This window comes from Hydra vulgaris, chromosome 11 (genome assembly GCF_038396675.1).
Source record: "Hydra vulgaris chromosome 11, alternate assembly HydraT2T_AEP".
NCBI classification, from domain to species: domain Eukaryota; kingdom Metazoa; phylum Cnidaria; class Hydrozoa; order Anthoathecata; family Hydridae; genus Hydra; species Hydra vulgaris.
The window spans coordinates 7,443,447-7,515,535 of record NC_088930.1 but is presented as its reverse complement, the minus strand read 5'-3'; the positions used below and the strand labels follow the sequence as shown (position 1 = coordinate 7,515,535).

The following is a 72,089-nucleotide window of genomic DNA, read 5'->3' as shown; positions in this document are numbered from 1 at the left end:
TCTGATTCTGAAGTGCTTTTTTTAAATGGTATTTTTTTATTTTTAACGTCTTTTAAAGCTCGAGTGTAACTAAGTTCAATTAAACTTTTTTTATTTAATTTTTTTTTTCTTTTTTTCGTTATTCTGCATGAGTGGACTTGATAAAATGGCTGTTTGTTGAATAATACAGTTTCTACATAAACCGTTTATTTTGTCGACTGCATTTACTTCTTGAAAGCATCGTGAACATACGTGTAGAGGAGTTGATTTATTTGAAGGTTTTTTTTCAACAATTTCTTCTTCTTCTGAACTTTCGCTTTCAGATTCTGAATATTTTCGTTTTTTAAGTTTGGGTTTGATTTGCACATTAATTTTTTCATTTTTTTGGGAGGTTTGTTGGGATTCATTTTTTTGGGAGGTTTGTTGTTTGGGAGGTTGTATTTCTTCTTTTTAATTTTTCATTTCTTTTATTATGTCCAATTCTGATTTCATATTTAACAAATCAGATTTAGTAGAATATTGAGTAAGTTGATTTTGTAATTGTTGCATGTGAGTTTTAATTTGATTAAATTGATCTTTAGGGTTTGTTTTTGAATCTTCCATCATTTTTTGTTCTAAATTGACCAAGTTTTTATTATATCTTCCTTTAGCGCAAAAGAGACTCATTGTTTGCAAAAAAAATAGAGTTAATGAAAAAAAAAGAACAACTTTTTTTCTTTTTATGTTTTTTTTATTAACAATAAAAAATAAAAGAAATTATTTTATAGTAATCAAACTAGTTAATTGTAAAACGGAATCATTTGAATCTTTAATGTAGGATTAAAAAAACAGTAGAACTGAGATTGTTAAAGGTGAGCGGTTCAGATTTGGAATTGAAAAACGACCATCTTGTTTGTTTCCAATCGTCCACATTGTTCATATCAAAGGTAGTCAATTGTCATTGTATAACAGTGTTACGATTTTTTGTAAAATCAATATCGGTGGTTACTTGAGTAGGATTGATGTAGTCTAACAAATTAAAATAAGCAACAATTCCGAAACAAAAGTTCTATTCGTATACATTCCACAATTTACAGCTTGATCACATTTGATAAAAATGTAAGCGTCTGTAGCAGTAGGAAAATCGGAAACGTTGATATTAAAATTACTAATTTGAACAAGAGGGCATCTTAAGAAAGCCAATTTTTGTTTTTTGAATTTTAGAATCAAGAGTCATAGCATTAGTAATATTTTAATCCACTTGCATAATAAAAGGATTGATTTGTTGAGATAAACTGTATTCATCTCTTTGTAAAAGTAAAGTATAAGGTATAGGATTGTTTCCAATAGGTTGATACATTTTTAAAATGATATTTTTCAATGGTAAGCTGTCTGTCCAAGTTTGTATAATAGCACCGTTATCTTTTTTTGATAAATAAATTGTCCGTTGAGCGAAGTACAATAAAATACCAATTCTGTCGGATTATTTCCTTGTAAAACAGCTTTGACACTATTTAACCATGTTTTATGACTCAGTGTAGTAGCTCTTTCGAAACTAGTTGTAGTGAGAAGAGGTACTTTGATGGTATTTGAAAAAATGGGTTTGCTTTGTTCGCAATATATTAAAACTTCAATAAAAGTTTCTGCGTTATATTTAGTGATTATAGAGTTATCGCTTGTCCATATTTTGTAAATGTCATCAGGTAAGTTTGAAGGTAATACTTGAAAGGGAGTGCCTTGCATTTCGGGAGTACCAATAGAAACATTATTCCATGTATAACTGGTATCATAATCTGATTAGGAATTACTTTTCATTTCAGAATAGGCGTTACCTTTCATAAGTAATGTGCTAATTTTCATGGGTGATAAAATTTTCTTTGGAAGGATGGTAAAGAAAAAAAAGTATAATAATTTGAAGTTCCGTCTATAGGATCGGGAATGCATGAAGGGATACCTCTTGCTTTATTTGTAAGATATATACTAAACATGTTAAAATCAGGCCCTGCATAAGTATGATCGTCAAAAGTCAAGTTATTTAAATTGAGATTCAGTAAATTGTTTGTCATGTTTAAACTCTCGGTAAAAACATCCATCATTTTTATTTCTCTTTGAGGCCATATGACTTGATCTACGTTAAAAAAAGGTAAAGGTAAAGAAGCTAACGGTATATTTTTTAAAGTATAACTATAATATTTTCTTTTGGATGTGAGAGGAAAATAAATTTGATAAAAACTTGTTAATAATTCAGTAGGTTCTACGCCTAATTTAGCTGCTGTAACATAGATAAGTTTTGTACCAAATTTAGTTGGAAAAGCAGTTGTAAAAGCAGCTTTAATTATATCTGAAAATTGTGGTAGTACTATTTTTTTAGTGCTATAAACTCCAGGATAAAGAGGGTTTTTAGTGTCGACATAATCGTTCCAAATTTTCCATAAAGATTGAATACGAAGATTGACATTATAAGGTATGTTGAAATCGTTAAGATTCGTTTCTACGTTATATAGGTTACCTTCAAAGGGTATTGTGTTGGTGTTGGTTATTATTTTTAATAAAAAGAAAGCAATCTGCCACGGTAAAATGTGTTTCATTTTTGATTTTGTGCTTTCTGCAATAGGTAAAAAGTTATTAACACACACATCTAGATCAACACTAAGAATATTATTGTCGGCGGTTAAATTTGTTCCGGTTAAAGCCGGATTTTTATAATTGGGTTAGAGCATAATATGAATAAAAGGTCGAACAAAGGTTTCTTCTCTACCGTTTAGAATAATTTGTCTTTCGGGTGAAATAGCTACTATTTGTGCGGCGGTTAAAAGCGGATGTTTTGCATAAATTAAATAATTTTTACTAGTGTGAGTATTTAATGATAAACTGTATATGTTGTCGTATAGAGAATTAGTAGTAATATAATCAAATTGTAATAATTTTGTAAAATCTTCTAGAACGTACACACTTGCACTTGTTCTTTTTGAAAAAAAACCAAAATAAGATAAACCTCTTTCTTGTAAAGGCGAGATCACGCTTAAGGTAGATCGAATAGGTTGTAAAAAAGAAGGATTTCTTGCGTATTCGTTTCTTTTTTTATAATACCATGATAAATTATAATTGGTTCTATTACTGAATGGGGAAGTATTGACGTTAAATGAATTTTGTTGAACATTGTTGTTGCTGTCTAAACTAAACTTTATCATGGGTAAATCGATTACAGCCGTTTTGTATTGAAGATCAGTTGAAGGATTAAATAAATATTTTGGATTAAAATATTTTGTTGATGAAATTTTACCATCTTTATTAAAATAACTTGAAAAAAAGTCTGAAAAATATAAAACTCCATTTAATTTAGAATTATAAAGTTCCAAGTTTGTAACAAAAAAATCATCTTGATAGGCGGTGGGTGTCATAACGCCAAAGAGTTTACCTCCACCTGACGCATAAAGGGACCACATATAACTCAAATGATTGGCGTTCATGTTTTCCATATCTAATATGTCATTGCAAGGAAACGTGTCACCTGGTAAGGGTGTATGATTGGTGTACAAGACAACATTTTTAGTAACAAGATAAAAATATTTTATAAGTCTTGTAGGATTACTAATCATATCGCTTTGAATATTCGATAACATTTTTTTTATAGCAGGTTAAAATTCCATTCTTAAACCGTAATTGTTTTCGGAGAAAGATAGGTTTTCATCTACTCGAGTTAAATTAGTAGGAACATCCATACTCGCTAAATGTAAAATGGTATTATTTTTAAATGTGGGTTTGTTGATATCGTTAGGAGTTAACGGTAAACTAAAATCGTTCAAGACATTATAATGCAAGCTAGCTTCATTTTTGTTTTTAATTTCGCTAAAATAATACGTAGTACAATCATATTTATTTACATCTAAAACATCGCCAAATGTTAAATTGTTCATTTTTTCTTTTTTTCTGTTTTTCTTGCAGTCTTTTCTTTAAAGGTTTTAAAAAAGTATCAACATATTCGCTAAAGTTTTTATAGTAAACGTCTTTATCTTCTTCGTTAATAGGTAATAAATCTTCTCGTTTCATTAAGAAAGTTGTATTTAAATTGCCTACTACTCCCACTTTATAAATATAAACGGGTAAATAACCTTCTACTGAAGGGTTACAGCGTTTAGAGACTTTGATAATAATTACTTTTTTGGTAGTGTCCCAAAAGGCATGATCTCGAGTAGTTGATTTGCTAAATGTGTCTTTGGGATCTACTTTATATTTTTTTAAATAACATTCGGTGCCAATGGATAGAGGCTTGTATATTTTTAATTTGTCGTTTTTGTATTCTTTTTCTACTCAATGTAACATGTTGGCAGAAAAATGAAGTCCTCGTCTTTTGTCGTCGCGATATTGATCGACTAAACGAAGAGCTTTACCTTTGGCGTCGTCAGCATCCAAATCTTCGGGTGCTATTCCACTCGTTATTCTTTCTTTTTCGTTGAGTTTTTGTTCTATATCCTCGATATAAAAACTCCAATTGTTTTTTTGAAGCTCGCCTTGTTTTTTTAATTTTTGATAAAGTTGTTTTAATTGTCCTATTGTTGATTCGGCCAAGTAAGCTTTTCCATAATTGCTAGAACTAAAATGATAAATGTTTTTTTCATAACACCATTCTTCCATTTTGTTATTAAAAGTTCTCCACCTTGATCGGTTTGCAAGTAAATAAAAGTTTTATCGTCTCTTTTAATATCTTCAAAAATATGTTTAAAACTGCTAAGCACTTTATCGGCAGTTTTTTTACTGGTCACTCTTAAATACACTTTTTTAGATACTCCAACTACCACAACTAAACAAAATTCAGGACGATGAGGAGCAAAATTTAAATTAAAACTGTTCATGTCAGCCAAATCAGCTTGAAAATATTGACAAGGTCTATCGTACGATTATTGATGAGTTTCATAAACATAAGGTTTCCTGGGTGCTTATTTTTTAACGTTTGCATCGGTTGTTTTTTTAAAAAGTAAAGTGACGTGCGACCAAGCTGTTATGAAACCGTTCCATTTGACATAGATGGAAATTTCTAAAAGAGTTCTTAATTGTTCATAAAACTTCAAATCAGTTGGATTTTTTTTTAAAGTGTCAAATTGAATCAAAACGTTTTTAATTTTAGGTACGTCTGTCAAAGCAAATAAACGACTGGACAATTTAATCAATTGATCTTCTATAAGATTATCAATAGCATCTCTCAAGACGTTGTCCATTTCTATAAAAATTTTTTTGTCAGATTGCCTTTCCTTGTTCTTTATCTTCCGCTCTATTTCTAATTGATCTTTTTCTATTTCAGTAGGCTCAGCTTTTGCTGTTTCAGTAGGTTCATTTTTTTTAGTTTCTATAGTCGCTAAAGAGAGATGGGATGCTCGTGTTAGTGGTTCTTTTTTGGTTGTAGGAATACGTGTTAATGAAGAACTTGTTAACGGATGGGTGAATAAATTTCTTTTTTTTAAATCGGTAAATAATTTTAAAGAGTTGGCAAAATTTTCAATATTATGAGATTCCATTTCAAAACATTTTTAAAAGATATTAAAAGCGAATTTAAACGAACAAGTTGAGAATTATACATTGCACCCATTATCATCAGCATTTCAAGTAAACTTTTTTCTTTGATTGTGTTTTTTGTGTTGTAAAATTGATTTGAATTGGATTTGATACCTTCCAATAAAGCCAACATCCCTCCTTTATCACAAGTTCGCTCTACATCTTCTTTTAAAATGACTACATCTGCTACATCTCTAAAAGGCAACGAAGGCACGTGATTGAAAAAAGTTTTAAATGTTAAATAGAGCATATTTTCACCGATAGCTCTGCTAGCTAGTGCGTTCTCGTCATAGTTATTTATCATTCGTTCAAAAATAGCTTTATTGGATAATAAATAACTGTTGTTTTGAATATATTCTCTCAAAATGTCAAATTTAACACCGCGAAACATTTCGCCATATTGTATACATCTTTGATTAATAATGTCTTTTGTTTCTAATAATATTTCAAAAGCTTTTGTTCCAGCAAAACTTTTATCGCTTATGGATTCACTTTCTATAAAACCAGAAGTCATAACAGTGTAAGGTTCACGAGCTAGAGCACTAGCATATACACCTTCGGATGATAATTTAGTTTCGTTTCGGAAAGGTATGTTGTATTTTTTAATAAAACTCCACAATTTTGCAAAAGTAAGTTGACTTATTTGGTAATAATCAGCTGCTAATCTCATGTTGCTTACAGAGTGAGAAGAGGTAAGTAAAGTTAAAAATTTGTTAGCGTAAAAGGAATATTCTTTTGGATCTTTTACTTTTTGAAATGCAAAGTTGGTGACATATAAGACGTAGAAGAATCCATAGCGAGTATTATGTTAATAATACTCGCTATGGATTCTTCTACGTCTACAACATTGGCTTGATATAAAATATAAATTTTAAATTGCTTAAAGTTGCTTTTTTATTTCTTGGTTTATAAACACGTAAAGAAATTTGTTGTGATCCAAATCGATAATTGACTTGATTTTTACACATATCGACGAGATGATTAGACAAGTTGAGAATTTTTTTTATAGATTCGTTTTTATAAAGCGCTTGTGAAATGTCGTTCGAATTGGGTGATTCGTAAAAAATTAAAAATTTACTCAGAGGTGTCAAAGTATAAATTTTTTTATGACTCAATGGGATAGTGTTTAATGTAGTAGAGCGTGGTAGAGTACTTAATGTAGATTGAATAGAGGTGGGAGGTGTAGTAGTAAGAGAGTTGTCTTGAATAGGAAATCTTCTTAAATTTCTCTTCATTCTTAATGATTCTCTTATATTTCTTTGATCGATTTGATTATTAAATTCGCTTTGTTTATTCAAATTTAAAATGGTTTTAAAAGCGTAAGCATCTCCTCCCACGTTGAGATAAGTTATCCATTTTTCTTGATCACTTAATAAACTTGTAGCTATATCACTGTAAAGCATAGTATCTATAGGTAGTAAACTATTTAAATTTTGTTGAAAGCTAACTTCGCCGGCGATTTGATTTTCGATATTGATGGGATCTGCATAATTAAGAAAAGAGGGTAAATCATATCTATGGATAAGCTCAGACAAATCGGATCTGTTTGTTTCTTCCGTTTTGGAAGCAGTTTTCTAGGTTAACTTCTGGGTTTTCTTGTTCGTTCATTTGCAACTTTTTTTTATTAAAAAGATCCATGTTATACGCATTTTTGGCTAATACTTTACGTAAAGTTAATACAGGAGACTCGTGATATGGTCTATATCTATTCATATTTCATAAAAATACAAATTCTTTTGAAAATAGAGTTCTTTTTGACAATAATCAACGTCAAACTGTTGTCTTAATAAATCAATCACAGTTTTTGTACGTTTTATAGTGTCGAATGAGATTAATTTATTAGCATAATAATTTATAATTTCGTGATAAAGTTTAAAACATTTAGAGTTGAAATATTCTTTTAAAACGTCGTAATTATTATAAACAAAGTCTGATATAGCTTGATTTTTATCTTTCATTTTTTCTTTTTTCATGATGACTTTTCCGTTTTTGGTAAATTTTGGATACGGATATAAATATTCTTTGACAAAGAGTTTAATTTTTATACAAACGTATTCTTGAAAAGCGTTTTTTATTTGATGTCTTTCGTGATCTGATAAAAGTTCGCATTTTAACACTTTTACAGCATTAAAACGTGTCAAAATTTCTTTCAACCATATTTTAATTTCGTTTTCATCAATGTCTTTTCTTCTATTCATTTTGGGGATAAAAATTTGTTCTCGAACAGCCAACTTTTGTCTCATGGCTTGACGTTTACTTGCTTTGTTTGTAGTATTGCATAATTCGTAATCGTTTTGTAAAATTCGTGAAAATTCTTCACTTTCCCAATCATTCAGAATCAGAACTGGGTCCACCGTCTGATGACGTCTGAAGTCTGAAGGTTGTCAATCCATATCGTTTTTGTCTTTTAATTTCTTCGAGTAGTTGTGTTGCTCTTTCGCTTTTACTCCATTTTCTTTTTTTTATCGGATTTTCTTTTTCTTTATTTATATCATTTTTATCTTCTTCGTGTGGTTTATTCTCTTTCTCTTGATTATAATTATTATGATGCGATTTGAAATAATAATGATTTTTTAAATTTTGTGCCTTGACATAGGAAAAGGATTAAAAGCTAACAATTTTTTTGTTAACGCTCATGTCTTTATAATCAAAGTCCAATTTACCTTGAGCTTCTACTAGAATAAATACTTATTGTTCTTTTTTGTAATCTGTGTTCTTAAGCGTGCAACCGAACAGTTTGCATTTTGGTGGTGCATGCATTTTACCAAAAGAAGGAAAATCATTTTTAAATATTTTTTCAATCTCGCTATTGTTATCAAAAATAATAATACATTTGTAATGAGAAACTAAATTGTTCCATGATTGACTGGCTTTAGAAGGTACCGAATGAAAGATGGTAATGGTGCCTACTCCGTGATGAGATCCACTAGAACATACGCTAGTAAATTGTTGATTTTTTAAGCAAAAAGCACTAATATCGTCGAATAAAAGTATTGTTTTTAATAGTCAATGATTACTATTTTGAATACCGTATTTATCTTTTGAAAAACCAATGGCTCTCTGTATTACTGAATCTAAATTTTCTGGACTGTTAACTGTTATGATATCATAAGCTTCAAAATTATTTTTAGAAGATTCGATAATATTTTTCCATGTTTTGTGTTGAGATTCGCTAGGCTCTCATTTTTTTCCAAACAACATTTCAGCATTAGGAAATTTTCCACAATGCAATAATTCTCTCGCCATAGTCGATTTTCCGCTGTTTGTGGGTCCTGTAATAATTGTATTTTCAGGATACACGTCTTGAGTAGGTTAAAAAATATTAAATTTAACTTGTGAATTGGTTTCTTCGTCTTTGAGATCGGTTTCTTTTGATGTTCCTTTTAAATAAAAACTATGAAAACCTTTTTTGTTTAATATTTCGGTTATAGATCTAACATCTTTTTTTTCTAAATGTTTTTCTGTAGGTTGTTCTGTAGTTTCGAGTTTTTGTTCAATAAGTTTTTCTTCTTTTTCTTCCATTATTTATATTAATAAAAAAACAACAATTTTTTAAATATATTTTGAGTTTTTTCAAAAAAAATTTACAAAAAACGGTCTAAAATTAATTTTTAAATGTTCGTTCTTGGTATGTTATCCAATGCGTAAAGTAATTGTTCTATTGTCCCGTTCCGACTCCATACTTTTAACATTTGAAAACTTTTTTCTTCGATATATTTATAATCGTCGTCAATAAAATCGAGTTGATTTTCGTGCACTTTTAAATATCTTCCACAAGGTTTCCAATTGATCGCCAATCGTCTTGCTAATTCTGTTAGTAATAAAGTGTCCTCTATTAAGTTATGATTCGTTTTTTTTCTCTAAAAGACAAGAAAATTTGTAACGTATTCTATTAAAATCTTTACAATGTTCACAATCTTCTTTACAAAATCCGAGATGACACACAAAACTCAAATATTCAAGTAAACATTCTGTACAACAACTTAAAAATGCTTCAGGGATTAACTCGCATCCGTTTAGAGTGATTAGAATTAAACGAGATGTAAAAAATCCTTTTTTATCGTGATAATATTGAACTTCGTTTTCTGTATTTTCTACTAAATAAAAATTTTTTAAAACAAATTCTTTTAACTTGTTTTCGAGTTGTAGGGTTGTTATTTTTTAATCAAAAAAACAAAACTCCATTTTTTTTATTTACAAAAAAAATTTTACAAATTTATATTCTTTTTAATATTGTATAATAAAGGTATCAAAACTTTTCGATTAAACATCGCCATTGTATGATAACGCTCTGATTCTTTTATAATATTTTTTTCAATTTGAAGTAATGTTTGGATGTTTTCATGACTACAAAATTTTTCCATATCAGGTATAACTTTTAAATTTGATTCTCGTATCGGTTGTAAAAGATAATAATCTCGAATTTCAGTCATGACTCTGTCATCAAAAACTTAATTTTTTTTGTGCAAATCTTTTTAAAAAATTAATAACGTGTGTTTGTATTTCAACTTGTTTGTAATTAACATTTATTCTATTTCGTTCGATAGATTGTTTTTCTTTTACCACTGGAAAAGGGAGTTCTCTGAACAATCTTTTAGCTGCAAAAGTATCAAAACCGTTAACATAATTTGAAAATAAAAGTTTAGAATTGGGTACTCCTTTAGCTCTATTCTTGTAATAATTTTCTTTTTCTTCGTCATCGTTGACGCTGTGAACACTATAGCATTTAGGTCCCATAGCAAAAGTCTGAGCAATGTAATAGGAAGGTGGTATTTCGGTTTGAAAATGATCTTTTTCTTTAGCGTAAAGAGTGAAATAGAAACAGTGAGTTTTTTTATATTTGGAATAATCCATCCAACGATCGCCGAATTTTGAAAAATAAATCCATTCTTCTACTTTTTCGCGAAACGTTGAGGAAAGTGTGTTGTGATTGTTTTTCTTTTGCGTAATAAAAAAACAGCCAGAATCAGTATCTGTTACTACTAAATGTTTTCTGCTCCATAATTTCTTAATTCTTGACCCGATTCCCAACTAAAACGTTCCACGTTGAGTTTTGCATAAGACAAATTTGTTAAGCGACACTACGTGAAGATTTATTAGTTAATTTACATTTTTCGCTGGTAGTTAAAATGAGAGCGTTTTTATGATCTTTTATTTTTAAGAGTTCAAAGACGTCTTTCATTTCATAATGATTGTCTTCATCGTGAAATAAAATACTTTTTGTTTTGACATCACTAATCAAATTGAGAAGATTTTCTTTAAAATAATCGTCGTATTTAAAATCAACAGACTCGTAAAAATCTAAACATACTTTTTTTTCAAAAACGTCTAATTTATATCTTTCAGGTTCAACACCGATAAATAGTGATCCGTTATATAATAAATTTTGAAAATGAAAAGGGAGTAACAATTTAATATTTTCATCAGTTTGTCCTTCTCGAAATAAAACATTGCGAATGTTTTGAAAATTTTCAATAATGTTTTGAAAAGCTTATTCTTCGTGATTTATAAAAACAGTATTTAGTTTTTGTGCAACTTGTTGACTTAATGTTCCGTAATGTCCGTTAATTTGCAATTTGCAAGAAGCATCGACTACTTTGTTTCTCTTTTTAATGGCTTCTTTTCTTTTTTCCATATTTCTTTTTACCATTTTTTGAGCTAGTGGATAACGCCATAGAGGTAGTACTTTGTAAATTTTTTCAGCAACACATCCACAACACGTAGTTACCATATTAAAGTGTGTAAAAATTCACAAGTTTCATGCGAACTTAATTTCATGATCAATTTTATGGTTTTGTCTTTTTCTATACCATATGTTCCATTGTTTTTTAGATAACGTTTAGATACTATTTCAGCTGGAGAATAATCATGTAATGATATTATTTCTTTTTCTACCATAGGTGAAAAACCTACTACTTGATCTTGATATTCTGGCTTCATGGCAGTTTGACAATGAACTAAAGCGCTAGTTGAAAATCCGTTTAAATTAACACGATGATATTTTCGAATAACATCGTCTAAAGTACTGCATTCCAAATCAAAAGAATATTTCATATAGAAAGGTAAAGGTTTTAAATGAGCTTCACCGTATTGTCCATTTTCGTCCATAAAAATTAAACAACCTCTTAATAAGTTATTGTTTAATTTCAGTTCTTTTATTCTAGGTTCAAAGTAATCTGTATCGATGGCGTATTTTTGTGTACCGTTGGTTGACATCCCACCTCAAATACTCTTTTCAATCATTTTTTGAATTTCGTTGATTGGAGGAAATTGAATAGGAATTAAACTTATTGCAGAATTTAATTTGTTTGTATAACTAAAACTGCTAACATGATTAAGAATATAAAATTTTGTAAATTCAAATGTTCTTTCATCAAAATCAATCATAGCAGAACCTAATACTACTGTATTGAGCACAGTATAAATATGTAATAAAGACTTTGAAGTTTTTAAATTTATAAAGTTTCACAATTTTTGAACACCTTAATAAGCCTCTTTGAATTTTTTCATTTCTTCTTGTAAATTTTTGGACTTCATTAAATTGTTTTGAGCAATTAATTCAATAGGTGGAAATGTTTTATATTCAATGTTTAATAGTTCGTCTGTTATTTGCGAGTAAGGAAACAACGTTTTTTTAATAAAACAACTTTTAAACTCTTGATTGTCGGTTAAATTATTATTTCGGGATGAAAAGGTTGTAAATAATGCAACATAGTGTTGACAATTTGATTTTGAGCTTTTTGTGATAACTTTTTGTGATAATGTGACTCTTCAGATTCGCCCAAATGACCGTATAAAGGAATATCCAATATTTTTTTAAAACCTTCTACAATCATAATACGGTTATCAAAAGAAGCGTTGTGTGCAAAAATAGGACAAGACAAATGTTGGCTATATCTTCCTAAATTTTTTTTGCAATAATCATGTGCTAATCCGTATACTTGACCTGAAAAACGATCGTGGTCGATAACTAGATTATCTTCAAATGCGTTTGGTAAGACATGGCATTTTTTTAAAACTTCTTCTCTAATTTTTTTCATCTTGAATAAAATCTAATAATATAAATTTCTTTTCAAATTGTTTATTAAAAGAAATCAACATGCAATGATACCATAGTTCGTAGACAGGTTGCTTCATTTTTCTCATGAGAAACAAAAAAAATATGTTATTGCTATTTTGATTGCATACTTCATTGATACATTTGTGAAATACTTTGATTAAAAGTATGGATCATCTAACAACTCAATGGCGTCTTGATCAAAGTATTTTGAGTTGATTTTCGCTCATAATAAGTGAAGCCAATTGTTTCATATAATCTACAAGATCTCCACTGGTTATTCTCACATAATCACTTAACAAACTGTTAGTGGCAGGTAGGTAATCAAATTTTTCCCACCATCTACAACAAATATAATACAAACTTGATACTTTAAATAAATCTTGTTTTATTTTTTCCGAATCATTATTGATTAAATAATTTTGCACATTTAAAGGCAGCATAAACAATTCTAAACGAGCTACTCTTTGAAACATCATATTAAAACTTGAATTCGTTTGTCATTATAAATACGAAATTCGTTATGATTTAATCTTTCAATTTCTTGAGGAGTCATGCAAGAAAATTTATTTTTATAAATTTCAGATTGACGAACTTTATCTGCTGGATATCTACAAATAGAACATAAAGGATTTTCTTCTTGCCATATTAAACTTTTTTCTTCTAATGTTTTGTTTAAATTTTGAAAACGAGGTAAACATATTTCATAAGCAAATCGAACTAAAGTATCTGCTAAAGCTATTATATCATGAAATCTCAATTCAATTTTTAATTATTTTATATTTTCACAAGCAGAATTTAATTTTTCCCACAATATACGTCTATGTATTTTGTGAAGTAAAGAAATTCCTGGTTGAAAATATGGAGTAAACACGTTAAAGGATTTCTTTCTAAACTTTCAATAGTATTTTCATAATAAAAAATTCATTGTGTGATAACGGGTTTTTGTTCATCAAAACCAAAACATTCTCTTGCTAATTTTTCATGAATACATTGAATTATGATACTGTGACAATGGTAACTCAACTCAGATAAAGGTTTGACTTTAGAAGTAGCATTTTCTTGTGACTTTGTAAAACTAGTTTCACAATCAAACGTCATTAATAAAGGAAATAGGTTTCTACTTGCACACATGAATGATTTTTGCGGATAATAATGACTAATACAACCGCTGTATGTAAATTTACCCGGTTTATAATAACCTTCACATTCATGTGAGTCTGTCGAAAATTTTTGACCACATTTTGAACACTAAAAAAGAACACGTGTCTTGTTTGCAGAAAAATGTACAGTAGAAAATTTTTCATTCAACATGCTTATAGCATGAAAAGAATTGTGTTTTTAAAAAATACAAATTTTTATTGTGTTATTTGTTTTTCTCCGTTGATTAGCTTTATTTCTTTCCTTGTCATTAATAAAAACTCTTTGAGAATCTTGATCGGCTTTGGTAATGTTTGCGCTTTCATATACCACTTTTAATAATTCTGTAAGAGTACTTTTATATTGCGATTTTAATTTAGAATGCAATAAACAAATTTTGGTATTATTTTTGTTAACGGCAAAAATTTTAATGTTAATACCATCAAAAATATTTTCGTAAGCAAAACAGTGACACAAATCAATCAAAGTTTGAAATGACATATTTTTATATTTTTCTTTTAAATTTTGTAATATGTTTTTCCAAGCAAGAATATTTTGTTTATCTTGATTTTCAAAAAGGAGTTGTAAAATATTTTCTTCAGATTGTAAATCGGTTTTATTTTTTTGCAAAACTTTTTTATTCCATTCTTTAATTGTAGTGACATTCCATTGTCGAGCAACAAAGAGATAAGAAAAGCAGAATAAAAACATAAACCAGGTTTGAACAACATACTATAATCCAAAACAATTTTTTTTTTCTGCTCTCAAGATAATTTAGTATAAGAAAGACCTTTTGTGAATTTTACCATTGCGTTATAGAATGAGGTCTATACCATTCTCCAAACCATTCGTCTACATCAATTTCTTTAATCGATTTTTGCTTTTTTTTTTAAGAAATTAATTTTCGTTTTTTTTTTGTAGTATGTCTTATTATGTTTTTTCTTTTTTTGAATTTGTTTATCTGTCATGAAGATTTTTCTTTTATAACCTGACTATTCAAAATTTCGTAATTTCATCGTTGATCTTTCTGTTAAATTAGATAGAGATTTGGTTTTGATATTGCATAATCGTATCAACCTCCATCCGCTATCGTTTTCTAAAATATTAAAAACTCCACGAAGATTGGCATCTTGAATAAAACGTAAATTAGTGGGTCCTTCTAAAGGTTAATTAAAATAAGCAGGTGAATTGTAACAACGTTTATTATTTTACAATACCCATCTTCAATAGATTTGCAACATAAAGTAACAATATTATAACCAATTAAAAAATTTTGAAGTAAGTCAGCAAAGTGAATACTGTTTTTCATTTGCATTTCAAACCCTTCTAATGTTTTTTGTTCTACGTGATAAACAATTTCTTCAGGACTTTGAATTTCTGAATGAGTTCGTGATTCTTCAGCAATATTTTCATCTTTATGATCATCTTTGATGTAAAAAAAATGTTCGGTCTATATTGTGTTGTTACTAAATTTACTTTCCTCAGTTTGATATTCAAATTTCATTTTTTTTATATCAGAAAAAATAAAATTACATGTTTTTTTTATAAAATTCCAAAACAGCCGAATGAACAGTTATATTTTTTAATATTTGTGGTAATTTTTATTTATCATTAAGAATAATAAAAATATCATTAATATCACAAACTCGTGATAAAGTTACATAATAAAGACTATTATTAAAAGCCTTTGAATTAAAATTAATAACTGCTTTTCTCATTGTACTACCTTGTGCTTTATGCACAGTAAAAGAAAAAGCTAATTTTAAAGGTAATCCCAATCTTGAACCTACAACAGTGTGAGAGCAATCTAAAATGTCTTCTTTTACAAATTCAATTTTGACTTCTTTTCCATTCATACTAACCCAAACAGCATTAATTTCTAATAAAGTGACTGTGCCAACACTACCATTACACAAACCTTCTTCAACATTGATATTTCTCACAAGCATAACAACTACACTAATTTTAAGATAAACAGCTGCTGTAATTTGAAATGAATATGGTATGTTTGGATTTTTAATGACATCTTTTGCATAAAACCAGCGTCCTTCATACTTTATATTATCCATTTTATTATTATTATAAATATCAACTTCTAAATTTCTAAAAACTAATCTCGTATATTTATTATTGATATTTTCATCATTCACAAAACAACGAGTCATAAAATAATCAATAGTTTGGTCTGAAACTTGTCCAAAGCGTATTTCGTTTAAAGCTCCAAAAAATTGTGCATCTTCTTTTTGTTTAAAACATTCAGTTAAAACAAGAACTTGTGTCATGTATTGTTGCCATATTTTGGATTTAAAAACAAATTTACCTTTGACAGGTGTTAATTGAAAAAAATCTCCACAAGCAATAATTTGTATACCTTCAAATAGTTCGTCATAACACTGTTTAATTTAACAAGCGATTAAATGTAATAAATCAAATGTTTGAGCGTTAATCATTGAAAATTCATCAATAATTAAAACATCAGTTTCCAACCAAGTTTTTTTAATGTCAGGATGCATATGTCGCTTATAATATTCTAAACTTTTAACACCTATTTCTATACCAGCAAAAGCATGTATAGTCACACCATTTAATAAATGAGCTGCTTTTTCTGTACTCGCTGTAATATGAATTGTTTTATAGATTTGTATACTTCGAGCAATTTATTTTACTATATAACTTTTTCCACAACCAGCACCTCCAGTAATAAGAAAATTAATTCCTTCATCAAGCCATTGAAGAGCTTTTTGTTGTTGTAAAGATAACATTTTTTATTATTTGCTGAAAAAAAAATTATTTTGAATATAAATACATTATAGCATATTTTACGAAAAACATAAAAATAATGTTTGCATCAATGTTTTTTCCCAGTTTAAATTAAAAATTGTCTTTATGTCCGTTAACAAGCAATAAAAACTTTACAGCTAACATTTCATCCTCTTTCAATACGTTTTTTTTGATCATTAATTAATAGCTTTAGCAACTTTTTGTTGTTACCATTTTCTCTTATTTTATTCATCTAAAAAAAATAACATATAATTAACTTGTTCAAAACATTTTTCACAATATATAAACGAAAAACTTCGCTTCCAAATTTCAGAATATTTAAATTCATAACAATCTTCACATTCATTTAAATAATGTTTACAATTTTCAATTTCTAGACATTTTTCTTTCACATGCATTAATAAATCTTCTTTAGTTAAATTTTTATAAAAATAATAAAAACTTTCAAAATTCAAATTCAAATAAACATGATGATGTATTTTAATATATTGAAACACCATTAAAATCAATTTATAAGGTATTCTTCGAACTTCTTCAATAAAAAATTGATCCCATTTGTAATTCAAAAAACGTTATCTACATGATTCACATAAAGTTTGTCTTGAAGTAAACGCGTGTTGCCTAGTTTTTTCCAAAGTCTTCGGATGATTTTGATTGTACTTATATATGTCTTCCATCAATAAATCCGAATCATTTTCTGTTAGTTCCATTTTTTTATTATGTAATCTAAAAAAAAAAAAAAAATTTATTCTAAAAAAAATATTAGTTTAACTTTTATTCGTTGTTTCCATTTGATATTTCTTCACCAGATCGTTGTCGTATATATATTTTTTTAGTTTTATAAATATTTCTCGACAAGTGCCACATGCTTCGAAATCACAAAGTTCTTGATAAGTGTCACATGGAACGGAATTACAAAACACACAATCGTTTGTAGAAAGCATATATTTTTCTAATTCACCACTTGCATCAGATTTTGCAACATAATCTAATAATCCATCAAAATCAAGACCTTTTTTGACTACTTGTCCATATAAATCAAATTCTTCAAAGCTTGTTTTTGACATTTTTTTTATTATGTAATCTTAAAAAATAAATTATTTGTAATCTAAAAAAATATTTTATATACTCTTCTTAACTCTATATAAATATGACAAGAATTCAAATTACAATATACACAAACAGGGGAACATTCACATTGTGCAATTTCACAAAGAGCCTCATATACAAAATCACGCTTTTTACAAATAACATAGAGTAATTCTTTCATGCACTTCGGTTTTTTTGCAGCTTTTTCACAAATTTGTGAATCGTGTTCGCTTAAAACCCAATATTGCATTAACATTGACGCTTTCCATTTCAATAAATTTTCCTTTTCAATTTTAAAGGTTTTTTCATCTGAATAACTTATAACTTGTAGTTCTTCTGGTTTTAATTCACGAACTTTTTTTACAAAATTAACAAATTGTTCTTCAGTCATTTCTTTACTTGCTCGAAATTCTTCTAAAGGCATTAAGTGTTCATCTTTAATCATTTCTTTACTTCGTTGAAATTCTTCTAATGGAAATAAAGGCATAAAGGGTGAATAGCTAAACTTGTCATAACCTTCACGAATGATACTGTAATTATAATCTCCTATTAATTCAAAAAAGAGAGAAGCAAACTCTTTATTCACATTTTTGTTAACGATTCATAACCACCATCTTTATTTTTAACAAGTTCAATTTCATAAACTACATCCATTTTTTATTATGTAATCTAAAAAATAATTACAAAATTTTTTCGTAATATTATATAATTTTCAAATATTTCGAGTACCATTTCTTTAATATTTTCTCCATCAATATATTTTCAAATTAAATCTAAATTTCTTTTACAAGAATGACAAGGATTTAAACCAGAACAATGTTCTTCAACACAAGAATCCACTTCTTCCACAGTTTGTTTTATTATTTCACTATCATCATGAAAAACAGCTACATCTATCATAAGCCTTGTGATTAAATTTTCAACTTCATATTTAAAAGACATTTTTTTATTATGAAATCTAAAAAAATACAATAAAAAATAACAATAAAAAATTATCAAAAAATTATTTTATTTATGAAAAATTTCTTTGAACGATCATTCATTGCATAAACAGTTTTAGTCTTTTGACAATCTGGACACAATTCTACGTATTGAATGTTGTTAGTGCTGGTGTCATAAAACTATTTGATGGTCGAACTATTATTTTTACCATTTTTTTATTATGGAATCTAAAAAAAAAATTTGTATTTTTATTTTATCATCAAACCATATACATGTTGCTATTTCTAAAAAATTTGTTTTCATATCACCAGAAATTAATTCTTGACAAATTTCTTTAATATATTCACTACATTGTTTACAAAATTTATTACTTTTACATTGACAATGTCCTACAAAATGAGCAAGTGAAAGTGTTTCTGTTGAGACATCCAGTTTTTGAGCAGCTTATAATATAATATTTTCCAATTTTTTACTAATCTAAAAAAAAGTACTCAAATATTCTATCGTATTTAAAAATGAACGTTATAATTCCTCACGAAAAATTATTATTTTTTTAGTCTTATTTTGAAAATAAAAATAATTTATTATTTCTTTGCGAAATTCAGGAAAATTTTCCTCAATGTACTCAAACATAGCCACATCTCTTTCTTTTTGTTTTTCTTTCTCTTCTGCTATTTCTTTATTAAGACTTTTAATATTTTCTTTATTTGTAGTAAATAATTTGTACATAGCTTGCATATAAACTTGTAAAGTTTTTAATCTTTTTTTAAAACAATCTTTCTCAACATCTTTTCGTAATAATTTATTCATTTCGTTCATAGCTTCTTTTATTCTTTTGACATAAAAGTTTTTAACAAAATGTTTAGCATCATCACCATATTTAACAAAATATTTTACTATTTTATATTCAAAAGCGATATCAGCATTATGTTTATCCAACTTTTTGTAAATATGAGAAATACATTTTCCATATTTAGATTATTGAAGGAAATCCATTTTCTATTAGTTAATCTAAAAAAATACAAACATGTTACAAAAAATTAGTATACAAAAAGTTTTATAAAAAATTTACTTAATTAAGAATATTTATAAAACTTGTGATAAAATAATATTTAATTGTTTTTTTTAACATTAATCTTTCTTCGTGCTTAGATAAATAAGTAAAATCTTTCATGTCTACATCTGTTTTCATATACATAAACATTGCTTTGTCTCTTCTTATAAATTCTTCTTTTTCTCTCGATACAATAAAATCATCTTCTTCAATTGCAAGATTGGAAATCGCAATCATATAAGATAACATTTCTGTTAACAAATTTCGCAGATTTACATTTTCTTTTTTGAGTTTACTGTTTTCGTTCATAATTTTCATTATTTTTTCAATCTCCTTTAATATTTCATCTTGATGATCATCAATAGTTAAAAATTCTTTCAGGATAACAAAATGAAAATAAAAACCTTCAGATATTTTTTGCAAACATTCCCATAATTCATTTTCAGAATGATGTACTCGGTCAAAGTATTTAGTAATCCAATTAATATTATCTTCGTTCCAACTATTATTTTTAATACCAATATTCATTTTTTTTAATTAGTTGTCTAAAAAAAAGTACAATAATTAAATAAACAAAACACTATCATGAAAATTAATAGTTGTTAACATTGTTTTTAATATTAAACGTTTAAAATTTTCTCTTAAAAATTTTCTACATTTTAAAATTTGTTTATTGTTTGCTGTTATTACTACATTATTTTTCTGATAAAGATGGAATAATTCAATAGAATTATTGCTCTCTATAAACATTTTCATAAGAACTTTTAAATACATGTTGTGTATTTTGATATTGTCCCAAATATAAGACAATAAACCTGTATCTATATCACGAACACAATTTCTCATTTCTTTTAATTTTTCTTCATTCGATTCTAACATTTGAGCACCATCAACAATTTGTAAAAACTCCAACATGTTTCGAAACATGTTATACATAGCATTACACTCTTCTTTAATCAAATCCCAATTATTTATTTTTTCAAAAGTTTCCATGTTTTATTAGTTGATGTAAAAAAAATAATTACAAATTAACAGATAAATTATTAAAATCATATTCTAAATCATGAGTATATTCGATATGTTTATAAGCAAAAGTTAATAATTCTGAAAAATTTTCACTTATAAATTTTAAATCATTTAAATAATTTTGAATAGAACTATCCATTTCCATTGAATTTATAACACTTAACATATCTGTTTCCATTGAATTAAAATCACAAATTTCTAAATGTTCTTTTTTAAATTTACAAGCAAGCTGAATCCTAGCAAAAATATCCAAATATGCATTTAGTTTATTTAACGAAATATTTTGAATTGCATGCATAAAAAATGTCTTCATATTATTAAAGTTATCAAGCACATCACTAAATGTCATAGTATGAAAATTTTCAACATATCCAATTATTCTTGTTAAACGACAATATTGTTCTAGATCGTGACGTAAAATAGTATTCCAAGCATGTTTAATTTCATACCAACTTATTTTATTAATGGCTTTATAATTCATTTTATTAATTTTCTAATAAAAATTATAATTACAAAATTATTTATACTTTTTTTAAAAAAACAAAAAAATTCTAAATACCTTATCCGTGACGTAAAGTAAGTTGAATAAAACATAACAAACATTTTTCCACAACATAATAGATAAATGAAACAGCAAATATTCCACATAATATAGCAAACATTATTTTATTAGTTGACTAAAAATAAAAAAAATTACTTAATTTTACATTTAATATATAAATTATTTTCAACTAAATATTCATTATTGTCTGATTTTTTTTATAAAGTTACAATATCCATAACCATAATTTTCTCCATCTTTTAGTGTTTGTTAAAAAGAAATATTGTTGTTAGTAATAAAACATTTTTTAATATGTTTACCGTTAGGTCCACATAGTTTAAATGTAATTACACGATTTATAAAAGGCCATTTTAAAATTGCATCATAAGGTGTAAATCTCATCATGATATACAAACCGATTTCTTCCTCCACGTGGTTATCACATTTCATATTTACATTCAATTTCATTAAAAATTGATCATTTTCAAAATAAAATGGGACGCTATAATAAACTTTGTTTTCATTTTTTAATTGTTCATTAAAATTTTCAAAAACCCATATCTTACTACCATCACCACCATTATTATGCATTTCTTCTAAAATGGATAAACGTAAATCTAAATCAGTTATTTTACTATTATACAATCCGTTGAATAGAAAACTTGGATTGTTGGTATAAATGGTAAAAGCAGGTCTCACATTTTCTTCAATTCTATCAGCCATAATTTTTACTAATCTAAAAAAATAATTAAAAAAATGATAAATATTCATAAAAAAAATATTACAAAACTATTTTCCAGTGGAACCAAAACCACCATTTCTTTCTACATCTTTAATCATTGTCAATAGCACTTCATGACAAGAACAACCATCAATTTCTATTATTTTTTTATAGCTTTAAATGTTTTCACAAACCCCATTTGAGCAATAGTATCTCCGCGTTTAATAATATAATCTTCTTTTAAATAATTTATCAATATGACTTTAATTTCATCTTTATAATCAGCGTCTATTATTCCTGGAGAATTAAACACGACAACATCATATTTAAGAGCTATACCTGATTTTGAATATATATGACCTACTAATACTGGATCTATGAAATCAATAAATATGCCAGTGCTTACTAAAAGACGTTGGTTAGGTTGAAGTATATAATCCTTTGTACTTCTCAAATCAAAACAAGCACTATTTTTTGTTTCATAAAAAGACCATTCATGTCCATTTCTTATTTGAATCTTTTTAATCTCTTTTGCTTCATAAGAAGACTATTGATTACGTTTGCAACACTCATCTCTTATTTTAATCATTCTAAAAAAAATTTAAATACATACATTATTTTTAAGATCAAAAGAATAAACTACATGTTCCCTTTTTTTTCTGTGAGAAACAATGCAATCTTTACAAAAACTTGATTTACAAAAAAAACAATTAAAACAAAACAAAAATATTTTTTTACAAAGTTTCCAATGTCCAAACCAATGATAATAAAAATAAAATTGTTTTAAATCACTTTCATTTAATTCTCTAATAAAAATTTCATTTATAAAAGGTAATAAAGGTATATTTGTATGAAACTCAGTATCTATCCACTTGTTATAAAATAAGTCGTCTACTTTTTTTACTAATTTTTTATCATAATCTTCTACAAGTAAAGATTTTTCTAATTTACCACTTCCATCAAAATGTTTTTATTTCAATTTTACAATTTTTAATCTGGTTTTTTCATAATAACAAATCTCATCATTTTCCATTTTCTTGCAATCTAAACACATTTTTTTGCACTAACTTCAACTGAAGATGCTAGTGTTTGAATAAAAATTTTTTTTCCCTTTTATATAAAATGGTAGTCATAACAACATAAACTATTTCATTAAAATAGAATTAAAGTATCAAAGTACAAAGTTTAAAGATTGTCATACCACACTTTGAACTTTAAACTTACATTACATCATCATTACATCATCATTATGTAAGGAATGATGTTCATAAAAAAAACTTGTTTAGTACTCGTTTTTAATCTCTCTTTTCAACTCAAAACAGTATAAAAGGAGCTCATTTTAATTTAAAATTTATTCAAACCACAACTAAAAAAGATGGAAAAACGAATTTGAAACTGTTTATTGCAATGATAACAACTATGTCAAATTTGCAGATTTAGCAGCTGCCACTTTATGGTATCTTAATTTTAAGGAAGAAAAAAATATAAAAGATAAACAATATTTAACTGTTCCTCTTAAACCTTTTGCCCAATTCAACTATGTTAAAAAAGAGTTGATCTATAAACCAAAAAACGATGGTTGTGAAATATTACTACCATGGAAATACAGAGATATGTGCGATCTCAACAAAACAAATTATTTATTCAGATCTGAACTGAAATTAACAAAAGATGACAACAAATTTAAAATCGCCACCAAAGGTGAAATTACTAATAATGTGGTCTTTAAATTTAATCACAACAAAATGACAAAAAAAGTGTTGGAAGCTTTAATGGACAGTATGCAAGCTGCTCAAAACAGAGCTTATCTCACTGTAACTTATCCTAAATCGGGTATATTAAAAACTGTGGAGTTTAACGGATACACGATACGTTTAGCAAAAGAAGACGACAAGATTCATAATACAGAGTATGAAAGATTATTAGCTGTAGAACCTTCTTTCCATAACATCATCAATAAAAATGGTGTGAATAGAAGTTACATTATGAATATGAAGAAAGCTGGCTCGGAGCTTGCTGAAGAAGAATTGAGTGAGGCGAAAAAAGCAAAACTCGAAGCACCAGAAGCATCAGAAAAATAATAATAATTTTTTTTTTTGCAATTCTTTAATTGAATTAAAAAAACCTGTTTATTGATAAAAAACTTGTTTTTTCTTATCTATCTTCCTTTATAAAGGGTTGTAAAAAAATGATTCTAGTTCATTTTTGAAAAAGAATATGAATAGCAAACAAAGCTGTTCAACTTTTTTATCCAGATAATGAATTACATCCAATGTTGTTTGAATTTTACCATTTAAATAACACGTATGAAGAATGGCAAGATATTATATTTTCTTATTTAAAAAGTTTTAACTTGGAGTTAAACTTTGAAGAAGAAAAATGGATTGATTTGTATTATATATTTATAGGTAAAGACTATCAAAACTCTCTTCATTTGTTTGAAAAAGCTTGCCGTTGTTATATGAATTTTGCAGAACAATCACCCTCACGGAGGACTAGCATGTTTGAAGTATGTCGCATGATTAACGATGATTTTTTAAATTTAACAAAAACAACAGTGGAAAAACAACACGAAGAACTAAGAAAAAAACTAGAAGAGCTTATTAAAGTGTATAAACTTTATTTCAAATCAAAACATCCTGAAAAGAAATGTACTTTGTGGAAAAGCAAACTTAAACAGACTTTGAAGTATTATTTTTTGTTTCCTTATATATCTAACAAATAGAAACATGATAACTTGAAGAAAAATTGTAAAATATTAAAAAACGTTTATCCTGCTTGTATAGAGCAATCGCCTTGCTTTTCATTCAACAATAAAGTTTTCCATAATGGCTATTATAGCATTTATACACCTGTTCCTATTCACAATTGTTTTATAGAAAAAAAAGTTTGCGAAGAAGGAGATAAAGTTTACATTTATAAAGCCTTTGATCGCTGTAATTTCGACGATAAAAGTTTGATAGAAATGTTTCCTAGAGCTCAATGGTTTTTTTTCTTTAAAAGAAACTTTAACATTTCAATCGTTCTATACAAAAAAGAAGACGAAGTTTATAATTATAACACCAACGAAATAGTATCGAAACAACCTATACACCGAAACACTAATTATACCAAATATTATGTCACCGCAAAAGAAGGATTATAAACAAGACATTTTTTATTTTTTTATTTTTTTTCCATTTCAAAAAGTTGATATACATATTTATTTATTTGAAATATATTATCAAAACATTCACATTTGTTTTTTTAAAAAATAGACACAAAACACATATTATTCCTTATCAATTTAATAAAACCTCTATAGTCTTCAACACTTATATCTGTATACACAAAACCATTAATATAGTCTTCTAAAAATAATGAAAACATGTATGTTTCGTAGCGAGGACAATGTTCCAAATTATGTGTTTTTGTTTAAGAATGTCAGAAATGTTCCATGCACAGCGGTTCACTGATTATATACGTAGGTAGCTTGCATATTTTAGGAAATAGTAACCGATTTAAATCAAAAGTATAAATTTTACTTTCTGTATTGTTTGATTTCAAAACATTTTTTTCAATATCGCCCCCTTTGTAAAATACAATATTCAATTTGTATTTATTTAATTGTTCTTTTAAATATTCGATTATAGAACAGCAAAAAATAATTTCGCTAGTAAATTTAAATGATGGGTAATAGCTTAATCCATGAATGTTACCGTAGCAATATTTAAAAACTTTTCTATATTTTTCTTCTAAATTATCGAACTTTGCACACGGTATCACTTGCACGTGAAAATATTGTTTATCATTGAGTGATCTTAAACAAACTTCTCTGATACAATGATATCCCCACACATGTTTTTCTTTATTTGATATATATTCCATATCCAACAACCACAACTAAAAAAAATGTAAACTTTTTTATTAAAAAAAAGAAGCGTATTCTTTTAATAAAATGAATAAAAAGTATAAAAATTATCATAAAAAAGTTTTTTTTATTAAATTTTTTTATTAAAAAAATGAATCGCGTTGATAGCATCATTTAAAAAATTTATATAAATAGCGCCGTGTGCGCGCTTGATAAAGTGTCTAAAAGATATAAATATCATGAAAAGAAGTCTGGAAATTCTTCATCCTCATCTGTTCATGTAGAAGAAGAACATTATACGAATAAAAAATCATTTGATTTTCTACAAAATGTATTCGATTCTAAAAGAATAACATTAAGTTCTTACAGTATTGTAAAATGTTTTAAAAACAGTCAATTTAAAAATTTGCTCGAAAATCCTCAACTTTGCCCTATTCATCTCGAACACTTTGATGATTTGAAAGAACATCTCGGCAATAACTATATAGCTGAACTCTATCAAGCCAAGCTCACTGTTTTGATACTAGACAGAGATATCAAACCTACTTTTGATCAAACAGATGGCGATCAAACAGGCGGTTTCGTAGATACCTTTACTACAAAAACAATACCTACCGTCTCTTCTTTGATAGAAAAACTAGATGGAGCCTTAAAAAAGAAATCAGTTAAAAGAAATATTGAAGGAATTATAAAGGAAGGAACCAGTGATAAAAAAAACTTTATTTGTTAATATATTATACGCTATTGTAACTATATTTATTACGAGTTTTTTTAGTTTAGAAAAAGAAGAAAAAAAAAAATAGCCACTGATGAATCTTTGTCTCGTTTTTTTAAAAATTCTAAATTTAAAAATTATTTTATAAGAGTTTATGCCTTTAACGAGCTTAGCCAAAAACAAACTGATATTCATATTATTAATAGTATGAAAAAAATGGTGCTTTTATCATTTATAACAATGAAACCACAAAAGAAGCAGGTCAACATTGGAGAGTGTTGATGAAAATAGACAAAGCTCATTTTTTTGTTTTGATAGTTTAGGAGAAGAAAGTGTATTACAACAAATTCCAAAACATTTAGGATTTAATAGGCAATTATTTGAAGCAATAAGAGAAATAAATAGTAATATACAAATCAACACTATTAATATTAACTACAATGAAATTGAAATTAGTTCTTATATACAACAAACAAATCATTTTCCTACAGAATGGACAGGAGATAATCATGAGTTTTATTGGTTTACCAAATTTATTTTAAAATATAGCGAAATGACTAATAATCAAAACGTATTTTTTTCATACAACAAATTTCCTTTTCAATGGAATGATAGTAGTTTGTGTGGTGCATTTGCAGCTTATTTTGTCTCCCAAGTATTTCGCGGTGAAAATATTTTATATACTGATCAAATTTATTTACCTTACAAATTGTTAAATCGTTATTTTTGCGAAGTAACGACTCTTCATGCATTGCAATTAATTCAACTAAATCTGTATCCATTTTTTCAATTTATACAAAAAGAATTATTTCACTATCTCGATGAAACTGCAAAACAACTGTTTGAAAAAGACATGCAACTGCATTTATATATGAGAAAACAGGAAAAACTGGAACGAGAGCTATTGTCTATGAAAATAAAAGAAATTCCTTTGAATCATGATATTTATGAAAAGCAAATAATAGCTCAAAATGCAATTAAAAGATTTTGAAAAGACACCGGATTCTTAAGAACAAATTACGAAGCTACATGGGAAAAATTATCCGTATTGGATATTCAGGCTATTCCTTTTGTGATGAACGAGGAAAATATTTATTACATGATGTAAAAAGAAATGGATAACATGTACGCAAACAAATACACTCACTTAAAGAATATCAATCAATTTTTAGATAATCCTAACGATGAGGTCATGACTAAAAAAGAAATAAAAAGAAAGATTGCTCTGAATTTATTTTAAACAAAATCATGAAGCGATCAATACACACGCTTTTACATGAAATTGTAGAAGAAAAATGTGCAACATGTAATGCTTATGGAGAATTGTATTTTATAGTTTTTAAAGGAAAGAAAACTAAGGACTTGTTAAAAAACTGTATTATACTTATGATAAATAAAGAAGTATGGATTCATAATGCAATTATAAAAAAAAGTGTAAAAATTTATCTTCATTGTTCGTCTTGTTTAAGTTGTAATGGAAAAAAGACTATCCTTATAAAATGTTATAAAAAGAAAAACAAAATCATCATTTTATTGTATATTTTTATTGTTTAGAAGATTTTACATAATATTTTTTTACAACTGTCTCTTTTTAATATACTTCAAACACGTTATCGGGAGCCATATAAGGGTTGGTAGGTTTTGTAACAACAGGAACAGGAGTAGCCACAGTTTTTGTTTTTTCACCATTCCACGCTTTTTTTATACCGTATAACAGTGAACCCACTTGCAATGCGTTGGTTATATTTTTAGGGGTAATAAAATCAGCTAATCCTCTACCTCGTCGATTTTTGGTACGTCGAATTTTTCGAGACTTTCGTCTATAACGTCTTTTACGTCGGTAATCCATGTTTTTTATATAAGTGAAAATCTGAATATTTTTTTTGTCTTCTTCAAATAAAAAAACAAGTTGTTTTTTTTTAAACTAGTTAATTTCATAAGATGACCATGTTAAACATCATCTTGTCCTTTCAGTAACCAAAGATTTAATGTTTCTTTCATTTCATTTACAAAATCTTCATATAACATTTCAAATTCGTGTTTCTTTTCATGAAAAATAAAATCAATATTGGCGTTTCCATTAGAACGAGTTACTCTAATTTCTGTCACACCATCCAAGCGAAATAATAGTTTAAAATTTCCCTGGACTTCTTTTAGTCCAAAATTAGCTTTAAATTTAGAAACTTCTACATTAATGAGTGATTGGTAAAATTCGCTTAAACAAGATTTAAAATCCTTTTTTTTTTCAAATGAACTTTTTAATATAAAAAAAATAAATTTATAGTTTTTTTTTTAAAAAAACAACAGAAAAAACCCTATTAAATATTTTTTTTTAACAATTTATTTTTGGTATCTCGTTACCAATATAAAATATTTATTTATTTACATGACTTATCGTGTATAATTTATGTATAATATGTGCGGCCATGGCGGCCGTGGCGCAGTGGTTAGAGCGCTTGCTTCATAAGCAGGAGATCCAGGTTCGAAACGAGCTCTGGACAAATTTTCGCGTCACGGTAAGGAAGGAGGCGTGAACTTCCCGGTTAAATGCACTTCCGCGGTGCTCTGTGACAAGACCATTAGGACTTCTTGGGGCACCTAAAAGTAAAATTAAAAAAAATAAAAAATAATATCATAGTATAATATTAAGCCTCCAAAAAACGTTGATTTCGTGTGTCCATTATCTTTGCTACCACTTATAATTTCAGCGATACCATTTTTATATTCATAGGTTAAAATATATTCACTTAGCAAGCTCGTATCTGTTGATAAATTTTTCAACGAGTTTTTATTATATTTCTTTATATCTTTTAAGAGCCAAATATACTCGTTCAAGTTTTCTTTTACATGTTGTTGAAATTTTGTGATAAAACATTTTTTGCAATACTTTTTATTTTGAGTTCTTCTATGCTTTTGTTTACACACTCGCAATGAATTCATTTTTTTTGAAATAAACGTTTACAGAGTTTAGCTTTTTTATAGTTATTTTTAATCCGATTAAAATATTGTTTTAAATTCACCACCAAGTATGGGTATATTTCCTAATATGCTACCGAGGAAACCTTTACCACGCTTTCTAAGTATACGTTTTCGCCCTCTACCAATTAAAGGATAGAGGTCTAGGGTAAGGTAAATGTCTTCGGTGAACAAAAATATATCTTTTAGCCCCGTATGTCTCCTCTGTCTTCTATGTCTCATTTTTTTTTAAATATTAAATATTTCGTTTATTTGTTTATCATGATCAACTTTTGTTAAAACAAAACGATATATCGGTTTTCCTACTCGTTCCAATTCTTTATTTTGTTTATTATTTATATAATTGCTTTTTGTTTTTCGATAACACATCAGTGCTTTTCTACAAAATTGACGCTTTATTTTTTTTAAGTTTTTTTTAGGTCTTCAACGTCTTAGAGCTCTTGTTTGCGTATTATTAGGATCTGTTAACTCGTTTTCATCAAAAGAAGTCCTTTCAAAAAAATCAAAAAAAGCATCTCTATGAAAAGGCCATTTTCCATCCACTGTATATTTGGGTAATTTAGATGTATATTTGGGTTTTAAATTACTTTTATAATATTTAGGTCTTGAAAATAAATTTCGTCTTACAATCATACTCAAAAAATCAATGTCATCTACAGCCATTTTTTTGACTTTAACTATTTTTTGACTTGTATTTTACAAGACAAAAAACATGGTGTCACCCTGACACAACCTTACTGATTCTATCTTTATTTTGTCTTAGTAGGCCTACTTACTTATGTTTTTTCTTGTAGTGATTATTTTTTTTACGGCCGTATTTTATCTTACTTACTTACTTAACCTTACTTAGTCCTTACTTAACTTACTTAGTCCTGCCTGATTTCCTTAGCCTGCTTACTCACACACTCGTACGCACACTCGTTCATACACACTCCACATTACATCAGTGAGCGGTGATAGCGCCCCCTGTTCAGTGAGTACACATTCCCTGCCTTCTTCAGTGAACGTGTCCCCCCTGTGTTTACATAGAACTTTCTAAACTTTCTAGACATTATATCAGTGAGCGGTATGAGCGCCCCCTGTTTTAACATATGATCGATGCCTTAAACGAGATATGAACCCACGGCGGGTAAATGTCATGGCGTTTGAAACATAGTGCGGAATTCAAATGCACTACGCTACGTCGACGTGATGGTTCATGGAGTTTTGAATTCATTTAAATTGGTATTTTAACGCTTTACGTAGTGTTTTTTTTCTTCTATTTAAGACTTTCTAAATATAACTAACATGACACAGCATTGTCTTTTCATTGCATAAAGTTACATCACTTACTCTTTTATTCAAACTAATCTGTAAAGATTAAACTTTATACATAAAAAGCGCGTTTCTTGTTAATAAAAGCAAATGGCTCGAACAAAAATTATCAAAAGCAATAAAATAACAGAAAACAACGTTGTAGATTTAACGCAAGAATTAGAATTAAGTGAACGTGGTATTGTCATTATCAAAGATGACGAGGATATATGTAAAAGAATATTTGTAACGGAGCCAGAAAACGAACAAGAAAAAATAGATGAAAAAAAATTCATTTTAAAAATAAACAAAATAAAAAAGTAAGTTGTTTTTGTTATATTTTTATTCTTATAAAACATCTTTAATTTTTTTTTAAGAGTTTTTTTATATTTTTTAGAAAAAAAAGAATAAAAATCGTAAGAGATACGACAATAAAAGAAAACACAACTTTGTTTTTAAAAAATGATGAACATTTTCAAAAAATTTTAGGTATTTTATTTGTTTTATAAATATTTTATTTGTTTTATAAATATTTTATTTGTTTTATAAATATTTTATTTGTTTTATAAATATTTTATTTGTTTTATAAATATTTTATTTGTTTTATAAATATTTTATTTGTTTTATAAATATTTTATTTGTTTTATAAATATATTTCTGTTGTATAAATATATTATTTGTTTTTATTTTTTCGTCTTATGTTTGCTTCTTTTAATTGATGTTAAATATCGACATACGAATCAGCAGTATGAACCCAGCGTTTTATTCTTTTCCCAACTCTTCCAAGTTTGCAATTTAATTTATTATCTTTATATCTATTATTTGATCATCGTAAACAAGATAATATTCTTTTACAATTGCTCGGTAAATACTCGCTTTCAGTCAGTGTCGATGTTGAACTATGTTTTGTGCCAGTTTGTGTTTGAACTGCTTTTTTTGTTCTTGGAACTGCTGTGTTTGTACGTGCCATATTTACAGTGTTTAAGGATCTAGGAGTATACCTTATTTTAGGCATTTATAAAAAAAATGATATTATTTATTTAAACTTTATATATATTTTTTATTTATTACAAAAAACAACATGGTGTTTTTTATATAAAACAACTAATAATTTTTTTTAGTAAAAAAAATGAAATTCATATCCATTAACCAAATACAATATGAAGTATTTCACGATGGTTTTTTTAAAAGCCACTAATTATCCAAAATGGGAAAAAAATCCCATTTCAACACGTACGACCTTATTCAAGCATATTAGGTAATTTTTTTATATTATTTTATATAAAAAAAAAAAAAAAATTATCTTTATATAAAAACCTTTTCTTTCTTATAGATAAAAACATGGAAAAAATGGAACGCTTTTTACAAAGGGTTGTTGAAAGACACGAAATTACAACCAACAGAGAAGTGGGACCTTCCCACTGGGAATATTCCCCACGTAAGTTTAACTTTACTACTTTTTATTAATAAAATAGTATAAAATTTTTTTTTATATTCTCTCACTTTTTTAGAGAGTCCAGATCCTCAATCTCAAGAAGATGATTGTTAAATTATGTATATTTGTTTTTTGAGAAAAAAATTTTTTAAAGTCTTTTTTTTATTCTTGTTTTGTTTATAGTTTTTTATTTATATTTTTTTTGTTTATTCAATTTTTTATGTTATCTTTTAATACAATAAAAAAAAAAGATTAAACAAATTATAAATCATACTTCAAAACAACTGATTCATGATTGGAAAGAATTAGCTATTTATCTCAAGTTTAGAAGAAAAGAAATTAAAAAAATTGATGTTAGTTATCAAAAAAACTTTGATAAAGTAAAAAAATTTTAACTCTTTACATTTTACAGCACACAAACAAAAAAAGAGCGATAAGTCATTTATACTTTGTTTTATCGAAATGGCAAAAAGATGTTAATAATGAACTTTTTTTGAAATTCTATGTTGTTAAATTATTTATAATGAATTATTTACGATAAAACATTTTTTTTCTAATAAATATTATATTTTTTTAGCAAAAAATAAAAAAAATGAGTTTTACACAAATTAAACTCAAAACAGCAGGACGTTTTCCATCACAATTGGAAACTTTAGCTCGATACCTTGGATATAAAAAAGAGAAATCGAATGTATACAATATGATTATCGAGACACAAATGAAAGAATGTTCAGAGTATTAACTGTATTATATCAAAAGCACGGATCAGAAATTAAAGCAGCACGTATTTTATATGATGCATTATGGTATTGGTCATTAGACGTTTCAACAAAAGAAACAACTTATCTTGAACTTATAAACAATTTAAAAGAAACTATGGAAATGTTAAAAAACTTTATTTTACAATAATCTTTTTTTGTAAATAATCTTTTTTTATTTTTAGCTAACTAATATAATAAAAAAATGAATAAATATGTTAAACCCTGCGGATGGTAAGAATTTTTCCTTTATATTATTTTTTTGTATTATTTTTATATATTTTTATATATTTTTTTTTATTTTTGTATTAGCTATAGAGAATTTATAAATGAATTTTCCATTTGCTATCATAATTTAATTTTAACTAAAAAAGAAGAAATGGATTTGGAAGAAATAATGAATATGGTAGAAATGACCGAAGAAGATTACGAGGAATATTTAGAAGAAACGATTGAAATGGATGGACTAGATGAAAAAGATGAATATATCGAATATATAGAAGAATTAAAAAATAAAATATTAAAAGAGAAAATAGAAAAAGAAATAGACCAAATACGAAAACAAATTCATGAAATTATAAATGAAATAAATATTGAACAATATATAATTGAAGTTATCAATAAAATGGATGATCTACCCGAATTAAATTTGTAATTTTTTTTATTATTTTTTTAAATATAAAATTTTTTTTTTTAGCAAACAAAAATAATGACAACTAATAATAATTTTGAAGACATGTTTCCTGATTTTGGAGACGTTTTCGAAGAAGAACTAGTAGAAAATGTGACATTTCATGATATTTTCAATGACAATATAAATGATCACGTGATTTTTGACATTGAGATAGACAATTTTTTTCTGATACTATTTATATTTGTTATCATTATGAATTTTTTATACATGATAAATCTTTTTTGTCGATTTACTTAAAAAAAGACTTGTTCATTTTTTTATTATGATTTTTTTTTTATAAATAAATGTTTTTTTAGCAACTAATAAAAAAAAATGGCTGACAACAAATTCCCATCTTGGTTTTGCGAAGAAAAATTTGCTATGGATTAACTCATGAATCATCAACTAGAATGCTCTAAAGACAAATTTGACCAACAAACAGCAAACACATTTGGTCACGAATGTTTTACGTGTAAGAAAAAAGTAAAAGGTTTATTAAATCATGAATGCGATTATGAATTTCTAGATATTGGTCCAAAAATATGTTTTTTTTGTAATACTACAGTCGATAATAACTACTATGAACACTCTGTCATATGTTTTCATCATTACAAAATCAACAAAATCAATATATGGAGCAAATTATCCAAGATGGAAAAAGAAATTTAAATTAATTAAATCTTTCAATTAACTACATCATGAATAGCATGAAAAATCTTCAAGAAATTATAGCAAAATAAAACAATGATTATAAAGAAATTTTATGCAAACAAAAAGAAGACGATCAAGAAATTAAAAAACTAAAAGAAGAAAACATCAAACTAGTTTAACTAACGAAAAAATGAACGATGAAATGCTAGAATTAAAAAATCTCGCTTATGACAACATGACCATGTTAGCAAATCAAGAAGATATACAAAATCTCAATAAATAAATAATAAAACTCAATCAAATTGTTGAAGAAAACACTGCAGAATTCTTAGCATTAAAAAAACAACAAAAAGTAATTCAACACCTCTTTAAAGACAAGCAAATCATCAAACTCGATCAAATGAATCTAAGACTGCTATCAGAGGAAGCTTATTATACACAACCTGTTTACTCACCTGAATGTATACTCGCAGTATAAATGTTAAGTATGTAGCCATTTACTTTCAACTCATTCGAGGAGACTTTGATGATGCTTTAAAATGGCCCTTTAGCAAATAAGTGATTTTTACTTTAAGAAATAATGATAAATTTTTTGCTCATACTATCACCTCTGAAAATTATATTCGATGTTTAAACGCGAGTTCTTTTGATAAACCTACCGAAGAATATAATGTACCTGTTGGTTTCCCCAATTTTATTTCTCAAGAAGAACTGCAACAATTTATTATTAACAATAATTTATTTATTGCGATTACTATTCAATAATATATTTATGTCAAAAGTTGTCATTTTTTTTCTATTTTTTATGTAACCTTTTTTTTCATATAATGATTTTTTATACATGAAAAAATTATTTTTTTCAAGATTAACTAATAAAAAAAATGAATTCAGTAGAGATTTTCAGACAAATCACTCTCGAACTCACTTCTGACAACTTGAGAAGTATTAGATTCATGCTAAGAATACCATATGAATCAAAGAAAATTTAAAAAAAGCAATGGATATCATGGAGTATATTAAAGATAACGTTATAGAAGATGACCAGGGTCATATTTATTAAACTTTGGAGAGCAAATTAAAATTTTTAATGAAAATGTGCAAAGTTATTCATCGAATAGACATTGTAAACAAATATAAAAACAAAATACCACGACTACCTTCATTTGAAGAAAGCATAGTTAAAAATTTACCACCACTTTATTTACCGCCAAATGAACTTTATATAATTGAAGTTATACGTATCAAGCAAGAAGAACTTTTGAATTTTTATAACCCTTTACCTGAACCACCTGAAGCACCTGAATGTGCTCAAGAACCTGATTTCAACTAGTACATTTGTTTGTATTTTTTAGATCATTTCACTAGTTTCTATATAAAAGTAGGAACAAAATTAAACTACAAAAAAGAATCATAAAGGTCGACAAGAAAACTAAAAATCGTTTCACTTATTTAGAAAACATTTATTCTCACATTGAAAACTTTGAACACGAAACACTGATTTGGTTTGAACCACGCGAACGTCATTTTTCTTATTATCTTTTTCAATACGACGATGATAGATTAGATAACATAAACAAATTTACCCTTGAAAGACAATCTAAATTAACCTTGAAAGATTTATGCAAAAGAACCTTGGTTCATCGAAGAATCATTTATGAATTTGAGCAATTACAAAATAAAATCTTCTCTCTATTTGATAGAACCAAACTAGCACACTCAAAATGGAAAAATGGAGATTTTATTAGATTATTATTTTATAGTTATCGAAAACACATTTTTCATGAATACGTTTAAAAAATAAAAAACATTTATTATTTTTTCATCTTCAAAGACGTTATCTTCACAGTCTATTTCGTTTACTTTTTACAGAAATTTCGTATTTTGCAGATCCAAATAAACAATTAGAAACACATTTGATGAAGAAACTATATCATTTAATAATGGAATATATAAACTGAGCAAAGAAACAATATTTTTATATTACAGAGCACTGTTTTATTCATGTTAATATTGTAAAACAAATTTTTTAATATTTTTTTTTTTTAGATAACAAATAAAAAAAATGGAAGCAATAAAGAAAATTCAAAGGAAAAGTTTTAAAGAATACGGTTCTCAATATGAAAAATTGGTATGGTTTTGTCCGCATACAAGATTATCATATAAATATGAAAAAATACCATCATTGAAAGATTTATGTAAAAGGAAAATGGCGTTTAGCAGAATACGTCTAAAAATTAAATTATTTCAAAAAAAACTGAGAACTGCAATACCTATACAATATTACGATACAGAATATATTATTTACGATCAATCGTTTTATATATCAACAGAATATGGACCTCGTTTTTTATTTAGAGATAATTTAAATTTTTTTTACGCACAAGTAAATTTTTTATATCCCTCACTCGAAATATTTTATTCTCATTATTTTTACAATTTTTTATCCAACACTGAATGTGATCAATTTTATATTTTATTAAAAAAATATATAGAATGGTCTATAGATCAATATGATTTTATAACCTCACAAAAATTTGTACATATGAACGATATTATTTCATATTTATAGCTACAAACTAATTAAATAAACAAAAGTGGATACGCAAAAAATCGAAAAATGAGCAAAAAAGTGAGAAACACAATGAAAGGTATATTCATTTCTTTTATTTTATTGAAACAAAAAAAAATTTTGTTAATCCTATTTTTCTTTTTTTTACAGCAATGTACCCCTACTTCTTTATAATGAATAAAAAAAGTTTAAAAAAATCGCGTCTATTAAACGAGAGATATTTTTGCGAAAAGAATTGTGGAAGTTATCAAGCTTGTCAGCTCCAAAAGAAATAATTTTTTTAAATTAGAATATATATTTTTATTACAATTTTTTGTCTTTTTTTATTCCATTTTTTATTACTTTATTTTTTATTCATGTTTTATATAACTTTATATTAACATTTTTTCCAACTTTATTTAGATAAAAAATGAATAATTTTAATAATACAGACTGGGAAAGTGAACTCACAGCAAAACCTTTTGAAATCCAAGTAACGAGCAAAAATTAAAAAGACCAATGAGAGGATTGGATTTTGTACACTGTTTAAAACTCGAAGCAAAATATATAAACAATAAAAAAAAATATAAAAAAATTACCACCCAACATGTCTATTAATGAGTTTATAAAATTTTCTGTAAATAAATTATAATATTTTTTTTACATTTAATAAATTTTTTCACATCTATACCTATTTTTTTATTATGACCCTCGAAGGCGCATCAACATTAAACAAAATTTTTATCAAATTTTACACCATCCTGATTTTACACCCTTTAAAAAAATATAAGGCGTTAGCGAGGGCGGGTCTCTTAAATTTTTTTAAACGCCCCTAGCGAGGGCGGGTCTCTTGCCGCACTTTTCCAATATTCATCTATCATCACCCGTTACTTTATTTTCCAAGTTTGTTTTTTTACAACAGGAAATCAATGCATGCCATCCTGAAACATGATTATCGCTATCTTTTGTTGATGGAAACAAATAATTATTACTATCTGAGACGTCTGAAGCTTTTCGCACTTCTTTTGAACTTAAAAACTCTAAGACAGAAACTAAATCTGGAGGGATAAATACTGGTACTTGTTTATTACCTTTACCTTCTTGGATTGTTATTCTGTTGCCTTCAAATATTTCATTGTGGTATATTTTCCTTGTTTCCTTACTCAGCCATGTTCCTTCAATAGCTTCTATCCATTGATAGAGGAAAAGCCTTGCAGGTTCTCCTCCCCGTCGCCCATTGTACATTGTTAACCGTGCACAAGCTGCATCCCTAACATCAACAAAAACTATGTTAGGATAACTTAGTTCGAAATTTTCTTTGGATGTTGTTTTAAATATGTATTCATTTAACAACCTCACAGCTTCTTCATCAGGTAAATTTGCTGGCTTTCTGGTAGATTTGTTGCGTTTCTGCCGAATTTAGTATAAAGCACCGCCAAAAATCTTTTGCTCCACCAAAGAAAAAACAGATAAAAAGTCTCTTACTATATCAGCACTATTATTATTACCATTTACAAGGTAATTGGCTTGTAATATTTTGGATGACGGTTTTATAAGATTTTGCAACTGCACTTTCAAGCCACATTTTATTCCATTAGCATCTTTGGTTAACTCATCAATAGCTAAGCGTAAATAGCCCAGATTCTCTTTTTTAAACATCTCTGATGCATCATTAGCTGAGTCAAATTCTTTCTTGAAAGCAGTAAAAAGTCTTGCAAGGTTTCTCGTTGATCTCCTCACACATTTTTCAACTTCATATTTTTTTTCGGTTTTGCATTTTTGACCATTGTAAATGCGTGCACCTATCATTAATATAACTGGGTCCATTTTTGCTATGTTTGATACCTCATCTTGTATCATTTTGTTGATAACTGATTTGAAGTCATCATCTAAACAATCAATTATTAGTAAGGAATCCACCGGTAATACAAAAATCATAACCTGTCCACTTTCACGTCCACAAATAATCTGGTGACGTGCTTTGTAATTTTTTGAATAACAGCCCTTACATTTTACACAAATGACTAGATCACTTATACCAGTCTTATCAGAACCTTTTCTTTCACGTATAAAAGTTGGATTTATCTTTTTTACTTCATTTATGTTAACTTGAAATATACTTTTTTTTCGTAAGAAATCAAAAGCTTCACGCTGTTCTCTTTTAGGTAGAGAAACAGCCTTGACAACTTCTGGCTTATTTCTGTGAACTAGTTTTAAATGACGTGTTAAGACACTGTGCAATTTATTGTCTTTGCAGTATGGACACGGTCTAGAAATTTTTATTTTGCTTTTTTTCTGTATTCCAACTTCTATATCTTTTAAAGTAACCACATCATAATTCATTAAAATTTCATTTTCAACGATAGTAGCATTGATAACATTATCTTCAAACATTCCACTTTCATCGTCAGTTTCTTTGTTAAAAGTGTCTAAAAATTCTTTAAAAACTCTAAATTGTTTACTTTGTTAATAAGGTTTCCTTCATTCAAATTCAATTTAAAAAGTGAAAAAGAATCCTAAAATTAAAACTCTAATATACTGTATGGAAATAACCAGCGGCAGTTTTAAGCACAGGCAAAGCAGGCATTTACCGGTGGTTTCGCGCTCAGGTGGCCTCGCATTTTTTTTCTTAGTACAAGTAATATAAAAAAATTTTCTTAGTACAATAAATATAAGCAACGAAACTCATTTATTAAAATTCAATATAATGTATGCGTACAGTATTTTTATAAACAGTATTTTTATAAAGTATTCAACTTTACATATACATCTATTATTATGTATGTAGCAATTTTTTTTGCGTTATACATAATGCCTGGCAACCATATGAAAGAGTATGCGGTTTCTAGTCTCATATACATTGACAATGACTGTGACAAATATATCTTTGCCCATATACACCTACACGTCTCAAAGGCTTTTTCTGTTTTTCCATCCTCCTAACTGAATGACTTTTTGTTTGTTTGTTTATTTATTTTATATAATATTGTCTTTACATTTTTACTGTTGCACAAGACATAATCTGAGCAGTGATGGGATTTTATGCTGGTTCCGGGTATTTGTTGTAGCGGTTTCTCTTTGAGCCATAGATCAGTGTTTATTCCATGTATAGGTGTTTTATCCATTGTGGATTCGATGAAGCATGGCTACATTTGTTAACATTTATTGACAATAGTCCCATAAGCGGGGCGGCCCCCTCCTTGGAAATATTCTTGGTGAGTTGGTGAAGTCTAAAGTTGGAGACTCTCCTTGCGTTGCTGTTAAAGCCATCTTGGGTTCTTTGATTTACGACTGGCACTTCCCTTATAATTGTTGTGGCTTTTATATTCACTCCTTACGCTGGCTTTTGATTAGACTCGACGTTACAGAACTTACAACAAAGACTGATTTTTCTTTTACTAATTTATCACATTTACATACTATTTTTATTATTTTACATTAATGTTTTCATGAGGACGCTTGTTCCTTCCTTCTGACTTTGAGTCTTTATGCATTTTATGAGTTGAGTTCTTTATGTACATTTTAATATACAAAATCCTGGTACGTTTTTGGTTTTATATTGAAAAGATTTGTGGTTTCTGTAGTATTATATTTGTTTGACGTCGCTATGCCATTTTTGTTTTTGTGAGCACTTTGATGTCTTCATTAACGATCTTTTGATTTTTCCTGACAACAATTTTGTTTTTAGTTTCTTGTTTGTTATAGTTTGTTATATTGCTGTAGCTATAGTATGATTGTTGTTGGTATAAAAAATGTTGTGTTATGATTGTGTGCGAGTTACAATTTTTTGGTATAATGTAAGTAATGAATGATGTAAAAATAGAGATTATTTGTTTTCCATTTCACTTCTAAATTATAATTTTTATAGTTCAGACGTTCTTTTTTGGTGTTCTTAGTAATTTATGCGATTTTAATATTGACAATTTTTGCTTTTCTCCTGGTTATTCTTCTGATTATACATTTTATATTGACGACTTCTGCTCTTTCCTTGGCTATTCTTCTGATTATTCGCTTTTATATTAATATTATATAAATTATATTATATATTTATAAATAAATATCAAACTTTAGAAAAAGTTTAAATTTATATTCATCGTTATTTAACTATGAATCCTCATCGTGATCGAGACACTGGAAGAAAATGGGCTTCGGGTGCCGAAAAAAAAAGAAATAAGAAAAAACATACAGATATGTTAAAGAAAATTAAACCAGTGACAAGTTTTTTTAATATATCATCAGGTATTAACACAACTTTTGATGCAGGTGCTAGTACTTCGCAAGATGTTTCAGAAAAATTGGTAGATATTTTATCAGACCAGTCTGAAACATCTTTAGCGTCTTTATCTTTTGATGTTTCAAATTCTGAAGTTTCTGCTCTCCTATTACTGGACACCCATGAAAAAGATTTTGAAATGAATTTGTCTCAAGAGTCTTCGTTAGCTTCTAATGATTTTGTTTTAGCTTCGAATCCTCAATTGCATGAAGCACAACAAGACATAACTGATGTGGTTATTGTTTCCGACGACCCGGCGTTATGGCCTATTTCGTTTAATGAACGAGATAGGGTCGATAGTGTTAAAGTAGGACCGACTCAGGTTAAACAAATAAATTTTAAAGCCGATAAATCGGGTCGCAGATTTAATACTAGTTTCTAAACGAGAGTTCTTGCTAACGGTAAAGAAGTTTCTAGAAGCTGGCTAGTGTATTCTATACAAAATAATTCGGTATTTTGCTTTTGTTGCAAAATTTTTCCTACCCGAAAAATATGTTTATCGTCGACTGAAGGTTATTCAGATTGGAAAAACATAGGTTCTAGCTTAAAACAACATGATAAATCTCAGGATCACATTAGCTGTATGCAAAAATGGATGAATATGTCAGTTAATTTAAAATCAAATGCAACAATTGATCAAAATTTGCAGAGAATAATAGAAAATGAGAAGAAACATTGGCGCTTGGTACATGAACGTCTTTTTGCTATAGTGCTAATGTTAGCTGAAAGATCATTACCTTTTCGTGGACACCGTGAGCAACTTTATCAGCCTAATAATGGAAACTTCTTAGCACAAGTAGAAATTATTGCAAAATTTGATCCAGTTATGTTAAAGCATCTCAAACGAATAAAAAATAAAGAATGCTTTGACACTTATCTTGGAAAAGATGTGCAGAATGAAATAATTGGACTTATATCGAAAAGAATACTGAAAACTATCGTATCTTCTATATAGTAATCAAAATATTTTTCTGTTATCATGGATTGCACTCCTGATGTAAGTCATAAGGAGCAGCTTTCAACGCTTTTGAGATGCGTTAAAATTAATCAGGAAGAAGTACAAATTGAAGAAAATTTATTGTGGTTTTTTTCACATAACTGATAGCACTGGTTCAGGTTTAGTTGAAACTTTTTTAAATTTATTAGCTGAGTATAATTTGGATCTAATGAATTGTCGCGGGCAATCGTATGATAATGGTGCTTACATGCAAGGGCAATACAAAGGGGTTCAAGCTTTAATCAAAGAAAAAAATCCCAGAGCTCTTTACGTTCCATGTGCTAACCACACATTTAATCAAATGGTATGTGATGCTGCGAAATCAGTATCAATTGCAATTAACTTTTTTGGTACTGTTTAACGAATTTTTACATTTTTTGCTGCATCAACCGTTCGATGGGACATACTGCAAAGTGTTTGTAAAATGACTGTTAAATCATTATCAGATAGGCGTTGGGAAAGCCGTATAAATAGTATAAAAGTTGTAAAAGATAATTTGGTTCAAATTATAGAAGCTTTATACAAAGTTGCAGATTCAAGTTCAATTGGAGTTGCTGTTTCTGAAGCTAACGGTCTTGCAAATGAGATATCCTCATATCAGTTTATACTTTCACTTACAATTAGGCATGATTTATTGTTTGAAACTAACAAAGTAAGTAAAGTTATGCAGAATCCCTCGGCATATATTTCTATTATGATAAAATTGGTGGAAACTACGAAAATTTTTTTAGAATCATTCAGAAGTGATGAATCATTTGAAGCGATTATTAAAAAATCTGAACAAATAGCTATAAAATTAGGTACTGAGCCACTATTCCCTCAAGTGCGGCTAAGCCGAAAACGACGTTTTTTTGAATATGAAGGAACTGATACACCTCTAAATGGAAAGTCTAAATATAAGGTAGATTTTTTTAATGCAATAATTGATGTTGCATTAATAAGCTTAAATGAAAGATTCAAAATGCTTGATTCATACAACAAAATATTAGGTTTTTTAACCCGTACCGAAAAAATGCGAAGTTTAGATGCAAATGAATTGTTGAATGATTGTAAAAATTTAGAAATATCGCTGAGAAATCCTAGTACAGAAGAATTGGACGTGAACCATGAAGAGTTATACTTGGAAATAAATACATTTTTAAGAATGGAAGCTTCGGCGGAATCGAAAGATGCACTGGAAATTTTGAAGTATATTACGGCAAATTCTTTAATCGAAATTTTTCCAAATTTATTTATTGCCCTACAAACTTTACTAACTTTCCCTATTTCAGTGGCAAGCGCAGAGAGGTCTTTTTCCAAATTAAAACTCATAAAAAACTATCTACGTTCCACTATGGGTCAAGACCGCTTATCTGCATTAGCTTTAATTTCCATTGAAAATAAAATAAGTCGGTCCTTGGACTGTTCTGATTTAATTGATGAGTTTGTGTCTTTAAAAGTCAGAAAGGTTAAGTTTTAATTTAATGTAATCGATCCTCCTAAAATCTGCGAAAAAAATAAATGGTATCGCATTTTGAGTAGTCTTATTAGTGCATCTTCATCCAAAATAAAAAAAATACTTAATGTACATTTAAAACCTATGTGCGTTTTTTGCTTCGTTACGTTCTAATAAATATCCAAAACACAATAGAACACAAGAATTAAAAACTCAACTAATATAATAGAAAACTTGCCTATGGCCTCGCATATGGTAAATCCGCCACTGGAAATAACATAAAAAAACAGACAACAATATATAAACAAAGACTGGAACATGTAACTCCTTAAAAAAATAATTGATAAGTTTACTTGATCCGCCTTGCAAGATTCAACTATGACTGCTTCTATAATTAAATGTGAAAATAATCTTAAAATGAAATTAAGCATTAGTAAAACCGAAAAAAAATTTTAAACTAATTAAAAAAACTAAATTAAAAACCTCACTTTCATCAGAAGTACATGAATCTAAAAGCATTGAATTTTGAATAATTTCTCCTACATGGTAATCTTCCTCCTCAGACATTTCAACAACTTCTTCTTTATTTTTATACATTATGTGTATCTTGTTTTTTAAATTATCTGTCATCTAATTAAAAATGACTACAATTAGCTGTCAAAATATTATTATTTTATTATAGTAAAGATTATCATTTTAATAGAGTAAATTAAAATATTACTTTTGTGTCAGCAATATCAAAATCAATTGAATCCTCAGAATCTAGGTGGTGAATTGACAGTGAATTATATTGTTCCAGATTGGGTGATTTGATGTTTATCTTATTCTGAATTTAAAAACAATAAAAAAATTTATATTAAAGTTAATCTTTTTTTTTTTTTTAATTTAATAAATAATTAAAATTAGCATCTTACCTTTGATTCACCAATTATCTGTGATAATTTACTTTAGTTGTTGGTTGTATTTTTTCAACCTGTAAATGTTATATTAAAATAGCAACTCAAATAATAAATATAAAATAAAAAAATCAGCACACTTCTCATGCAATAAGTTTTGCTTATGTATATATAATAACATAACTTTACCTCTTTACGTCATGTCATTTTAGAGAGATCGTCACCATAGTCATACCTACAATTACATAAAAATGATTAGTACTTTTTTGTGATAAAATAACACAACATAAAAAAAAAAAATAAGTAAAATATTTACCATAACTCTGTTCCAATATCTATATCCTTATTTGCATAAAGTGCAAGGAATGTTGATTTATTAGGAGAAACATAACGCTTTATCAATGAATTTGCATATTTAGGTGGAGAATCATTTATAAATCTTAAAAATATTATTAACATTTATAAAAAGGAAAAAAGAAGATCTTAAATAAATAATTCTAAAAGATTTCTTTTTAGTTTTTTAATGAGCCAAACAGTTTGGCAATAACAAGTATAATCTTTTCTGAAGCCATATTTTCAGCACTTTTATTAATATATACTTATACACTAATTTTAAAATTATACAAACAAAAAAATATTAATTACCTTCCAAACTGATTTGAATATGTTGAATCAACACTGTGAAGAAAATAATTATTTACTTGTTTTAAATCCAAACATTAATTGCATTAACAGAGAATTTAAACTGAAAAAAAAAATTATTGTTTAATACAGGTACTGCATTAGACTCTATACAAAAACTACACTAGTGTATAAAGAACAAGTTTAGAGGTTTATTATTTGTACTCATAATTAAAATGAAATATTTCAAAATAAACGACCCACCACCATTAAAGTGTATATCCATATAAATACTCTGAAATGATTTTTTATGCTCCATAATGGTTCACTATATTAAAGATGTTGTCTGGTCTAGTTTTTGTACTGTGCCCAAAATTCTACAATTTAATATTTTGAATATAGAAGTTTCTAAAATTACATCAAACTTTTACCAAAACTTTCCATTATATCCTGTCACATTAAAGTGTATAAAGCATCCAATATCACTAGTTCTGTAAACTTCTTCTCTTTTACAAGCTTCCGATTCTGATATTTGTTCGCCTAATAATATTACAAAAAAGGTAAAAATTAAACGATTGTGATTTTATACAATAATTAAATTTTGTTTTAAACCTTATAGTCATAAGTTGGTTATGATAACTTAGGAGATATATAGGCAAGTGTTAGAGCAGGCAGGCTGGGATAAAAGTAATAACAAACTCTAATGGTTCAGTAAATACTAAACAAATTTGAAACTTATGCATTTTTAGGACTTATGAATAATTAATTTTTATTATTTACGAACAAGAATGTGTTTTTAATATATATTTTAAATATAAATAGAAAAAAATTTTTAATGACTAATAAGTAGGTAGTCTCATTTGTGTCCGATTTATATTTTGATATTGCTATTAAAAAGTTTATTGTGTTTCCGAGTTTTTTAGAATTCGCTATATACATAAATAAAAATATAAATAGCATGCTCAAATAGATTATTTATAGATCTTGCATTTCATATATAGTAATCAATATTTGACAATCTCCTTCATGTTTAAAAAAGTTGCACCAAACTACTAACCTAATGGAAAATCACTCATTTTCCTAACCATTTTTTTTATTGCAATATAAATGCTTAGAAAGGAAAATAACATGCTTGTGTAGATTATTATAGAAGTACATTTAGAAATATCCTTCATATTTAAAAACGTTGCACAAAACTGCTACCTAATAACAGCAAATCAGTTTTTTTTTTATTGCAGCTGTTTTCTTGGCTTTAAATTATTTTCACCTACTTTAAAATGTGCCTAAACATTTTCACTTTTTTTTTTAAATTATAAATTAATATAAAGTGAAATATATTAAACATTTTTATTACATAAATGATAATATATTTTGCGTTTTTAAGTTTTATTGTTCAGAGTCCATTTTTTTAAATCAGAGTATTTTGGTTAAGTTTCTGATTTTTTTGGTTAAATTTCCACTATATTTTCTCCCTAAAAATTGCATATCTTTTTTCCTAGTGGACCTAGGATCATAAATTTGGTATCAAAACTCATCATTCAGTAACAATAATTGTTTTTATTTTGTAAACGTTGTTACAATATAAAGTAAAATATTTAAAATACATTTAAAAAAAATAACTAACATACATGCATATTCAAGAAGAAAGTCTCCTTTCGTAAACTTTTTTAGAGCAAATACCCCAAAACCTAGAAGTTGTTTGTTTTATTTAGTCAAACTTATTTAAACTTTAAAACAGTTCAAGCTTACTAAAAACAATAATCACACTATACTAGTGTGATTGTTGTCTATATAGACTATTATAGACATATTAGTCTATATAAAGTAAGTTAATATAAAATATATTATATAAAACTTATTTTATGTAGACTATTTTATTCATAACAGTCTATATAGATTTATATCATAAGTCTATAATATAGATAATATACAAAATTATAGCTATAATAGTATATATTTGACTTTTTACTTACTCTAATAACCTACTGAAGAATTAGTTCAATACTAAACCTTAATATCTCTTTTTACTCTATACTTCTATATAACGTATACAATATAGCATATACTATAAACTTAATCTAAGTTAGTATCAAATTAACTCATCAGTAGGTTAGTATAATAAACTCACCTACTGATGAATTAATTTGAGCCAATTCAAACCCTTCTTGATCTATTCCACTACCTCAAAACTCTTCTTCAATGATAAGATTATTTCTTGATCTAGCGCTTATACTTTCGTTCCATGATCATATTTCTAGATAGTTAAATCAAACGTCAACTAGATGATATTGCATTTTAAATATTACGATGTTTATCATAATATTTCTAAATAGTTTAATCAAACGCAAACTAAATAGAAAGCGCTTTTCGCGATAGCGGAAAACACGTTTTGTATATGTTTGCTTTTCGTATATTCACGAATTACATCTCCTTGGTTTCAATGTGCTCATATATTCATACTTTAAAATACTGAAAAAACTTTTATTTTTTACATGAAACAAAATAAACCATGATATATGCCTCACATTCATGAAAATACATAGTTTATAAGTAAATTCGACTTAGCGTAGCATTTCGCAGTATTTGTCGGCTTTTTGGAAATTTTAAGGAATATATAAGCTCAAAAAAAAAAGTTTTTAATGTTCGTTTACGCATTAACTTCTTTTTTTGTTTGATAACTAATTAGTCCTTTAAAAATAAGACAAAATGATATATTATTTATTACTATTGGAATAATTTTTCTGTTTGCAAAACAAGGTGAAACGTTGAGACAACACGAAATATGCCGACTTATGGAAATCGCCGACTTATAGTAGGTTTTACAACTATAGTTTGCCGCCTTAGGGTTGATCCAGACTTAATATATATATATATATATATATATATATATATATATATATATATATATATATATATATATATATATATATATATATATATATATATATATATATATATATATATATATATATATATATTTATATATATATATATATATATAAATATATATATTGTTAAATACAAATAATTTTAAGTATGGTTTCAATTATTAAATAATTGCACAGTTATGTTGTGTAATGCATTTTTTATTTTTTAGTATCAACTTCATCGGTTATAATGGGTAAGGTTTTTATATTTTTATTTTCTTATATGATTTTAATTTCTAAATTTTTTACAATATAGATAGTGAGGAATTAATGGGTATGTTTTGTGATGCAAAAGTACAGGCTACTAATGCAACAACTTGCTATATCTCTTGCAAACTAAGATCAAAAAAGAGTTGGACTGTCAACTATTTAGACACTCTAGATTTGAGTTTAAGAGAAAAGATTGTTAAATGGTCAATTGATGTAGCACGTAAAAACAGGTTTACAAATCGACTGCATTGATGCAAAGTAGGAGATGAGATTTACGAAAGACAAAAAATCAAGCGTTAAAAAATGGATGAAAAAGAAAAAAGAAAGTTAGAGCGCGAGCTATTCAAATTGAACTTTGTCAAAATTATTAATTCATATAAGCACTTGTCCAATGACCAACCATTTGATTTAGAAGATGTCATGTCAGATAGAATTGTTGGGAAGAAACTAGTACATGAGTGGAACAATCCAAAGACATGCAAAAGTGTTTTATATAGCGGAGTAAACAAAGTTAATATAAAAAAAAATGACTTCATTTACACCATTTCTTTCTGGAAAGATGATGAAACTGATAATGAAGCTGTTGACTATTGCATGAAAGATCCAACTTGCTGCTGATGTTGTTTCGGTGAGTTACAATTTAATTAATTTAATAACACTGCAAGTGTTGTGACTTGTCAAAAATGTATTGCAAGTGTTGTGAATGCATAAATAATACAGCAAGTTTTGTGACTTGAATAAATTATATAGTAAGTGTTGTGACTTGCCTAAATTATATAGAATGTGTTGTGACTTACCTAAATAATACAGCAAGTGTTGTGACTTGCCTAAATAATACAGCAAGTGTTGTGACTTGCCTAAATAATATAGCGAGTGTTGTGACTTGCCTAAATTATATAGCAAGTGTTTTGACTTGCTTAAATGATGCAGTAAGTGTTGTGATTTGCTTAAATAATACAGCAAGTGTTGTGGCTTGTTAAATTTTTTGATAGACGGCTCTGGCATACCTTCGCGTGGTGCCTATCGTTAAAAATGATTAAAACATAGTTTCGTATCTGGAATTATTCATTTTAATCATTCACTAAAAGCCAAGACAAAAATATATTATATTATCTTTAAAATAGTTATACTTTTTTTTTTTTTTTCTTAACATTTTATTTATTATTTATTTTGAAACATGAAATTCGTTTGTTAACCAAACAAAATGGCTAGCTCGTTAACTATACTATATGTTCCTTACTTCTGTTAATGTAATAATCATATGAAAGACTTTATTATAGGTTTTTGCTATACTTGGTTAGAAAGATGACATGTTTTTTACAGCCAATTAACTTTTAGCCCCACAATAGTAGTTGTATAATTTTTTTAGAAATGTATATCTAATTAAATGATAACTTTTGGTTAGAAGTGGAAGGAGCATTAGAATGCCCCTTTCTTATGACATATTTGGATATACCCTCCCTTATACTCCACTCTCTTATGACCATGGATGCACCACTAATGTATCTTTTAATTTAGTGGAATATGTTTTTTACTTCTTTGTTGTTGTACTTTAAATATTCAATCAGATATTTCAAGAATTAAAAGATTTTTTGATATTATAGTACTAAAACATCATCAACATATCTTCTGTGTGTTTTACATTCATCTCCCATATTTGGTGGTTGTCTGGTATGAATTTATTTTTTAATTTATTTCTAATTTATATCCAATTTCATAATTTATTTTTTACATTTATTGTTCAAATTTTGAAAATAATAATTTTTTTTTTAGGTTGGGTGGAGTGGTGGGGGGTGGGTAGGTGGTGGGAATTCGCCCCTTCCGTAATAGAAGCACCACTTTTTTACGTAAGATTGTATAACATAATTTTATATCGTGGACTAATTTTACTCATTTTAGTAAAGATATAAACATTTATAAATTCAAGTTGTTTTTGATCCTAGGGTGTATCAAACCATTGCCAACACACCCACCTCTATTGCTAACATACACCTCTTGTATATTTTGGTGGTTTAGTATAAATTTAAAACAACTTTTTTGTGTATTTATATTATATTATGTCTTTAAAAAAAAACTTTTTTTATGTTTAACATAAAGTTGTAGCCCACTCTTACACCTATCTTTTGACACCAAGATATTTATATTTCGATAAGAATTGGCAAAGTTATAACAATTTAAGTGAAGAAAAATATTATTTTGACCACAGTTTCTTCTACAAATCCATATATAGAAAAATCGGTACTTAAACCGTCATAACTTTTGAACCAATTGTTTGATTTTGATAATTTTTTCACCTTTAAAATACTGTAATAATTGTCTTGCTAATGATATATAACATTATAGTATTCAAACAATTTGAAATTTTTTACTCACGTACCTACAATCCCCTATAACATTTTTAGGTTACATTACGTATTGTAACGTAAACGAGATTCGTTACGTTACGTGCAAAATGTCCGTTATTTTTACGTAACCGAGACGTAAGATTTTACGTAACAATACATAACATGGTAACGTAACGTTACGTGCAAAAATGTAATTTTTACGTAACCGAGATTTTACGTATAACGTATTATTACTTAACATTTAGACCTAATAAGGTGTGATCATGGTCACCTACAGGGACTTTCAATTTGCGACATTTTGATTATTGTATACGATTGCATAATTTATAAATGGTTTACATTTTCGTCACAGCTTACATTTATAGCCGAAACAATTCAAACTATACATCAGAAACCTTTGTCTACATTGTAAGGGGAAAACAGATACTTTTACGACAATAGCAATCACACTAAGAGTTGAAACAACAACCATCAACACAATTAAAAATCCTTATATTACTTGTTGTAACTAAAGCTTACTGTAGTACATTTAATGAATTGAATAGCATTGGAGAGATTGTCATAATTGACATTATAAACACATTTTTGATTGTGGGGTAATAAAAACAAAAGAAATGTTGCACTAGTATATATGTCCATATATATATATATATATATATATATATATATATATATATATATATATATATATATATATATATATATATATATATATATATATATATATATATATACGGACCCGTAACGTGAAAATTTTTAGAAAAAAGGCAGATTATAATAGTAATTATAAACTTTTCTTAATTTTACATTTAAAAGTTGTTTAAAAAATTTTACATTTAAAAGTTGTAAAGAGAATTTGCAAATAAAGGGGGATCGATTGCACCTGATTACCCTCCTCCCTCCTCCTCATATATATTTCAAATTTCATATAAAATTTATTGATGACGATCAGAAAAAAGCATTTAATTCAGAAGTTTATTATAACGAAAAAAATAATTAACATAGTAATAATTGTACATTTTGCCTCTAATGTACATACTCTGTGTACATTTTGCCTCTAATTACTGTCTTGGTAAACGAAATGTCATCGTTGCAAATATTTTTTTTTTTAGTTTAGAATATATTTTGCTGTTTAATAAAATAAGTTACATAAGATTATCACGTAATAAAATATATAAACAAATAAGACAATTTAAAAAACAGGCCGGGACTCAAAGAAGATATGGGTGATACAATACCACCACAATCTTTTCATAGAGCCCCTTGAAAAAATAAAATGTCGTCAAAATGTTCAAATAAACTGCAGATAAAAGTAAGATGTAAAAACTTCAAATTTAAATACTCAAGGATTTAAAATATATACACCATTGCATAAATAACTACAAAAGATATGTACAATTAATTTTTCAAAGAATAAAAAAGTAAAACTATTTTGATAAAACTTAACGGAGTTCTTGTATTTCCTCCGAATTAAAAATGTGTTTTTTTGCTAGCAACTTAAATGAGTTTAATGATTTTACCATATTATCTTTTTTAGCTTCTTTTTTTTTTTTAAATAGTTCCATATTTTTGGTCCGCGAAATGCTATTGAACACTCTGTAAACTTGTTTAGTTTCTTAGGCAATTTAAAGAAATTTGATTGGTTTGTTCTAAGGAAATACTTTTCATTTATATTTTTTTTAAACTTACAATTAAAATTTACTGGAGTTAGGTTATTTGTAAACTTATACATAAAAATTAGGTGTTGATAAATATTTATTTCATAAATATTCATCATTTTCATGTCAAGCATTAAGGGTTTCGTGTGCTCCCTTCTTTTTTTTCCGTATATAATTCTACACGCATGTTTTTGAACACTAAGTATATTTTTAAGTTTAGTAGTTTGCGTGCTGCCCCATGTAATATTGGCATAACTGATAAAACAATGAATTAAAGAGAAGTAAATTAATTTAAGACATATAATATTAACATAAGGACGAACTCGGTACATCATGCCGATGGCTTTACTAACTTTTGATTGTAAATATTTGATATGGGGAAGCCAAGATAAATGCTTGTCCACAAGTATCCCTAAGAACTTTAAAGAGTTTTCCTGTTTTATTTCTTTATTATTTAAAAAAAGATCTGGTAGTTTGAGGGGAAGGTTTACTTCTAGCGACTTTTTATAAAATAATGTATACTTTGTTTTTTTAACGTTTAATGAGAGTTTATTTGCTTGAAACCAATCATTTATCTTATTTAATTCAAAGTTCATCTCAGCATAAAGTTGCTTGATACTATAGTTGGAAAGAAAGAGATTTGTATCATCAGCAAACATAATTGGGTTTAATTTCACTGATGCATTACTTAAGTTGTTTATATAAACTAAGAATAAGAGAGGGCCTAGTATTGATCCTTGGGGTACTCCACTGGGGACTTTAAGAATTCCGTATTCTTTTTTATGAACATATTGTGTTCTATCAGTAAGGTAATTTTTAATCCAATTGAAGTCCTTATTAATTACCCCATAATACTTTCATTTTTCTAACAAGATGGAATGATCAACAGTCTCAAAAGCTTTAGTTAGATCAATAAATATACCTAAGGTAAATTTATTTTCATTAAAGCCATTATTTATTTGATCGACTAATTCAATAATCGCATGTTCAGTTGAAAGATTTTTCTGAAATCCTAATTGTTTTGGATAAAAAAAGTTGTTTTTTGTTAAGTGGTCAAAGATTCTATTATAAATTACACGTTCGAATATCTTTGAAAATACAGAAAGCAATGATATAGGCCTGTAGTTAGAAACAAATATCATCAAAGGCGTTACTGTCAGAATTATCATTACCAATAGATTCAGGTGTAATACTAGCCTTCTTTGGTGCCCGACTAGGTATGCCTACTAGTCTGGCTTCTGCCTTGATTACTGTGCGTTTTGCATGGATTGGCATTCGTTTTAATTGATCCCCGTGCGCCTCTGCCACCTTATGGATGTTAATGCGTTTTTACGATCTTAGCTGCAGAGAATCTTTAAAATATAAAAATAAAATCTACATCTTTAAAGGAAGAGAATCGATAAAAAAAAAAAAAAAACATTTATTGAATTATATAATTATTGAAATCACATTAGCACAACAGTAAAACTTTTTTTTGACAAAATAAATAAATTTAGCGGCAAACACCTTGAAAAATGCCCCAAATTGTCCCCAAATTATTTGACTTTGAGCGCAAGGTAAATCTCAATATTTTGTAAAAAAAAAATTTTAATGTGATTATAATGGTCCAATTTCTTTTTTAGATTATTGTGTATTCTGGTTTTTTCGTATTTGTTGTTTAAAATAAAATAAAGTTTCGCAAAATTTAGTCAAAAAAATAAAACTTTATTGCGTATTTGCCCATAGTTATTTTTTTTCTAAATCTTTTTTTTTAACTTAAACAACATTTATGAAAAAACCGGAATACATAACAATTCAAAAAAAATTTGGGTCATTATCACATAAGAAACTTTGTTTCCAGAAAATATTGAGATTTACCTTGCGCTCAAAGCCAAGTAATTTGGAAACAATTTAGCGCATTTTCGAGGGTTTTTTGCTGCTTGAGCACAAGGTAAATGTCAATATTTTTAATATTTTTTTTTTGTAATCGTATTTGTTTCATATTTGCTCCATAATGGGTTTCTTGTGTATTTTCGTTTTATAATAAAAATACTTTTGAACACCCCTAATGTCTAGTTTAAAAGCCAAAAAATTCAAGCATAATTTTAGCTATCATTGCTAATTGTATATGTATAAATGTATTTCTAATTGGGAGTTGTTCATTAAGTACGTACGCTTTTATTTCCATCCTTCTTCCCCTCCCCCTTTTTAGTACCCTCCACCTCAATAAAAGAATCTACGCTTTTAACGTACCAACCTTTTTTTTAGTTTAGTGTCTTCTTTTATAATTTTGATATACGCTTTTTTTAGTACCCTCCATCTCAATAAAAGAATCTACGCTTTTAACGTACCTACCTTATTTTTAGTTTAGTGTCTTCTTTCTTTTATAATTGATCCCTGATCCCCCCCCTCCAAATCGTAATTACGCCATTTACAGATATAAATATAAGGTACAGGCGTAATGGAGTGTTCATACATCAACTGTGTATTGTTTTATGTACCTCAAAATAATACTTTTCTACCGGATTGAAATCTAAGTTTTAATCAAAAAAGTTGCAAAAAAAACTTGAGTATTAAAAATGTTTTAATATGCCGTCTTCGGATTTATTAACGATTTACGCCGTTTATAAGACTTAAAAGAAGTTTCCTTTTAAATCCAAACCCACTAGCAATCTGATTTAGCTATTTTAAAATGTATTGTAGTTTATTCTCCTCGGGCATTTGCCCTGCAGAGGTATTAATAAATGTTACAGTAGTTAAGAAATAAAAATACAAGGTGGTCTACTGTTCCACTATTAAAATACATAAAGACAGACTCCCAGGGGGCTCACGTTTAAGAAAATAAAAAACCCACTATATAAAAAATCAAAAACGAAAACGAAAAAACGAAAAAAATTAAAATTCGAAGAAAATAAAACGAAAAAGCGAAAAAGAAAACTTCAAAAAAAAAGATTTTCACTAAAAAATATATCTGGGTATTTTAATTTACATGAACTTTGTTAATTTCTAGATTAATATTATTTTCTCCGCTCCAGATATTTTTGCATTCTTGTAGAAAAGAAATCTTTTCATTATTAATAATAGAAATTTGGAATTCGTCTGACAAAATTCTTTTAATTTTGCCTTGGAATATCAGCATGAGCGTCCTTCTGGGGTAAATTTTTTTATCGTGGAACGACCTCATTCTATTGCAATATATTATGTATAATAGTTCGTTAGTTATTAGTTTTCCAATATAAATTTATTTACAAAAGTTGATGAAAAGAAAAGTAGTGATTTGAAAGTGTTTTTAAGAGGTATTAGGTATGGGTATATTTTGTGAATGAGGGCTAAAGTGTATTTTACTAAGGGTTGAACTTCTTCACACTTAAACATCATGTGTTGTATGTTTTCTGATTCTTTCATACATTGTGGGCAAAGATCGTCTGTTATATAGCCTCTTTTTTTAAACAGTGTATTGGAAGGTAGTGCAAAATGTATTAGTTTATACTTTATTTCATCGGCTTTGTTGTTGCTTTCGTTTTTGTGTATGGATATAAACAAATGGGCCCATTCTTTTGTTGAGGTATTATTTATACTGTTAAAAATGTCCTTCCATCTGTAAAATTTATTGGGTGTACTTTTATCGTTGTTATTTAGGGAAATGTTGTAAATTGCTTTAGGAGTTAAGTCAAGGAATCGTATTTGATGGTTGCTTTTGGTGCTTATGCACAACGACGTTTTGTTGTAGTCGAAGTTTTGGCTTTGGGTGTTTATGATGTTTTTCCATTGGGGTGGTAATGACTTTATTATGGTTGCTACGAGGCGTTGTTTTATACCAATAACTTGGCTTTCCAGAAAGCCCTTGACAAATACTTTTGATATGTCCCCTAGCTTGATTATGTTATTATTTATGGATTCTGGAGTTGGTTTCATAGTTTGGTTTTTGTTGCGTATGTATGGGTTAAAAAATATTGGTTGCATTAGCACTTCTTCGATGGTGAGATTCTTATGGTTATTGTGTTTTAAGTAGAATTTATTCCAACTTTTCATTGTTTGTTGGTAATACGGAGGTAGAGTTTTTTAAAGAATCATATGAGTGTGATGTGAGAAGGACAAGGTTTCCTTGATTTGCGTTTCGGTATTGATTAAGTATGTAGGAAGCTGAGTCTTTCCAGGCGCCGTTTTTGTTTTTGTTATACAACTTTGTTATACAACTTTGAGATCCAGCTCAGCTGTAAAGATTCGAGTTTTTCCTTGACGTCGACTATATTTAAACCTCCCTGGTCTATCGGAAGTTTTGATGTTTGCTTAGGGGTTTTTACGGTGCTGTTATTCCATAGAAAACTTTCTATTTTACGTTCAATTATTTCGATTTTTTTGTCAAAAGGAATGGGTATTGTGAAGGCTAAATGCCATAAGCTGCTTAAAAGGGTTTGATTTATTATGATAGCTTTACCTTTTATGGATAACTTGAAACGCTTCCAGCAAACAATTTTTTTGCTAATGATGTTAATACTCTCATCCCATTGACGGTTTATGTAGTTACTTGTGTTTGAGAAGGTTATACCAAGACTCTGGAGAGTGTTGCTGTGCCAGGAAAAATTGAGGAAATTTTCTTTTATCCGAGATCTGTTCATTCCGAGCCAAAGGCCTTGGCATTTGGTAGTATTTAGTTTTGCTCCTGTGGCTAGTTTGTATACATTTAGGGCGTTGTCTAGAGCTTTTATAGAGTTGTCTGAAGAGAGGTAAAAGTTTGTGTCGTCGGCGTATTGTTGGAGCTTTGTCTCTTTGTTGTTTAGAGTTATTCCCTTTATTTCGGTATTTTTACGGATGTATCCTGCAAAAACCTCAGCTTGCAGAACGTAGAGTGTCATTGAAAGTCTTGCAGAGAAAAGATTTCCCTGCAAAATGTAGACCGATATTTATTCCATCAATTTCGATCGTATGTTGTATTTCTTCTAGTCTTACTGAAGGCTTTATTCGAATCAGCCTACGACCGTCATATTTCATATTTCTGTTAAAACGGTATGTTGTGTGAGTTACTGAGTATAGCTCGCTTATAAAGGGCTGCATTTGTGCTAAAATTTCATCGTCCTCAATTAGAGGGTCACATTTAACGGTTATTAAAAGACCAATGTCTCTCCGTATCTTAGAGTTTATGTTCTGGTTACTACCAGACAATTGTATACTTGTTTCATTCACGAGAATCGCATCTTCTTTTTGATTCATTTTTATCACCCAGTTTCCTCTGGTATTGTATGTCTAACTACTGACTTTATTTTCGCCAACAATTAGAGATATTTTTTGATAAATTTCCTGAGCTCAGTTTTCTTGATATTTCTTGTTAAAAATTTCGTTAGGATTCATAAATACATTTATGTCAATAACACGCTCCATACGATGAATTTTGTTGGAGACAACTCGAGCGTAACTAGCCATTTCAAGTACTAATACCAAATAAAAATCATATTGTTGTTTATTTCTCTCCTCCGGCGTCTGCCTTGTAGAGATATTAATAATGAATACAATGGCACTAATTACAAGGCGGTCCACTGTTCCACTACTAAGTCACATATAAAACTCACAAGAGTTAAATACTTAATATAAAAAAATGAAGACCTCACATACACAAAAAAAAAGAAACGAAAATGAAATAAAATCAAAAAACAAAACAAACAAAAAAAAAACAACAAGAAAAACATGAAAAGCAAGATTCGAAAATAATCAAAAAAGTTCCAAAAATAATCTGGGCATTTTAGTTTAGAAAAAGATTGTTGTTTATATCTATTTTAATTTTGTTATCTTCGCTCCAGATTTTTTTACATTGTAAAAGAAAAAACTCTTTACTGTTTGATATTTTTGAAATTTCGAATTCTTCATACAAAATCTTTTTGATTTTGTTTTGGAATTCCTCTAACAAACTCACTTTAGCAAACATCGACTTTTCATGGAACGACCTCATTCTATTACAATATAATTTATATAAAAGTTCGTTAAGAATTAAATTTCCAATATAAAAACTATTTACAGGTGTTAAAGGAAAAAGTAAAGTTTTGAATGTATTTTTAAGAGGTGGATGATGTGGATAGATGTTATGAATAAGAGCGAGTGTGTATTTTATGAGTGGTTGTGCTTTTTCACATCTAGACATCATATGGGGAAGGTTTTCCGTTTTTTTCATACATTGAGGGCAGAGATCGTCTGTTACAAAGCCTCTTTTTTTAAAAATCGAGTTGGTTGGAATTGCAAAGTGTATTAGTTTGTATTTAATTTTGTCTGCTTTATTGTTGATGTTACTTTTGTGGATGTAGTTAAATAATTGGGACCAGTCTTTTGTTGTTATGTTTCTCATGCTATATTTATAGTAGTCTGCCCATCTGTAAAATTTTCCTGTTAGGTTTATTTCTGCATCATTTTTGGAGATAGTGTATACATTTTTTGGTTTGAGGTTTATAAATTTGAGAGAGGGTGAGTTTTTTAGATAAATAGATGTTAGTGCTTTATTGTGGTCGTAATTTTGGCTTTGAGAATTTATGAGGTGTTTCCATTTCGGTGGTAGTGAATTTAATATTTTTGTTAGAAGGTGTTGCTTTATACCGAGGAGTTGACTCTCTAGAAAGCCGTTAGCAAATACTTTTGAAATGTCGCCTATCTTGATTATGCTGTTGTTTGTGGATTCTGGTGATGGTTTAAGGATTTTACGCTCGTGTCTTATATATGGATTGTAGAATATGGGTTGGTTTAGTACTTCCTCGATGGTAAGATTTTTGTGGTTGTTGAACTTTCTATAGAGATGACTCCACGTTTTTATTGTTTGACGGTAGTAGGGGGGTAGAGTTTTTAATGAGTTTGAAGAATGCGTGGTGAGAAATATAAGATTTCCTTGATTTGCATGTCGGTAATTATTAAAAATATGAAGCGCTGAATCTTTCCACGCTCCCTGTTTGCTGTCATCAAAATATTTGGAAATCCAACTTAGTTGAATCGATTGCAGTTTTTTTTTCACGTCGATAATGTTTAAACCGCCTTTATTGATTGGGAGTTTGGAAATTTGTTTAGGTGTTTTTATGGAGCTATTATTCCAGAGGAAGTTGTCGATTTTTCGTTCTAATAGTTTTATGGTTTTGTCACATGGTATAGGTAGGGTGAAAGCAAGATGCCATAGGCCACTTAGTAGTGTTTGGTTGATTATTAGAGCTTTTCCTTTAATCGATAATTTAAGTCTTTCCCACTTTTCTATCTTTTTGTCCAATTTTTCTATGCTCTCGTTCCATTGTCGGTTGATATATTGATTAGAATTAGAGAAATTAACACCTAGACTCTTAAGAGTAGTATCATGCCATACGAAATTTAGAAAACTGTCTTTTATTATAGATCTGTTTCGTCCAAGCCACAGACCTTGGCATTTAGAAATGTTCAACTTTGTTCCTGTACCTCGTTTGTATATGTTTAGAGCGTTGCCTAAAGCTATTATTGAGTTGTCAGTCGATAGGAAAAAGACAGTGTCATCCGCATACTGTTGCAGTTTAGTTTCTTTATTGTCGATTGTGATTCCTTTAATTTCTGGATTTCTCCTAATAAATCCTGCAAAAACCTCTGCCTGAATTATATATAGTATCATGGAAAGGGGACATCCTTGCCTAACTCCTCTGTATATATTTATTTTGTTTGATAAATAACCGTTTATTTTAAGATATGCACTGATGTCATAATATAATGTTTTAATTACATTGATAAAGACAGCACTAAAACCAAATTTAAATAAGCAATCATATAAAAAATTCCTGTCCACACGGTCAAAGGCTTTTATTTGGTCTATTGACACAATGGAGGCATCTAAATTAATTTTGTTAGCTATATAAATTATGTCTCTTGTATATGCAAGATTTTGATATATCGTTCGGTGGGGAACACTCGCTGTTTGGTTTTCGTGTATGATTGTTGGGAGTATTTTTGCTAGTCGGTTTGCTATGATTTTGGTGAGTATTTTGTAATCTGTGTTTAATAGAGATATCGGTCTCCAATTGGAAATGTCAGTTTTTTCGCCTTTTTTAAATAAACATGTTATGATGGCTTGTTTTTGTGTTTCCGACATCTCGTGTTTTGTTATGATATCATTTAGAATATTAACTAAAATTTCACCAATATTATCAAAGTTTGATTTGTAAAATTCGACTGTTAAACCATCATTCCCGGGTGATTTGTTATTTTTCATATTCGTTACCAAATAAAAATTATCTCTATTACAAGAACCAGGAATTATTTGATGTCTATATAATAGGAAAGAATATAGTCTATATATAATAGTTAGATTGGATTGCTTGTGGGTTTTATTCAATAAAGATTATTTTCTAAACTTATAAATTTAAAAGCTTTTGATCAAATAAAACGTGATGTAACTTTATATAATCTAAATGTGACAGGCATTTAAAATACCTTTAGATTTTTTTGACGTTATATTGCGTCTTAGTTTACACTTATTAATTATAAGTGCACTGTTATAATTATAAGTGTCATGGTTTTTTTTTTAATTTATATTTATAAGTTAAAAAAAACCATACTGGTATTTTTTTAAACTTTTAACAATATACAAAAAATGAGTTCTAATTTTTGTTATAACAAATTTGTCACGAAAACAACGTTTCGATTCGCGAAGTTGCAATTAACTAATTGCAACTTTGCGATTTGAATTTTTAACAAAAAAATTTTTTCTAAAACTTTTTTTAGTTACTTATGTCTTGACAAATGCATCGTTGAATACCATAATTCATAAATGAATTACAGTATTTAACAAATTTGTTGAATTAACAATATTGTAAATGCCCTGAATACATTTGTCCAGACCATTGTAATAAAAAAAGTTTTTAAAAAAAAAACTAATCCACAAGCAATCTAATTCTTTATATATATTATATTTACTGTAACGTAATACCTCGTGGTAATACGTATTAATTAAAAATTTTAATTGCACCTTCTGACATCGCGTGCAATCCTGTCCTCTGTCTTTAAGCTCTCTATATAAATCGACTACTTCTATCTTTTACTCTAACATATCTTCGTTCTTCCTAAAATCACTTTACTCTTGGTCCGTAGAGCCGGGCTATGACGCTCAATTAGGAGCCGAACTTGACTCTGCGGTCCTTGGTAATGTGGCCTTTATATGGCAATTACCCGGAGGAGGATAAACCACGAAACCAATTCGCGAGCAAATTTTAATTTACCTTCTAACACCGCGTGCAATCCTGTCCCCGCTGTCTTTATGCGATCTTTCTAAATCGACTACTTCTATCTTTCACTCTAACATATCTTCGTTCTTCCTAAAATCACTTTACTCTTGGTCCGTAGAGCCGGGTTATGACGCTCAATTAGGAGCCGAACTTGACTCTGCGGTCCTTGGTAATGTGGCCTCTATATGGCAATTACCCGGAGGAGGATAAACCACAAAACCAATTCGCGAGCAAATTTTAATTTACCTTCTAACACCGCGTGCAATCCTGTCCCCGCTGTCTTTATGCGATCTTTCTAAATCGACTACTTCTATCTTTCACTCTAACATATCTTCGTTCTTCCCAAAATCACTTAACTCTTGGTCCGCAGAGCGGGTTATGACGCTCTCTTTGGAGCCGATTTTGTCTTTGCGGTCCTCGGTAATGTGGCCTCTATATGGCAATTAGCCGGAGGAGGATAAATCACAAATTTAATTTATTTTACGTTACCGTACGTCTATCTTGATACTTATTAGAGTGTAACCAATTAAGACATAATGTTATGTTAAAAAAATCCATTACGTCACGTTGTTTAGTTACGTCTCGAATCTATATTTAGTAACGTTACGTTACGTCTTATTTGGTTACACTTTATAAAGTTAAAAAGAAAACTAATTTAGACGTAACATTGCGAATTAGGAATTTTTTTTTTTTTTCGTGACAAAGTAACAAATTGAGACGAAGCTATTTTACAATAAAAATAAAATAAAAGATGATTTTTAGCAATACGGTAATTTAAAACAAACATTTACTGCATTATCAAGTTTATTTACTTAATATTAATATAAAAGTTAGAGAATGTAACCTTGTTACCAATTGTAACCGATTAAAACGTAACGTAACTTTAAAATGTTATAGGGGAATAATAATAATAATTACATTAAAATAATAATAAATTTGACTTGAAATTGCTTTAAGAAAGTTAGCATAAGCAAACCATTTTTTTAATTTATCTTTTGCTTTGATCTAATTGATTTGCTTTTTATTTATCAAACATATAAATACTTGAATAAAGTTTTATTTTACATTAAGCTTGCTGTTGGATCTTTTCTACTGTGTATTAAAAAACTTTATTCATTTTTTTTTTTTTACATATCTGAATCTACTGGTAATTGTCTATTTAGTTCGTTTCCTGTTTGTCTGAGTGGTGATTATAGTTTGGTAATGGATTTAAGAATTCTGACAGCAATTGATTTATATTTAAATCCCACATTTTACAGTAATCATGCATTGTTTGTCAGCTTGTGCTTAAAGTATCCAAATGAGTTTTTATCAATAGATAATTTGTTAGCAGTGTCTGTGTTCGCACATTCTGTAGACTCAAGAAAACTAAAAGATAATCTTGTTAAGGTAGAAGCATTAGTTACATATTTATTTCTCTAAATTGAAAAAATGCAGCACTTTTATATAAAGAAACTAAATTGGTATTATTTGGTTGCACTCGATTTGTCCGATACTGTATATATAATATATATACATATATTTATATTTATATATATATATGTATATATATATATATATAACTACAAAATTGATAATAAACAATATAATGGAAAAAGGTATGCCAAGCAAAAAAAAAACAATAATTGAATTTTTGAAATTTGAAAAAAGATTTATTTCTTTTAAATAAATATATAAATAATAAAAAAGCACTAGAGGCCTTTCACTCTTTTCATCAGTAGTGCTATGTTAAATCAACATAGCACTACTGTTTAACATAGCACTTTAACATAGCACTTACATGTTTAACATAGCACTACTGATGAAAATAGTGAAAGGCCTCTAGTGCTTTTTTATTATTTATATATTTATTTAAAAGAAATAAATCTTTTTTCAAATTTCAAAAATTCAATTATTGTTTTTTTTGCTTGGCATACCTTTTTCCATTATATATATATATATATATATATATATATATATATATATATATATATATATATATATATATATATATATATATATATATATATATATTTATATATATATATATATATATATATATATATATATATATATATATATATATATATATATATATATATATATATATATATATATATATATATATATGTGTGTGTGTGTGTGTGTGTGTATGTATGCATGGATAAAGGGGAGACCGGGACTAGTTGGCCGCAGGGGCAAGTTGAGGAACTGCGTTTATATTCAGAGCCTTTCATCAGAAAGTGACAAATATTATATAGAACCTTCCTAAGTGACCATTTCATCATTCACTATAGTATTGTCAGGGTTCGCACATGCGCATAGAAAATATTAATATTTATGCGTTGTTTGGACAAAAACGTGACTTTTAGAACATTGCTTCCTTTTTTGGGGCTATCCAAAAAAGGAAGCAATGTTCTAAAAACCAAAAAGTATCTACTTATTTTGACATTTCTCTGTACTTAATTAAAAACCGGGAAGTTAATAATAAAAAAAAAAGAATAACATTATAAAAAATCTTTGATTTCATTATAAAAACTTCTATACTTAAGGTTTTGCAAACTTTGGCTGATGTTGCAAAAGAAAAAGTACGCAAATTCTCATTTCAAACTAGAAATTTCTATTGATAAAAAGTTTATGAAAATTTCTGTCTGAAAAATGTTTTTTTGGGCAAGACGCTTTTCTATACGCACAATTAAGCGTTGTTTAATATATCTCTTGATATTTACTAGAAACCTGATAGTCAGACATTATAAAACGAAATGTTTAATAAAGAAATTATATACAATTAAAATATCTTACCTGTCCAATTTTGTATTTTATTTTCTTACGCTTTCTTTCACAGTGTTTATTTGTTCCTTTGATACGGAAGACAAACCAGAATCGCGCACGATTATTTTAATTTTTAATAATAATATATAATTTATTGTTTTAGTTTAAAGGATCAAATCCCCCACTTCAATATAAACACAGTCTTTATGTACCTCTTGTTTTCGTTCCAGATGAGAAATGATTGAAGCGTTAATTTTTATGTAAAAAAAAGGTAGTAATTGTGCTAAACAATTAACAGTTACTATGTTTACAGATAAATACAAAACCAATCAAGAACCACCTATTTCTACCATTGCTGATAAATGAAAATGATTATAAAATTAAAAGAAAAAGTTTTTATCTGCCAAAAACTAAAGCCTAATACAAATAAGTTGTAACGTAAGTTCTTTAGTGAATATGATATTGCATGCTTTCTTCAAAGGCATCTAAATGATTTGCAATTAAAAAACTTGATTAGAAATGTTTTTGTGCCTGATGAGCGTTATTGCTTTCCAAAAACAAATGGACGATCTTTCCAACTTATCTGGTTAAAGCAATTTTTATGGCTTAGTTATTCACCATCTGATGATGGAGCATATTGTTTGAGTTGTGTTTTGTTTGGGTTTAAGTATTTTTCGAAATCTAGTAGATGTAAAAACTTGTTTTCTCAACCTGTAAAGCACTGGCCAGATGCTGTGAGTGCTTTTAAAAGACATTATCATAGGAGAAAAGGAAAGATTAATGAACATCACTTAGCTGTACAAAGACTTCATTATAACACCTGGACCATATTTTCAGCAGTTTCAAATACAATGAATGGAAATATTCAAAATATTGATATTTTGATTAATAAAGAATATGAAAAGGAGGTTGCTTTAAGTTGGGAGAAATTGCATTCAATTGTTGACTCAATCATTTTCTTAGGCCGTCTCAATATAGCTTTTAGAGGTCATCGTGACGATTCCTAACATCATCCTACTGTTGGAAAATACTCTTTAGTAAATAGAATAGGAAACTTTGTTGAACTTTTAAATTACAGGATCAAAGGTGGGGATAAAGTTTTTGAGCATTATCTTAACAGCTGTGCAAAGAATGCATATTATATTTCTAATTCGTCACATAATGAATTAATAAATTGTTGTGGTAAATATATCCAGAAAATTTTAATTTCAAATATAAAGGAAAATCAATTTTTTTCAATTACTGCTGATGAAGCACCTGATTGCTCCAATCAGGAACAAATATCTTTAATTATTAAATTTATAGATAGTTCTTTTGATGTTAGAGAAGAATTTATTGGTTTTTTGCATTTCGAATATGGTTTATCACGAGAAGCTCTTTGCAAAACTATTTTATCATTTCCAATAGTCGATGTCAAGTGTATAATAGTGCAGGATCTGTTGCTGGTCATGTTAAAGGTCTTCAAAGAGAATTAAAGATCACAATGACAAAGCAATGTATATTCACTGTATATTTAATGTATATTCAATGTATATTTAGTCTAAATCTTAGAGTAGCAAATCCATGCAAACTGCAAGAAGTCATAAATATGATTCTGCAACAAAGAAAAAATTAATTGATGTTTGTCGCACAAGATGGGTTGAACGCATAACTTGGTTGGATGATTTTGAAAGTTTGTTTGTACCTATTGTTTTTTGTCTTGAAGGAATGAGCATGAACTTAGAAAAAAAGTGCAATAAAGAAACTTCCTCACAAGCTTCTTGTTTTTTAAAACTCATTACAACTTTTGATTTTATTGCATCTTTAGTGATTACTCGAACAGTTCTTGATTACACTATTCCTGTTACACAAATGTTGCAAGGAAAAACTTTTGATATTTGTGATGGTTTAAGTTCTATTTCAGCTTTAAAAAGTTGTATGCTTACGCTTAGAAATCTAATAGATGATTATCACATAAAGTGGTATGATACAATTCTTTGTCTTGCTTCTAAAGTTGATGTTGCAGAAGTTAAACCAAGAGTATCAAGGTGTCAAAAATATAGAAATAATGTTCCTTCTTGTTAAATTTCAGATTATTTCAAGAAATCGTTAACCATACCACTTATCGATCACCTCCTATTTGAAGTTAATAACAGATTTAGTGATGATGCTTTGGTTGCTTATGATGGTTCGGTTATTATTCCAGATAAAATGATGTCTTATGCTTCTAAGAAGATTGACTGGAAAATTAAGTTTCAATCTTTTGTTAATTTTTATTCAACAGATTTGCCATGTGCAATTTCTTTATGCGCAGAACTTGATTTAAGGGAAAGCTTTTGGGTTCAAGAAAAAATTTGCTTACCAGATAATATTTCAAGTACTTTAAAAAGTCTTCCTAACAATCAATTTGCAAATTTAAGAGTTTGTCTTTCGAATTCTAGGAACATTGCCTGTAAGCTCTTCTGCGTGTGAAAGATCGTTTTCAGCTATGAGACGGTTAAAAAACTACACACGAAGTACTATGTCATCTGAGAGAATGAACAGTCTTGCTTTATTGCATATTGACCAAGAGATAGAACCAAATGTTGAAAAAGTTATAGACTTATTTGCACTTAAAAATCGTAGATTAAATTTTACAGATAAAAACTGTTAACCATTTTTGTTTTTTTATTATTATTATCACTTATTTTCTTTAACAAGTTTTTTTTTATTTGTTAATTTGTAAGTTAACTTTTAATATTTTATGTTTAATGTCTTTTAAGTTATTTTAAATTTTTAATTAAAATTACTCTATATATAATTAGTTTATGTAATACTTAGTGTCTGGGCCATATTAGTAAGAAAATCTTTTTTTTTTTGAAATACAATACAGTTACCTTTTTTCTGAACAAAGTGTGTTGTTAAAATTCCAGAGGTCAGTCCTTCCTCAATTTTAAACAAGCAATAAACAGGGTTGATTATATAATAAATATAAGACTAAGAATAAATATAAATATTACAAGTAGTTGTTCTTCCAACATATCAGTTTAATTGAATTAATTTGATTGAAAAAAAAAGTGAAATGTTAGTATTACTTTTTTTAAATATTTTTTTAGTTTAAAATGAATTTTTTCTTATTTTAGATTTTATAAAACACATGAAGTAAAGCAAATTAAAATTATGAAAGTAAATTATTTTAATTAGATTTTTTAATATAAAATAATATTTCAATATTTAAAATAACTTTTTTTTTTTTTCTCTTTAGTAACCTTAACACCTTCAATCGGTAAATAGGATTTTATCAGTTTTTATATTTAAAAAGTATATATGATTTTACTTTTTGATGTACTGTATTTTTTATATTTTAATTAAGAGCATTATGTTTTAAACAAATTTAAATATTTATTTTATTAAATATATCTTTTTTCCATTTTTTTAGTTCTACCTTTTTAAACGTTCTACTCAGCGCCATTATTTTAGTTTACCTTGCTTAACTGTTAAAATATGGTTTTAATTTTGTAAACTTTCATGACTTAATGTTTACTTTATTGATCATTATCCAGCAGTTTAGGGAAAAAAATGACTTTAATACAGTTAAGGTAAGTGACAACTGTTCACCGGCCGCATCGCAAGTTTGTTTACATTGTTTACCGATGTTTACGATTAATATTCATATTATTACTATATTATGTTATTACTATATTGTATCTTTCATGTTAATAATAATAATTTTTGCTATATAAATGGTAATAATCTTGTGTGTATATTTAGATTTTAATTATTTTTAGCATTGTTTTTGAAACAATGTAGGAAGAGTGGGGGACCATGGCACACTTTTAGTTTTTGCTTCGTAACAATTTTTTTAATTCGCTTTTTTTTAAGGCGATTGGTTTTATTTGTAGAAAAAATTTATTTCGACAAAATAAATTCTATAAATTACCAAAATATAACAGGTTAAACTTGTGAGACTAGTTAAAGTAAAATTAGAAATTTGTTTCAAGGTACCAGTATTAACGTTTAAGGTATTAACGATCAGTTAAAAACTGAGCTAAGAAAGTAGCTAAATGTATAAACATTTTTTGTTGTGACTGTTTTGTCATAAATTAATTATACTGCGTATTAAATTTGAAATATTATGGTAGTGTTTTTAATTAGTGTGTTGAATTTTTTTCCTCTAATCGATCTAAATTAGTGTAACCCTGTGCTTCTTTTTTGAATTCATAAAAAGGGTGTCTGAAATAATTAGTGCTTTAGACTTTGCTAAATAGCGAGAATGAGTTTTAGTTGATGGAACTAGAGATAGTTGCTCCTTTGAGCAGTGATCATGATAATATTTGCAGAAAAGAAAATGAGATTTTTTTACGACAAGTGTACGACGATGGGAGAGAGTCTAAAGCATGGCAGATTGATCAGGTCCAATGGTCCGTGTTCATTTTAGCGTCCGTTAAAGAGTTTGTAAACAAGTGGTTTCTTTTAAAAATTGTTGAACCCTTTCAATTTGACCCCTCGACAAACGAGGGGGCTCCTTCCACCCCCCTGCTTCGCCTCTCTCTATACCTAGTAGCGCTAACATTTCTAAAACTAACTTTTTTAAAAAGCTAATACCGCGCCTGTATATATATATATATATATATATATATATATATATATATATATATATATATATATATATATATATATATTTGTTTATTTTTTAATTTTTTTTTGACTGAGTTATACATAATCTTATTTTGGACATTTTATAAAATCTTATTATTTAGTTATTTACATTTACTTTGTGTATTTCACTTTTTTGTATAAACTGTTTTGACTCGCTTATGTATATGATACACATTACAAAATTGTTTTAAACACTAAACGAAATTAAGCGGTTCTTGATGCACTCGATTTGACTAAGCGATTATCAATGCACTAATTAGATGTTTTGCAGTAATTTAATGACAGTATCGATTGAGCACGTCTTCTCAAAATATTTTTTTTAAACTGCTTAAACTTGTCCTATTATATTTAATTTGATAAAAGTAGTTTATTTACAAGTCTTAGTTGTATGTGACCAACACATTCCAGTTTAATAAAAACAAAGTCTTCTCCATAGCTTTCAATTTCTACGATTAAGAAAAATCAGTTTAAAAAATCATTTTCAAAAAAATGACACTGACATCAAAAATGACATCAAAACTGCTTTGGCAAAAACTGAAAGTTTAACACATCTAGATCTTTTTCATGGTATTTTATTTATTTCAATTGTAATGTAAAAATGTTCTGTTTCAATTAATTAATCTAGAAAACAGGTGTCATATAAAATGCTTATTGTGGTTGAAAAATAAGATTTAAAAACGTTTTGAAAATAATTTCAGCATGCGTATGTAAACAGTGGCTTTTCCTGATATATAAACAATTGTAATTTATAAGATTTCGCGGAACAATAATATAGAACCACAAGTAAAAATGTAAAATATTTTATCAGTTTGAAAACCATTCTCCTAATATACTCTAAATGGCGCCCAAACCGCCTAGCCGGTGTCGGTGTCGGTGTCGGTGCCAACCTCGCGGTGTGTACAACGCTGCGAGTGTTAATACGCGGAGTAACAAATAGACTTGACGAAGTTTATTCAGGGTGTAGCGTCCCTGCTCCTCGCCAGCTTTAAATTCGAACAACTAAACTTATGCAACCTCTTTTATTGGCATCGTTTTTACTACTATTACTTATTTATCATGGTTACAATTCAAACCTATTATATCTTAAGCTAACATGCATCATCATTAATTACTTTAAAACATCGAATTGTTAAAAATGTTTATGGATGGTACATCATGTAGCAAGATTTAATTGCTTCAGTCTCGTAGCAACAAATAAAAAACAAAAAGTTGAAAAATTTTTGACATGAGATTTATTTATAAAAAAGCAAAATCTTTACATAAACTTTTAAAAATCAAAGAATGAAAAAGCGTACATATTAAAGTTCTTTCAAACAAATATCAAACAAAATAAAATATTTTTAAATAATTAAAAAATAGACATTACGAAAACATTGTAGATTTAAGACTTTGCTTTAAATCAACCAAGTTTTCGTGTTGAGGAAAAATAAGTTTTTTTGTATTCCACAAAAAATATTTTGTAATAATAAGTACATTACAAAGGAAACAGATTCTGTTTTACCATAAACCCAACACATAGTTTGTAAATATTGGGATAGCCTTGCTTCAAAAATAGATAAAGCAGTTAATACATTTGAAGACTAACCTCTATCTTGAAAATCAAAAAAAAAATGTATATTAACTATTAGCAAGACACTTATCGAACTAAAGCAAAACAAGTCGTGTTAATATAGCAACATATACTATTAATGTAGCAACACACGTTTTCGAATACATTTAACAACGTGACACAGCAAGCAATATCAATTTTTTAATTAATACATTAAGCCAAACATGTGTATAATAATGGTAATGCAATGTCATGTCTAATTATCGTCCTATTTCTACCCGTAATTTTTAAAATTTACGTTAAAATAATTTATAATCAAACATAGACGTAATTAACTTTTTCTTTTTTTTTTTTATAGTTTATTTCGTCATTTTCATAATAAGTTATTTACAAAATATTTTGAGTTAAGATATGACCGGAGCAGGCAGAAGACAAAAGTCTTATCATCTAGCCCCGTTGTATCGTTTACACTATCATTAATCTATCATAAATTTTTACAATATCAATAAAATAATATAAATACTTTTAAATAAACATTTTACATTTTTTTATACATAAAAAAAATATTTTTACATACATAAAAATATATATGTATAAAAAAAAGGAAATAAATACAAATTTAGATAAGGAAGCCAAAAAAAAATATGTTTTACTTTTAAGCAAACGAACGAAAACTTTAAAATTAAAAAAAAAGATATTTAAAAAAAAAATAGAATTTGAAATATGCCATAATCAAGTAACTGTTTTTAAAAAATGCCTTTGAAAGTTTGAAGTGAAATTAAAGTTTTACTTTCAATTGGAAGGAATGAGTTCCACAAATGTGGCCCTCGGTATGCTATTGAGAAATTAGACTGTTTTAATAAGGTTTTTGGTACCTGATAGTTATGCAATGAATGCTTTGTTTGATATTTATGATTTATAATGGCAAAAAGGTGGTCAAAAATATTTGGCAGCATACGATATTTAAATCTAAAAATGAGTAAAAGAATACTGTAAATATTTAATTGATAAACATTTAGCACTTCAAGCTTTCTAAGCAGTGGATTGGCACTGGTGTATTTAATAGCATTTAATATAAGGCGGCTTGCTTGTTTTTGTTTATTTAAAATACGCTTTAATTTTAATGGATAAATGCTGGCCCACGCAATATTACAATAACTGATATAACTATGGATAAACGAAAAGTAGATAAGTTTTAAGCAGTTTTTAGCCTTTAAATAAACTCTTATACAAAAATCAGTTCGGCTTTCAAAAACGTTGTTTGGCTGAGCATGCTATCATTGAGCTTAAAAAAAATATTTAAATTTTTTGATTATGGTGAACAGGTAATCGATGTATTTTTTAACTTTTGATGCAGTGGATCACAGTAATTTAACAAAATTAAAACATAATAGTATCTAAAGTTTAATTATATAAATGGGTAACAAATTGCTTGAGTAATATTAAACAGTTTTTCATTTTGCATTCAGTTAAGTTAGAACTTTTTAGTTTACTTTCCTAATTTTTTATTTACTTTATTGATGCATACATTGTTTTCATTTTTTGTTAAAAATTTTAGATGTTTTATTTTTGATAAGTGGAAGACCGTAATTTTTTTTTATTTTGTCAATAATGTCTCCCAGATAAAAAGGTTGTTTATTTAGGGTTTTAGAAAAGTTATTTTTAATCAGAAATTCTCGTTGTTTATTATTTAAAAGTTATATTTGTTAATGAAGTTGCCCTCAGGTATTTATGTATGAGGTAGGTTTTGTTTTCTTTTAAATCAAACAAGTGTTTAAGTCTAAAATAAAAAAAAGCTTTGTTGGGTCTTTCTCGGCTCTCATTAGGTCTTTGTTGGCTCTATTTCTTTTAAGTTGAACAAGTC

The 72,089-nt window shown here is 27.7% G+C and overlaps 4 protein-coding genes across 4 annotated transcripts; 2 read left to right on the top strand and 2 right to left on the bottom strand.

Annotated features, from left to right (window-relative positions):
• Positions 1–15,306: 15,306 nt before the first annotated feature.
• On the bottom strand, positions 15,307–16,467 carry LOC136086819 (ATP-dependent DNA helicase PIF1-like). Its single transcript, XM_065809311.1, has 3 exons — positions 16,380–16,467; positions 16,180–16,319; positions 15,307–16,098 (listed from the first exon to the last, which is right to left on the bottom strand). The coding sequence occupies exons 1-3, from the start codon at positions 16,465–16,467 to the stop codon at positions 15,307–15,309; spliced, it is 1,020 nt and encodes a 339-aa protein (XP_065665383.1).
• A 21,710-nt stretch (positions 16,468–38,177) lies between these two features.
• LOC136086818 (uncharacterized) lies at positions 38,178–39,152 on the bottom strand. Its single transcript, XM_065809310.1, has one exon. The coding sequence runs from the start codon at positions 39,150–39,152 to the stop codon at positions 38,178–38,180; it is 975 nt and encodes a 324-aa protein (XP_065665382.1).
• A 3,300-nt stretch (positions 39,153–42,452) lies between these two features.
• Positions 42,453–43,487, top strand: LOC136086817 (zinc finger MYM-type protein 1-like). Its single transcript, XM_065809309.1, has one exon. The coding sequence runs from the start codon at positions 42,453–42,455 to the stop codon at positions 43,485–43,487; it is 1,035 nt and encodes a 344-aa protein (XP_065665381.1).
• Positions 43,488–62,511: 19,024 nt separating this feature from the next.
• On the top strand, positions 62,512–66,691 carry LOC136086816 (52 kDa repressor of the inhibitor of the protein kinase-like). Its single transcript, XM_065809308.1, has 6 exons — positions 62,512–62,697; positions 64,728–64,967; positions 65,280–65,516; positions 65,611–66,078; positions 66,142–66,415; positions 66,480–66,691. The coding sequence occupies exons 1-6, from the start codon at positions 62,512–62,514 to the stop codon at positions 66,689–66,691; spliced, it is 1,617 nt and encodes a 538-aa protein (XP_065665380.1).
• The last annotated feature ends 5,398 nt before the right edge of the window (positions 66,692–72,089 follow it).

Bases quoted from the DNA above. Each gene is read 5' to 3' on its own strand.
- LOC136086816 (XM_065809308.1), top strand. From the start codon at position 62,512: ATGGATTTAAGAATTCTGACAGCAATTGATTTATATTTAAATCCCACA. The intron at 64,968-65,279 runs GTTGCTTTAAGT...TCAAATATAAAG, and splicing joins ATAAAGAATATGAAAAGGAG to GAAAATCAATTTTTTTCAAT. The intron at 65,517-65,610 runs GTCTTCAAAGAG...TCTAAATCTTAG, and splicing joins TGTTGCTGGTCATGTTAAAG to AGTAGCAAATCCATGCAAAC.
- LOC136086818 (XM_065809310.1), bottom strand. From the start codon at position 39,152: ATGTTTGAAGATAATGTTATCAATGCTACTATCGTTGAAAATGAAATT.
- LOC136086819 (XM_065809311.1), bottom strand. From the start codon at position 16,467: ATGTTATCTTTACAACAACAAAAAGCTCTTCAATGGCTTGATGAAGGA. The intron at 16,320-16,379 runs GTTATATAGTAA...TTCATATTACAG, and splicing joins AGGTGCTGGTTGTGGAAAAA to CGAGTACAGAAAAAGCAGCT. The intron at 16,099-16,179 runs GTTTTAATTATT...TAAATTAAACAG, and splicing joins AAACTTGGTTGGAAACTGAT to TGTTATGACGAACTATTTGA.
- LOC136086817 (XM_065809309.1), top strand. From the start codon at position 42,453: ATGACTGTTAAATCATTATCAGATAGGCGTTGGGAAAGCCGTATAAAT.